Raw genomic sequence first — 72,089 nt, 5'->3', positions numbered from 1 at the left:
CTTTGTCTTGTAACTCATTTGAAAAACGATAAGATCAGATGATATGTATAAATAAGAGAACACTGTATGGTTAAACGGATAACCATGTAAAATGAGTTTGTAAAACAATGTCTCATGAAAAATGTGTTATTTGTATAAAATGTCATATGTCTCAAATTGAAATGATTCAAATAACGCTACGATATGTAATACCCTACAAACACTTATATATAGGAAGTACCAGTGGCGTATCCACCATGCTTGTATCATATTACACACGCCTCGTTACTTAATCACTTACTCGAACCAAACCATCAAGATGAAATGTTTAACGATGGTAGAAATGTTTATGTATAGTCAAAGGTCTATTGTCAAATGTGAATCATGTCAACGGATACAACTCGTTTACACGGTTCAATGGTTACAAACGGTTCATATAATCGAAGGGTTAAGACGGTTCACATAGTCAAATGGTTACAACGGTCCAAAATGTAGTATAATGTGTTCATATGCTGGATGAGCATATGCAACAGAAATGCAATGTGAAACAATGTACTACGTATGCACACAATGGGCGTACGTAGCATGAAATGTATTGTAGAGTACAACGGTTCAAAATGTAGTATAATGTGTTCATATGCTGGATGAGCATATGCAACAGAAATGCAATGTGAAACAATGTACTACGTATGCACACGATGGGCGTACGTAGCATGAAATGTATTGTAGAGTACAACGGTTCAAAATGTAGTATAATGTGTTCATATGCTGGATGAGCATATGCAACAAAAATGCAATGTGAAACAATGTACTACGTATGCACACGATGGGCGTACGTAGCATGAAATGTATTGTAGAGTACAACGGTTCAAAATGTAGTATAATGTGTTCATATGCTGGATGAGCATATGCAACAGATACGCAATGTGAAACAATGTACTACGTATGCACACAATGGGCGTACGTAGCATGAAATGTATTGTAGAGTACAACGGTTCAAAATGTAGTATAATGTGTTCATATGCTGGATGAGCATATGCAACAGAAATGCAATGTGAAACAATGTACTACGTATGCACAGTCAACATACATAGCAAATCATAATGGAAATCATGTACTATATATGTACTATTGAACATAGCAAGCATATGGTGTGAAAGCATGAAAAGCATGAAAGTAACAAGTAGGCACATGTGTTTCACCCCAAAACAGTTTGGAAAACAGTAAAAGAGGGGTTCAATGTACTCACCTGAGATTGCTTTGAAGTTCTTGTATAATAACCAGATAATGCTAAAGATCACGGGATATCAAACGGCACCTAATAGGTAGCTATGTTAATATACCGGACCAAATCGGAAGGATCGGATAGTACGCGGGTTCGTAAACCAAACGAGTATGGAGACTCGTGTAATATGGTTTAACAAAGCCTACATACTAAAATGAAACTTAACCTAAGTGCTTACGGTCCGTCACGACCCGTTTAGGTAGCTTATGCTACCCTAACGCGTCGTTCGCGTAGAACGCGTTCGGAACGTCTAACATCGTGACTACAAGGTATAACCTCGGAAGGTTATATCTATGGTCACCTAATGTGTTTGGTCGGATCCTAATGATCGACCAAATGGGTCGGGTTCGAAAGTATAAGCGATGGTTTAGATCGCTTACCTTACGACCCTATATAAGCACTAAACTAAAAGTGACGAGCTAAGCATGTTAGAACATGCTTAACTAAGTTTAGAAAACAGGTTTGGCATCAAAACAAACGGCTTTGATGCTCACGAGTAGTTTGGTTACAAAATACGCGAGAATGCGCATTTTGGGCGAAACTACGACTCGTCACTGAGCCTAGATAACGTGGTGATCAGTAGGTATAGTCACTACGGACTATAACCATCGTGATCACGCTCACGTTATGAAGTTCCATGAACTTCGCATCGACCATAAGCTGGTCAATGCAGAAAGTCAACAAAACGTTGACTTTCGGACTCGAAAAGCGAATAAAAGAGCGAAAGAAGACTTACGGAGGGTCCCCGAGTGCTAATCTAGATCAAATAGCTCAGGTATGAAACAATGGTTCCAACTTAGAGCTTTAGATCTGATTCTTGTGGGTTTTTACACAAAAGGGGGGGGGGGTATTTATAGGAAAAGTGGAACCGTTAGGATCGTTTATCGAATATCGTGCCGCGATCTCGAGCGTACACTTGTCAAATTCTTGTGGTAAGTCAGAAATTGCCCCTTGGCTCTTGATTGGGTGAAAGGGCATTGCCTCTTGATCGAACGAAAGGCCAACTGCATTAAATAGATACATTGAATCTGTCTAACAGTCTCACGCGCCCCGCGTAAGGATTTGGTAAATCCTTACGCGCCCCGCCTAAGGTTCCCAGATCACAATTTACAATTTTGGTCCCTGCACTTCAGAAACACGTATTTTGGCCCATTTTTGGCACGTTTAAGCCCCGTTAACCTCATTTCAAGGCTCTAAGATGAAGTTAAAGTGTAGGGGACATGAAATATGCTCAAAAATATTCCGGATGTCGGTTCGTTTGGCCGTACGATTGCGATGTTCGCTTAATTACGACGGAATGCGCATAAGCGCGAAAGACGATCCAAATGACGCGACGAATGGATTTTTCTCATGACAAACACTAAGGCATAATATTAGGATGCTTACATAAATTTTGGATGTCCGGATGTATTCAGAACGTAAGTTATGCGCGAAAGTGCAAACTTGTGCACTTTTTGACACTTTTAGCCCCTGAATGATCCAAAAGTTTGTTTTAGCATACCAAACCCCTCAAAGCCTATTTCTAAGCTATGTAAAGGATATTTATGGTATGTGTAACTTATGGACATGTTCCAGAATGTTCGTTACAGTTCAAATTGGCATACTTTCGCAGTTTGTCAAGTTTAGTCCCTGTAAGCGAATTAACTTGTTTTTGCTATACCAAAGCCTTCAAAACTTATTTCTAAGTTATGTAAAGGTTATTTAAGGTATGTTGAGTATGTGTTGATGTTCCGGAGTATTTGTCGCATTAAACTGAGTACGTTTACGCACCAGTTTGCGTATAATGCTCTAGAAAGCAATGTAGAGTTTGAAATTGAACAATAATTGATATGTGCAAAACATACACATATTTATACAAGATCCCAAGTATGAAATACAATATTTCATCGGCTTGGTATTTGTTTGATGGTTGCGGTGACACAGGTGTCACAGTCTCCCCTACTTTAGGAAATTTCGTCCCGAAATTTATTCGTAGGAGTCTATTTGTGACTCTGCCAAATAACCATCAGCGATATGCAAAGTAATGTCCTGTTATTTCCTTAACGGTCATTCTTCAGAAACGAAATGAACAGGCGGGGTCATTTTCAATGGTTGCTTCATCAGAAGTGGACATGAAGGATTATACAACGGATATTTATTTCCCCAACGGATAAATCTTTAGAAACGAAAATGAACTAACGGAGTCATTTTCAACGGTTGCTTCATCAGAATTGGAAATGAAGGATTACACAACGGATATTCATTTCCCCAACGGATAAATCTTTAGAAACGAAAATGAACTAACGGAGTCATTTTCAACGGTTGCTTCATCAGAGTTGGAAATGAAGGTTTACACAACGGATATTCATTTCCTCAACGGGTAAATCTTCAGAAACGAAAATGAACTAACGGAGTCATTTTCAACGGTTGCTTCATCAGAGTTGGAAATGAAGGATTTCACAACGGATATTCATTTCCCCAACGGATAAATCGTCAGAAACGAAAATGAACTAACGGAGTCATTTTCAACGGTTGCTTCCTCAGAGTTGGAAATGAAGGATTACACAACGGATATTCATTTCTCCAACGGATAAATCGTCAGAAACGAAAATGAACTAACGGAGTCATTTTCAACGGTTGCTTCCTCAGAGTTGGAAATGAAGGATTACACAACGGATATTCATTTCCCCAACGGATAAATTGTCAGAAACGAAAATGAACTAACGGAGTCATTTTCAACGGTTGCTTCATCAGAATTGGAAATGAAGGATTACACAACGGATATTCATTTCCTCAACGGATAAATCTTCAGAAACGAAAATGAACTAACAGAGTCATCTTCAACGGTTGCTTCCTCAGAGTTGGAAATGAATAGGGTTAACTCTAGACACATGACAGAACTTGCTGTGGTTTCTGTGCACTAAATTCCATAATTATGTATGCATCCATAATTACGTAATCCCTTGCACAGTCCGCACAGTTTGTTTTGTAATGTTTTGGGGAAGGATATCAAACTTGTGATGAGGGTGACTAGACTTCCATCGGTTCCTTTTAATTAGATCGACATGGGATCTTCTTAGTTAGGCCACCAAGGAGTCCTTTCAGCTATATCATCACATGATATCCTTATCCAGATTTTTGGATGAATCTGTTTAACTAGACCACTCAAGGGTCTAATTATGAAGTAGTACTTTATAATCCGAGGGACTTAACTATAACATAGAAGTCCATTGAGGATTTTAAGTAATACCTTTGGGTATCCCACTATGAATCTCTTGTACAAGGATATGTAAAATTCTACGAAGATTTGGATAACATAACAACACATAAGGGAACACATAAGCACAAAGTCACATAATTGTTTAACTTGATTATAATTTGTTATTAACTTGTTATTGATTGAATACGGATATGGAAACCAATCGACGGGTCTCAATGTTTACTGGAATCTATCTGAGAAGATAGAAAGATCTCCCAAATTCGATTTTTTTGATTAAAAGGAATCACCACATTCGAATGAAGGTATACAACAATTTAAGACTTACGGGAAATCCTTAGGCACCCTATTAAGGATTTATAGTGGTACTTTGGGTATTCGTCTTGTGTTGTAACCTGCGCCTTATACTTTGTTTCCTTAGAATAAACGGATACTTAGGAATTTTGTGGAAGACGCAAGTGATTATAGAATGGGAGAATTTTGGGGGTAGTTTGTTCTTCAAGGAATACGGTTTCTTGATTGTCGGTATTGTAAGGGATATGTCGTTCATACATGCAACCACAGCAATACATTGTAATGTAGATAAAAGATTTATTTATAAACAACGATAACAACTGTTTCTTGGACTTTGACAACAAAAGAAAATAATACATAAGACGTGATTATTTCCAAACGATGTTGTCTTCTAGTCAGTCGGATGCTCATCCCTGAGCTGGATTTGCATTAGCAAGCTTTGGGCAATTTCTTCGGAAATGACCCATCTCGCCACAGTTGAAACAAGAGCCTGGTAGAGAACGACCTTGAGCAGGATTGTTGCCAGCTTGGTTTGGCGCAGCTGCAGTTGGGCAGATTCTTGTTGTATGGCCTATGAGTCCACAGGTTTGGCATTTGCGGCACTGTACATTAGCGTGATGATGGAGGCTACATTGGTGGCACAAGGGTGCAGTTCCATTGTATGGTTTTCTAGCAGGGGGTAGAGCTGGTTGGTTGGGGACGGCTTAACCATTGTGAGCGACCACGGCGAAGTTCTGAGAAGCCTTTCGCTTCTTTGACTTCTTAGGAGATTCAGTCTGTTCATCCATGGTCTTTGATTCCTCGATTGGCTTCTTGTCACCCTTTCGAAAAAGTTTATGCTTTCTGATCTGCGATTCAGTCAAGGTTGCAGATAGCTCAATGGCCTGACGGAGTGTGGTAGGGTTGCTACCAGTGACAATGTCTTGTATCGAGTCAGGCAGGCCGTCGATGTACCTTTCGATAGCCTTGTCGAGTGGGGCGACCATAGTCGGACAAAGTAGACTCAACTCCTCAAACCTATCAGTATATGCCCTGTGTTCGCCACTATCTTGTTTTAAATCATCAAACTCCTTCTCCAATGCTCGTTGTTCATGACGAGGACAAAACTCTCTCATCATAAGAGCTCTCAGTTCAGCCCATGTCTGTGCTAGAGCAACATCTGCACCACGGTCTCTCATTACCCCGTTCCACCATGTAAGAGCCCTCTTCTGAAGCACACTCGAAGAAAACTCGACCTTGCGATTATCCGGACACTGCACGTGGCGAAAAGTATTCTCGATGCTCTCGAACCATTGAAGAAGCCCAGTTGCTCCCTTAGAACCACTAAACTTGAGTGGTTTAGCCGAGTTAAAGTTCTTGAAATTGCATGTACCATTGTTGTTGTTGGCTTGGTTCCATTGAGCAAAGAGATTTGGGAATTGAGCAGCCATCTGCTGCGCAATAATTTCTGCCAGCTCGGCAGTTGCTATCTGGTGTTCGCGTCGAGGAGGCATTCTAAAAGAGGAAAACATGAAAGGAAACAAATAAAATGGTATTGGGTAAGAATAGGATGTTACAATCACTGACCATAATCACGGTTGATGGTCATTTGTTTGAATCATGAAGCAAACAAACAACACCAAGGCTGAATCAAAGCAAATAGATCCTCATAATGTATCGCGAAGACATGCTCGCCTATAAGTGGACACTCACCCCAAGAGTTCCCAGGTAAGAGTGACTGGTCCAATTATGTGGATTTGTACGAACACTCTAACCTTAGACAGAAAACCCAGGGTACAGGCATTCACTCTTCCAGTTTGCACGTGTTCACACTATTTAGGACCCAAAACTTTGACGGGAGTTTTGAAAATTCAAAGGGGTTCAAAACCTTATAACAGAGGGTTCAAAACCTAGTAATCAATCATCCTAGAACAGATGATTAGTTTTCAAGGCGGTTTTGAAATTTATGTTCTTGTTGTGGTCGTCGCCTAAGGATAGGTGACGGTATTGTTTTATGACTAAACGCAAGTAAACTTGCGTTAGGGTCCTAGGAAGGTTATAGACTAGGTCAAAGCATTACTAATAACCTAATTTCCTATAACCATTGGCTCTGATACCATCTTTTCTGTCACACCCCGACCACGTAGAACATACAAAACGTGGCGGAAACGTCGGGGAGTGTTGTAACAGAATCAATTGTTTCAAATCCATGGCAAATGAAGTTTCGTTTTATAAATCAAACATGAAAGTTTACATTGTCTAAACAAGAATCAAAGTGTACATAACATAAATTAACTAGTTCTTGTCTCGTTTTAAGTCACTAAGGCACAGGTCCGCCTAAGTATGTCTTGATAAGTCCTATGCATCATCTCCTGAAAACACATGTGAAAATAGGTACGTCAGCATAAAAATGCCTGTGAGATACATTGGTTTTGTGAAAACGGAATTCATGATTTATGTTTGAGAAAATGTTTAGTCATGAACCTCGTATTTTGCTTTGTCTTGTAACTCATTTGAAAAACGATAAGATCAGATGATATGTATAAATAAGAGAACACTGTATGGTTAAACGGATAACCATGTAAAATGAGTTTGTAAAACAATGTCTCATGAAAAATGTGTTATTTGTATAAAATGTCATATGTCTCAAATTGAAATGATTCAAATAACGCTACGATATGTAATACCCTACAAACACTTATATATAGGAAGTACCAGTGGCGTATCCACCATGCTTGTATCATATTACACACGCCTCGTTACTTAATCACTTACTCGAACCAAACCATCAAGATGAAATGTTTAACGATGGTAGAAATGTTTATGTATAGTCAAAGGTCTATTGTCAAATGTGAATCATGTCAACGTATACAACTCGTTTACACGGTTCAATGGTTACAAACGGTTCATATAATCGAAGGGTTAAGACGGTTCACATAGTCAAATGGTTACAACGGTCCAAAATGTAGTATAATGTGTTCATATGCTGGATGAGCATATGCAACAGAAATGCAATGTGAAACAATGTACTACGTATGCACACAATGGGCGTACGTAGCATGAAATGTATTGTAGAGTACAACGGTTCAAAATGTAGTATAATGTGTTCATATGCTGGATGAGCATATGCAACAGAAATGCAATGTGAAACAATGTACTACGTATGCACACGATGGGCGTACGTAGCATGAAATGTATTGTAGAGTACAACGGTTCAAAATGTAGTATAATGTGTTCATATGCTGGATGAGCATATGCAACAAAAATGCAATGTGAAACAATGTACTACGTATGCACACGATGGGCGTACGTAGCATGAAATGTATTGTAGAGTACAACGGTTCAAAATGTAGTATAATGTGTTCATATGCTGGATGAGCATATGCAACAGATACGCAATGTGAAACAATGTACTACGTATGCACACAATGGGCGTACGTAGCATGAAATGTATTGTAGAGTACAACGGTTCAAAATGTAGTATAATGTGTTCATATGCTGGATGAGCATATGCAACAGAAATGCAATGTGAAACAATGTACTACGTATGCACAGTCAACATACATAGCAAATCATAATGGAAATCATGTACTATATATGTACTATTGAACATAGCAAGCATATGGTGTGAAAGCATGAAAAGCATGAAAGTAACAAGTAGGCACATGTGTTTCACCCCAAAACAGTTTGGAAAACAGTAAAAGAGGGGTTCAATGTACTCACCTGAGATTGCTTTGAAGTTCTTGTATAATAACCAGATAATGCTAAAGATCACGGGATATCAAACGGCACCTAATAGGTAGCTATGTTAATATACCGGACCAAATCGGAAGGATCGGATAGTACGCGGGTTCGTAAACCAAACGAGTATGGAGACTCATGTAATATGGTTTAACAAAGCCTACATACTAAAATGAAACTTAACCTAAGTGCTTACGGTCCGTCACGACCCGTTTAGGTAGCTTATGCTACCCTAACGCGTCGTTCGCGTAGAACGCGTTCGGAACGTCTAACATCGTGACTACAAGGTATAACCTCGGAAGGTTATATCTATGGTCACCTAATGTGTTTGGTCGGATCCTAATGATCGACCAAATGGGTCGGGTTCGAAAGTATAAGCGATGGTTTAGATCGCTTACCTTACGACCCTATATAAGCACTAAACTAAAAGTGACGAGCTAAGCATGTTAGAACATGCTTAACTAAGTTTAGAAAACAGGTTTGGCATCAAAACAAACGGCTTTGATGCTCACGAGTAGTTTGGTTACAAAATACGCGAGAATGCGCATTTTGGGCGAAACTACGACTCGTCACTGAGCCTAGATAACGTGGTGATCAGTAGGTATAGTCACTACGGACTATAACCATCGTGATCACGCTCACGTTATGAAGTTCCATGAACTTCGCATCGACCATAAGCTGGTCAATGCAGAAAGTCAACAAAACGTTGACTTTCGGACTCGAAAAGCGAATAAAAGAGCGAAAGAAGACTTACGGAGGGTCCCCGAGTGCTAATCTAGATCAAATAGCTCAGGTATGAAACAATGGTTCCAACTTAGAGCTTTAGATCTGATTCTTGTGGGTTTTTACACAAAAGGGGGGGGGTATTTATAGGAAAAGTGGAACCGTTAGGATCGTTTATCGAATATCGTGCCGCGATCTCGAGCGTACACTTGTCAAATTCTTGTGGTAAGTCAGAAATTGCCCCTTGGCTCTTGATTGGGTGAAAGGGCATTGCCTCTTGATCGAACGAAAGGCCAACTGCATTAAATAGATACATTGAATCTGTCTAACAGTCTCACGCACCCCGCGTAAGGATTTGGTAAATCCTTACGCGCCCCGCCTAAGGTTCCCAGATCAGAATTTACAATTTTGGTCCCTGCACTTCAGAAACACGTATTTTGGCCCATTTTTGGCACGTTTAAGCCCCGTTAACCTCATTTCAAGGCTCTAAGATGAAGTTAAAGTGTAGGGGACATGAAATATGCTCAAAAATATTCCGGATGTCGGTTCGTTTGGCCGTACGATTGCGATGTTCGCTTAATTACGACGGAATGCGCATAAGCGCGAAAGACGATCCAAATGACGCGACGAATGGATTTTTCTCATGACAAACACTAAGGCATAATATTAGGATGCTTACATAAATTTTGGATGTCCGGATGTATTCAGAACGTAAGTTATGCGCGAAAGTGCAAACTTGTGCACTTTTTGACACTTTTAGCCCCTGAATGATCCAAAAGTTTGTTTTAGCATACCAAACCCCTCAAAGCCTATTTCTAAGCTATGTAAAGGATATTTATGGTATGTGTAACTTATGGACATGTTCCAGAATGTTCGTTACAGTTCAAATTGGCATACTTTCGCAGTTTGTCAAGTTTAGTCCCTGTAAGCGAATTAACTTGTTTTTGCTATACCAAAGCCTTCAAAACTTATTTCTAAGTTATGTAAAGGTTATTTAAGGTATGTTGAGTATGTGTTGATGTTCCGGAGTATTTGTCGCATTAAACTGAGTACGTTTACGCACCAGTTTGCGTATAATGCTCTAGAAAGCAATGTAGAGTTTGAAATTGAACAATAATTGATATGTGCAAAACATACACATATTTATACAAGATCCCAAGTATGAAATACAATATTTCATCGGCTTGGTATTTGTTTGATGGTTGCGGTGACACAGGTGTCACATCATGTGACGAAAGACCCTCCCATCTTTCGTCGAGTTAACTAAGACGAAAGACTACTAACTTTCGCCGGCTCACAAGTGACGAAACAATATGTCTCGTCGGGTTTACTCATGGGAAAAGACATATGTTTCGTCGCGACGAAAGTCCCTATGTTTCTACGAGATCAATTTCAACGTTTGGTCATGTAACAACAGTTACAAATCCTTGCCATAATTATAGGATTAATCAACAGTTATTTCACAGAATCAACCAACCCTATTTGGGGTTCATCAACACTAACAAGATTAACAACATACTTCTTTAATTCACATAAACATAATCATGAACAATATTAACAACCGTTACTGTCCTCAACCTAAACCACCGATTTTTTTAACATCATGAACACATTCACATCATCAAGCAGTTTGTTATAGTAGAAGTTTCATTAGAAGGTCTGTTATCATACAACTTATTCATCAACATCTCTTGGTTATACAGTCAATCATACTTACAGAATTCTATCAAACCGTAAGTCTATAACAAAACTCACAATCATCAATATTAATCGACTCATAACAAGCAATGAACGATTAACAGATCAATTCTTGTTTACATACTAACCGAGAGAGCAAAATAGGAAATCGAGGCGATCCTTCGAGGTGCACCACGGCTGTCGTCGGCATCACAGGGACAAGTGAAAGTGCTAGGGTTCGCTAATGATTCTAAATATACGCACAGAGGAAGTTGGGCCGCGCATGGATCTGGGCCGAACCCCACTATGGCGAAAGTCCTATTTTTCGTCGAGAAGCCCTTGCGATGAAAGACCTTCTTTAACACAACACTTTTAACAATCAATTATACTCATACATATTAGGCAACCAACCGTTGCACATAAACACTGATCATTCAGTTAAATACTGTGACGACACCACATAAATCAAATTGTAAGAACAGTTTTGCAAACAAATAATATGCATAATACACTGCACAACGAAATATAAATAGGTGATGCGAAAAGGAAAGGTCTTGAAATCTCGGATTATATATATATATATATACGTATATATATGTATATATATATACGTATATATATGTATATATATATACGTATATATATGTATATATATATACGTATATATATGTATATATACGTATATATATATATATATATGTATATATATAGGGAGGGGCTCATGCGAGAACCACCCTTATTGTGAGAACCTTGAGAACCAATGTGAACACAACCTAAAATAGCTAAAAAAACCTAAAAAAAAAAAACCTAACCCCCCCCCCCCTCAAGCTAAATGCTAAAAAAAACCTAAAAAAAACCTAAAAAAAACCTAACCACACCCCCCCCCTAAAAAAAACCTAAACCCCCCTCCCCCACCCCCCAAAAACCTAAACCCCCTCCCCCCAAGCTAAAATGCTAAAAACTAAACCCCCAAAAAACCTAAAAAATCTAAAAAAAAATATAAAATTTTTTTTTCAATTTTTTAATATTTTTATGTTAAAATTGCTACTTTTCGAAGCCAAAAATTTTTTTTTTTTAAAATTAAAAAAAAAAATTTAAAATTAAAAAAAAAAATTTTGGCTTCGAAAAATAGCGATTTTTTTATAAAAAATATTAAAAAATTCAAAAAAAAAAATTTTGTGTGACTTTTAGCTATTTTTAGCCATTTTTGGTGTGTTCACATTGGTTCTCGCGGTTCTCACAATAAGAGGTGGTTCTCGCATGATCTTCTCCCTATATATATATATATATATATATATATATATATATAGGACAAAGATCCGTTAGGAACCACCCTTTATTGCGAGAACCGCGAGAACCAGTGTGAACACATGGCAAAATTGTAATTATGTGATATTTATTATAAAAACACGATCCCTTCTTCACAACTCTGTTCATATCCACAGTTACGGTTTCTTTCAAGTTAGGGTTTCATTCATCAGATCAGAACTTTGTATACATCGATGACAGACGACGGTGGCCGACGGCGTTCAGGTAACTCACCGGAGTTCATGGCGGCAGCATCCGGTCACGGTGTTTCCAGCGGCATTCACAACGACAACCCACCATTTACACCCTCTACATGGCATCCTCTGTTCATCAAGTTTCGATTATCACACATCTGATGTTCCTCCTCATACATTCTCTGATAATCCTCCTCATATCTACATGGCATCCTCTGATTCATCAAGTGTGATTCTCACACATCTGATGTTCCTTCTCATACATTCTCTGATAATCCTCCTCATACATCTGATGCTGACATTGTTGGTCCATCTGCTGATAATACAGTTCACATTCACAATACATCTACAAATACAGAACATCAAGAGTTGCAGTTCATTCGATTTGTGACCAAAGGTATTATGTTGACTGTAAATGGTGTATGTACTTTGTAAATGATACTATATTAAATGGTATGCACATGTGCATTATATTTACTGTAAATGATGTTGTATTAAATTATATGCACATGTGCATTATGTTGAAAATTAGATTATGTCGTTGATGTACGGATTCTGAACAAGTGCCTTGTGGATGACTATCCAATTATGTACAGGATGGAAACAAACAAAGGGGCTTTGTGGCGGACAACTACAAAACATAGGGGAGGTGACCGTGTAGGATTGGCAACGGAAGAACAATCCGACAACCGGGGAGGCATTGGTGGAGTTTATGTAGCTTTTGGCGTTGCTGAGAGACACCAGAATGAAGACGGGTCAATATGGGTGGGGTTGGCACTCGGAAAAATAAGTCGACTTTCAATGTTGCAACCGTTAGAGAGTATTTGTGTGTCACAAGCGGGGACCCATCAAGTGGCTTTGTAATGACCTGGAACGGTTGGGCTACACCTAAAGCCAATATGTTAGCATGGAAAGGTGTCGAAGGCAGGTTACCGACACAGACGGACCTGGAAAAAAAGGGGAATTCAGATCAGCAACACATTGTGCCCGGGCGGCGGATACGAGCAAGAAACTGTTGAACACATCCTCATTACGTGTTTGACTTATATGATTACTCAGTCGAATACAGCATTTATCCGGTAATCACAACAAATTACATCCTTTTTTTGTCCGATTATATTGTTTTTTGTCATCCATATACAAATAAAATAATTTCACTTATAACCCCTTTGTAATACAGATGGCATCCTCTAGATGGCATCCTCTGATTCATCACATATATACCCTCCTCGTCAATCTGATAATGACATTAACAAAGTTAGGTCAACTTCAGCTTATAAAAAGACTTATTTTTTATATCCATACTATTTAATCTATGTCTCCATCAGAAAATGTCGTTGTAGCCGAACACTCAATTTCCGCTGAATACTCAATTTCCGATGACAATACTTCAACATCGACTTCTATATCACCCACAGATCTGGACCAACAACAATTGCAATTTATACCAACAATTACAATTTATACGATAGGAGACTAAAGGTAGTATGCAGACATAGTTTTTACATGCTTGATAACTCTATGTTCCTATATCAGTGTTTATTTATCATTGTTAATTGCTTGTTTTTCTAGTTTTTACATGCTTTACTACTCTATGTTATTATATCATTGTTTATTTAACAAATGCCTGATTACTCTATGTTCCTGTATGGTTGTTTATATAAATTGTTCATTTTTTTGTTTATCTGCTTGATCAATATAACGATCATGCACATGTGCATTATGTTGATAACACCCACACTCTTCATCCATAAACTGTTAACCATCATTAACATGAACATGCACATGTGCCAACAATCCATAATCAACACAAATAAACTGTTAACCATCAGTACATAATTATGCACATGTGCATCACATTACCAACACCCCATACTCATCACCAAAAAAAATTGTTAAACATTTATACATCGTGCGTATACACACCATATTGCATATACCATATCAATCATACCATATACCATATTAATCACAATCTTATGTGTTTTTCTTTTTATTTATACAGGAACAACTATGACTTCTACACCTAATGACACAACATATTGGATACCCGATGTTGATGCTGAATACATCCCTATTATAAACAGTACGATTAACAGTTAGGAGGACGTTGATTCCAATGATACCGATGAAGATGTTGATGATGATGCTAAAGACCCTGCATATATATATGAATCTGAGCAACCTCGTAGACATTCATCTAGGCGTGTAGACATTCATCCAGACGTCATAAAACATTCAACGATTCTTGAGTATCCTATATATAATGACAAATAGTTTCTAACCATTATTCTTTTTGTTTACAATCATTTTGCATTGTCTATATACGTATTCATAGTTTATGATTGTGATCATGATACTTTGATACCAATTACTTATTATACATAAGCGTATGTAATTTCATTATTGACCACCTAACATATATTACCAACATGGTTACCATTTTGAAAAATGCACATGTGTATACATGTTTACTGTTTCACCTCACATGGTACTTGTTTCAAACAATGCACATGTGCATACATTATGCATACCTGAATATCTTAACTACATGTGATCCATTTTCCTTTACATATACATCATCATATGCAATTTGGTACCCCATACGTAATAGGGTACCACATACGTAATATGATACGCTACATCAAACTTTGCACATGTGCAATACAAACATTTTCTATACCAAACAACATAATACATTAAATATTAACAAACATACCAATATACCTGAACAATCAAATAGAGTTTTAACCCATCACCACCATATAAAACATCCTATACGTCAAACTTCTTATATCAACCGTTATCGTAAAAACTACCCACATATTACAATCAAAAGATATCAAGAGAACAAAAAGAAATTGTCTTTATAAATTGCATATCCACAAACTACCTACATAACATTCACATTATTTCACAACCTCACACCTTCTGATCTTCTTTCCATTTCATAACTATCTTCCAACACTCCTCCTGTTTCAACGCCTCTTCGTCCATCATTTTCCCTGGTATTTTTCATCCGCCAACCTATTAATCAAATACATCCTTGTTGTCAATCCATGAGCAGCTTCGAATAATTTTTTCCTGCACACATTACATATATTACATCAATTATATCATGTATGCCCATGTGAAGTAAACATATTACATACAATATGTACAATGTTTATGTTTTAAGGTAATAATGCACGTGCGCATATGCCGTAATACATTCATATTAACTTAATCTGACAAAATATGCATACGTGCATAACTATGCACATGTGCATTAACATGACTGACCTTATCAACAGGTTTGTTTCAATAAAAAAACTTAACCCTTACCAAATCAAATTTCGTAATACCACCAATCATATTTAACATTAATTCGTAACAAAACTATTATGACAAACTATGCACATGTGCATAAGTTTTTTTTAATGTAAATGTTATTCACAGAAGCAGGGCCGGCCCTGAGAATTCATGTACCCTGTTCGAGCTCGAAAAACATGCCCTTAGGTCTTAACTAATTAAAAAATTTAAACTAGTTTTTTTCATACAACTTTGAACCGTTAGACAAAAATATAGCATTCGATAAACAATGCAATTAACAAAATACAAAATATAGTATTCGAATGCTTGTTTAGGAGCCATTAACGCCTAAATATAATCGACAAAGTTTGTATCAAATTAAGTTAACGCCTAAATAAGGTTCGTTTGCAGCCCTATATACGAGTAAACGAAATTATATATCTTGGAACAACTTAGATATTTTAAGGTTTAATCAATCAAAAGGTGATAATAAATATTGTTTATAATTCTAAATCAAGTGTAATAGACATTGACAAGTTCCTCATGGCATATGGAATATTGGAATCGGCCCTATTATTCTATTAATTTAATTTTCATATAAATCACTAAATTAGCAAGTGGAAGCATACTAATTAAAAAAATAGATGGGATGCTATTGCTAACCTTTATGGCCGTTCAAAAAAAAATCCTACACCGATCACCCTGCCAGAGGCACTGAAGCAGCAGAATGATGATGAATGATCGAACAACCCAGAGCCTGCAACTGCGACGTTTCTGTTCTCTTATTGCCGCCAGACTTCTTTTTTTAATTAGTTTTTAGAAAATATTTGGGTATTGGGCTCACTAACCTAATGGGCTAAATAGTTTAAACAATATGATTTTTTTAAGTGGGCCTATGTTAATATTTTTTTTGTTATACCCTATTAAAAATTTTTTACATATATGATATCGGATTTTTTTTAAAAATTACGTGCCCTACGAAATCACGGGCCCTGTTCGGTTGTCCTCCCCGCCCTCCTTCAGGGCCGGCTCTGCACAGAAGCCAACCTCCAAAACAGAAGCGGTCGAACCAACCGCTACAGCAAAACAAAAAACAACAACTCAACACAAGAACCTAAAGATCGAAAACTAGCAGCTACCTTATATTGAAACTACACCAGATCTCGCCAATACAGCCCCCTATAGTTTTCGTTACCGAGATATCTTTTTTTTATTGTTCCCAGGTATTTTTTGGGTAATCTGCTCCCATGCTGCAAACAGTCAAATCTGAACTTAACCTTGTCGCTCTTCTTTCTTTCCTCGCGAGCAGGAAGCACACCAGCAGTGTGCATTCCGTGATTCTACGGTGTTTTTTTTTTGCACTTGACTGGGTGGACAGTTGACCGGAAGAGAACTTAGATTCGCCTGGCCAGCAGGCGGGCGGCGTGCTTATCTTGTGTGACAACACTATAGAGCGAGTGGCTCTTCTAGGCGGGCAGCTGTGTGACAATACTACAGAGAAAGCGGCGCTTTCGTGTAACATGCTATGGTCTCAACGCCCTTACGAGGTAGTGATGAGTTTCACGCGCTCTAAGCCCGGCCCGCGCGCGGTTAGGAAGATTGGCCGCAATCTGAGCGGTACCACCCACCCTACCCTACCACCTATAGGCGGCCGTCCGGCTGACTGAAGCCATTCCTAGCCACCATTGCTTTCGAAATAGTCTGTCTTTACTTTACCATCTTCTCTAAGATATCAATCACTAAACTAAACAAAGTAGCAAAAATCATAAGAGAAGAAAAGTTCACAGAAGGTTGAGAAGTAGTACGCCCGGTTCACCAGGTTCTACCACTGTAGGGCCAAATCATAGTCAAAAGAAGAGTTTGATCCTGGCTCAGAAGGAACGCTAGCTATATGCTTAACACATGCAAGTCGAACGTTGTTTTCGGGGAGCTAGGCAGAAGGAAAAGAGGCTCCTAGCTAAAGGTAGCTTGTCTCGCCCAGGAGGTGAGAAGAGTTGAGAACAAACCTAATCTAAAGCCAGAATCAAAGGCAATGCCACGGGGAAGGGAAAGGTGGCATGAAAGTAGAATCAGATTCTCCGAAGCAGACTGGCTTGAATTCATGTCATGCTTGAAGACTGCTTGAAAGCTAATCCTGCCTTCCTTCTTGCTTGACTGACTTTCAAAAAAAGCAATTCCACCGGGGAAGGATCCACGAAAGCCCTCGCTTGCTACCGCTTTACCTTGCCTTCCAATCGTACTTCTAGCGAGGAAGGCCTTCTAGCAAGGAAGTTGCAGCTTTCCGCTTGCCTTTCTCCTCTTTCAATCTAGTTTGCTTTCTCTTCCTGCTAACAATCGAAAAGATATGTCCGAATGTTGAGCCTCTAATGTTTCCAAATTAGTCCAACTTCGTACCTTTCCGGCATAAACCATATATCTCAGAGAGGTCGTATTTCTTTGGGTTGGTAGTAATGGAATGCTTTCATTATCTAAAATGAAGAACATTTCCCACCAAAAGATCAGTCCAATAATACCACTCACTGGTAAATAGCGCAATACTTCTTCGTGAATCTCCGCTATTTGAATATGGAACATCATAACAACGAATAGGAATGAAACAGCTATAGCTCCTATATGAACTACTGGGAAGATCATAGCGAAAAAGTCGAGACCTAACAAAAGAAGTAAACCTGAAGTGTTGCGAAAGACTGGGATGGGAAACAAAATGGAATGTACCGGATTTTTAGCACGTACAACCATCAAACCAGAGACCAAAGCAAGGCTCGACAAAACAGAAAGTATCATAGTACGTCGTCCTTCCCTGTTCTAGTGCTTGCATACCCATAAGGATACACTTATATACCCGAATTTCGCCGGATTGTAGGAATGATAACTGATCATTTGATCAGAAAACTAAGGGAGCCTGGGCATAAAGAAACTGGAAAAAGGTTTCTAAGCAAAGTTGCTGAGTATAGGTCTCGTGTGCTTGCTATAGAAAGTACATATACGAGTCACGAGTAAGAGGAAGTGGTAACGGTCGATGGATGTTCATATTTGAGTATTTGCTGACGGAATGCCTCTCCCATCTCACGGACCTATTTTTGGACCGATTCTTATACCATAAAAAGCTGACGGACTTAATATTACGGATAATCTCTCCGAGTTTAACTTGAGTCTCCGAGAACCTTTTATTGTTCCTGGCTAACCATATAAACCAACTTGTCACGAACATAATGCCATGTAAATCATCTTTCACTTCTCTATGCAGATCGCAAAACTCAGAGGCAATTACGATATCTTTAGCCGAAAACAGAATACAAGAACTCACCTTGCACCACTCACTGATGTGATAACAGACAATCGACGCTACCCTGCACGAACAAAGAAGGTGTTCATCCATTTCATCGCCATCTTCACTCAGACAACATTTCACGTCTCTGCCCCAACAGTTTCGATCCCGGAGTGCAGTCAGCGTGGGAATACTATCTAAAACCGCCCTCCAAACAAAAAATATTGCATTTTTTGGGACCCATTTTGACCATTTCACAACGTGCCTGCTGCTGAAATCGGAGCTGTTATACCGGAAGTTCTTGACAATCTTGACCGAAAAATTAGAGTCATTACCTCCCAACCATTCCCAACCATCTTTGCCATCGGACAAAGTGACATTATCGAGGAGCCCGATCAACTCGTGCCATTCCAGTAATTCTTCGGCCGAGCTTAGGCTTCTCGACCAATTCCAAACCACCATTAAATTTCTATTATCCTGATTGTACCGGTCCGCCACCAGGCATCGTTTATCTTGTTCCATTCTAAATATATATGGGAAACGAGTTTTGTGCATAATTGATCTTATTAACCTATTTTATCAAATTATGAACATGTGCATAATTATACGCATTTTCATCAATGTGACTGGCCTTGTTAAACTAATATGGCAAAATATGCATATGTGCACAACTATGCACATGTGCATTAACATGACAGACCTTATCTACATATTTGCTTCAATAAAAAAACCCTAACCCTTAACAAATTGAATTTCGTATTACCACCAAATCATGTTTAACATTAATCAGTAACAAAACTACATATAAAAAACACATAAATACCACATTACAGATCGTGATATCACAACAGTCGCCCCTAATCCCTCAAAAATTATATACATCACACCATTTTCACTAATACATATATGAAACTAAGATTTAGGCCTCATATTCACATAAAAAAGATCTGAATCGACATTAAGCATCATGTTAACATATAAACGTGCAAGTTGACAAATTCTCGCAAACTATGCACATGTGCATGGCATAACTATGCACGTGTGCATCAACATGAATGACCTTATTAACCTATCCTGACAAATTATGCACATATGCATAATTATACACATTTGCATCAACATGATTGACCTTATTAACCTAATCTGGCAAAATATACATATGTGCATAACTATGCACATGTGCATTAACACGAATGACCCACAAGTTTGCTTCAATAAAAAACCCTAACCCTTACCGAATCAAAATTCGTATTACCACCAATCATATCTAACATTAATTAGTAAAAAAACTACATACGGAAAAACACATAAATACCACATTACATATAGTTCTATCACAAGAGTCACCCCTAATCCCTCAACAATCATATATATCACACAATTTTCACTAGTGCAGATATGAAACGATGATTTAAGCATCATATTAACATATAAAAATCTGAATCGATGATTAAGAATCATGTTATCATATAAGACTGCAAAACAAAGAGTATAGACTTACAAATTTTCGGAACGGTGTAGCGACGCTGAATAATCTGTCAATTGGACGTTTGTCCTTCAGATTCTTCCTAATTGTGACAGAGTCTTCGATTATTATGCTCTTATTACCCCAATTTTGAGCAGATGGCGAATATATGATCGATTATTATGTTCTTACTGCCCTAATTTCGATTAGATGACGAATACACGATGAATGGTAAGATTGAGATGGCGAATTTTGGAGATTCTGGTGTGTTGGATGTGAACTGGGGATGATGAAGTTTGTAGATTTTTGGAGTGTTGGACGTGAACTGAATAAAAAAGAGGATTTAATTGTAGTTTGAAGTCCAGTAAGAGGAGAAGTGATAGCTGATTTAATTTTTGTTATGTATTTACAAAATTACCCCCTGTTCACATTGGTTCTCGCGGTTCTCACAATAAGGGTGGTTCTCGCATGAACCCTACCCTATATATATATATATATATATATATATATATATATATATATATATATATATATATATATATATATATATATATATATATATATATATATAGGGCAAGGTTCATGCGAGAACCACCTTATTGCGAGAACCGCGAGAACTAATGTGAACATAATCTAAAATAGCTAAAAAAACCTAAAAAAACTCTAAAAAAACCTAACCCCCACCCCCCAAAAACCTAAACCCCCCAACCCCCTATATATATATATATATATATATATATATATATATATATATATATATATATATATATATATATATATATATATATATATATATATATATATATATATATATATATATATATATATGGTAAGGTTCATGCGAGAACCCCCTTATTGCGAGAACCGCGAGAACCAATGTGAACACAATCTAAAGTAGCTAAAAAAACCTAAAAAAAACTCTAAAAAAACCTAAAAAAAACTCTAAAAAAACCTAACCCCCACCCCCCAAAAACCTAAACCCCCCAACCCCCCCCCCCCCCCCTAAAAACCTAACCCCCTCAAGCTAAATGCTAAAAACTAAAACACTAAAAAAAAACCTAAAAAAACCTAACCCCCCCACCCCCCCCCCCCCCCCCCCCCGCCCAAAAAAATCTAAACCCCCCTCCCCCACCCCCAAAAACCTAAACCCCCCCCCCCCAACCCCAAGCTAAAATGCTAAAAACTAAACCCCCAAAAAACCTAAAAAATCAAAAAAAATCAAAAAACAATCTAAAATTTTTAGTTTTTATTTTTTTACTATTTTTTATGTTCAAATCGCTACTTTTTGTAGCCAAAACAATTTTTTTTTTTTAGATATTTTTCTTTTGGGTACTAAAAGTAGCGATTTTTATATAAAAATAGTAAAAAAATAAAAAAAAAAAATTTGGGTGTTTTTTAGATTTTTTTAGGTATTACTGTTTGTGTTCATACTGGTTCTCGCGGTTCTCGCAATAAAGGGTGGTTCCTAACGGATCTTTGTCCTATATATATATATATATATATATATATATATATATACATATACATATATATATGTATATGTATATATATATATATGCTTAAATCAGAACACGAAATATTACGTGAATTATAAGAACGAATGAAAAGCCAATCTTAGTTTGAGGTTAAATTGGGAACACTAAAAAAGTGGAAAACCTAATAATGGTGTATTTAACATGTTAAATATATCTTATATATTCAATTTAAAATGCTATAAAAAATTTAGAAATGTTTTAAGATCTTTTGTGTAAAAAGAGGTGGAGAATGTGTTCCACTAAAAAAATATTTTTTTTTTGTAGAAAAGAACTTTTTTTTCTTTTTTTAAGATTTTTTTTAAATTGATTTTTAACATGCTAAAAAGAGGTGGAGAATGTGTTCCACTAAAAAATTGATTTTTTTTAAATTGATTTTTAACATGATATCACTTTTCACTTTTTAGTGTCTCAATGAACACTTTTCTATATATATATATATATATATATATATATATATATATATATATATATATAGGCTAAAGATAAAAAGAAAACCACTTTTATTGAGAAAATCCGGGAAACTCTAAGCTCCCGACTTTTTTTTTTTGAAATAATTACCACACGTAATATACATATTTTTTAGAGTTTTGGGCAAAAAAAATCGAAAAAGCGCCAAAGGATTATTTTTAAAAAGAATAAACAAATTTCAGCAACTTTGTTGACTAACACGTGTTAGGCAAAAAATGCTGAAACTTGTTTATTTTTTTAAAAAAATTTCTTCGGCGCTTTTTTGTTTTTTTTTTTTTTTGCCCAAAACTCTTAAAAACATGTATATTACATGTGTTATTTTTTTCAAAAAAAAATGTCGAGAGCTTTGAGTTTCCCGGATTTTCTCAATAAAAGTGGTTTTCTATATATCCTTACCCTATATATATATATATAGGGTTGGGCTATATAGAAAACCCTATATATATAAAAAACCCTAGAAAACCCAAGCTCCCGACATTTTTTTTTTGAAAAAAATAACACATGTAATATACATGTTTTAGGACTTTTGGGCCAAAAAAATCAAAAAAGCGCCGAAGGGATATTTAAAAAAAAAAGTTTCAGCAAATTTCAGCAAAATTATGTCTTTTTTGCTTAACACGTGTTAGGCGCTGAAATTTGTTTATTTTTTTTTTTAAATCCCTTCGGCGCTTTTTTGTTTTTTTTTGGCCCAAAACACTCTAAAACATGTATATTACATGTGTAATTTTTTTCAAAAAAAAAAAATGTCGGGAGGTTGGGTAAAAATGGCTTCCCATTTGGGTTTTCAGAGTTTTCTAAGAATTTTAGGGTTTTTTTATCTAGCATTACCCTATATATATATACACACACACATATTTCTCAACTTTAAACACATATTATATATATATACTATTTAAAAAACATGTTTGGAACCATAATTTTCCATTATATCATTTATACACATTTTTAACATATATGTACATTATTAGAAGTAGATACACAATACTTACCTTATAATTTAAAACATGTATATACATAATGTATGGTTAAAGATTAAGATAAAAAAAAAAAAACCTTAAGGGAAAACGCTACACCTTTTCCCAAAAATAAAAATAAAAATAAAATTGTTGTTTTTTTGCATTTTTATATTTCTATTTAGGAAAGAGGAGTGGTATAGAAATCTTTCCTAAATAAAAATATAAAAATGTAAAAAAACTGCAATTTTATTTTTGTTTTATCTTAGTGATTCTCACATGACTAACCCTATATGTGTTTGTCTGTTTAATTATAAACTATGATCAATTCTTTATAACTTCTTTTAATAGTTATTTGACAGATAATAATCTTACTGAACCTATACCAGGATGGGTCCTTAAAGCAAGGAGTGACGTGTAAGGATAACATGTACCCTCAATACTACAAAACAGAGAATTAGACAGAGTAATTTGGGAATTAAGACAGGTTTTTAAAACAGGGCAACGCCAAATATGAAATGTTATCAAAAGGTGTTTAATATCATCTTCTGATTAAAAAAGAATAAATAAATAAATAAAAACTTTTCAAATATTTATTAATTAATATTTTAAACCCCATCTTAAAAATATGGTTGGAATTTTTTTTGAACTTGTTGTCAATTCCAAACCTCTATTCCAAACCTGTACAAATCAAGCTTATATACATCAATCGGACATTTTTAAATCAACCCAATGCATGTTCAACACGAAAATAGCAGGAAAAATTACAATTCTTTGCTACATTAAATGATCTAATTAAAGTTGAGCCTTTATTTTTTTTTTTTTTTTTCTAATTGTACGTTGTTGAATGTAAAATGGGCTAGCTAGATAACTCAGTTTCCAAACAAGTGTAATTATCCTAGTCAATTGGTTAAAATATAAAATCATGATAGTGGTTGGTTGTCTTTCAGGGATGTTTCTTATAACAATTTCACCTCAGGTGCAAAAAAATGTGAGAAAAGGACAGTGTAAGTTGATTTTCCCTTGGTGGGTGTTATATTTTTGTATGTTTAATCTAAAACAAATTTTTCACAGAAACATGGTGGAGAGCTATTCTTTGTCAGCAAGTAAACAGTAAGACACATGACCATAACTTCATTTAATTACGATCAGTCAGTGACTTTTCTGTCTGTTGTAGAAATAATATTGAAGCTTGCATGAAGAAGAATTTCCCATGTACTAAATCGTAAGTGAAGCTTCTACACCACTACGTACGTACGTACGATAACAAGTTAACCTCATCTATTATCTTAATTATAAAGCCATCTTTTGTATCAGAAATCTATTCTCTGCATATCAACTGCGGGGGCGAAGAAGTATATATCAACAACAGCAAAATATACGCCGCTGATACAGAGGGAGCAGGTGCCTCATCATATTACAATGGTGGAAACTGGGCGTTTAGCAGCACAGGCCATTTCCTGGATGTTGAAAATGGTCCTAGCGTATATAATATTTCCAACACGTCTAATCTGGATAACATATCCACATATGAGAAACAACTATATAGAAGTGCACGCACATCTGGTATTTCTCTCACTTATTATGGATTGTGCCTTATGAACGGGAAGTACTCGATCAGACTTCACTTTGCAGAGATTGTTTTCACCCGAAACAGCCCTGGAAAGCGTGTATTTGATGTCTATGTCCAGGTGATTAACCTCTTAATATAATGATAACTAGTAGGATTAGCCAACACTTAATTTGCGGCCGGTTTAATTTGGTCAATGTTTCTCAATAGATCCTCTCCTATATATAGGTCAAAGCTTTAAAAACTTTGATTTGATCTTAGAAAAATGGCATATCATTTGGAGCCACAGGATTACGATGTTTGCCATGTGTGATCATAATGGTGCCAAGGAGGATATATCACTCCCTCTAAGTTGATTACCTAAGATAGCCGGCTCTAGGCTTCATGATAGAGTAAAAACTACCTAAGATCAAATTTTACTACTTTTGTAATATTCACTGCCCAATACACACAGATTAAATTCAAGATTTATAATAGTAAAACTTCATGAGAAATTACATGGTAAACGGGCAACAGGTTGTGACACTACCCATTTTTTAATAGCAAAACCAAGTCTTTTAAAAAGCAAGCAGGCGGTCACCTAAATAAGAAATTGAATCAAGGTTGCTTATATATTCTTCTTTTATGACATTAGCTCTAAACTACTAATGCAACTATAAAAGGAAAATTAACATCTTCGGAGAACTTTAATTGTAGGGGGACTTAAAACTAAAAGATTTTGAAATAGTAAGAGAGGCTGGGGGTACCGGTAGGCCAGTTATAAAAAGCTATATAATTGATGTGAGGAATAACACACTCAAGATTCAACTTTACTGGGCTGGAAAAGGCACTACTCGAATTCCTTATAGCGGAAGTTATGGTCCATGTATATCTGCTATATCAGTTGACCCAAGTAAGTAATTCTGCATTTCCTACCTAAACGTGTTATTGACCTCTGTGCTCTAAGAAAGTTAATATGGTTTTATCAGAATTGCCCCCGGTTTATTGACTTTTAACAACAGTACCTATCATAGTGTTCAACGTCAACGAATTCACTTTGTGAAATGTAAAGAGTATAATGTTTTAACATCACTCAAGTGTTCTTTGTTTTGACAGATTTTGAGCCCCCAAATTTTGGAAAAAAGATTGATGTTGGTATGATAGTTGCGACAGTTACTGGAGGGGTTTTTATGGTATTTTTAGTCATTGTTATTTTGTGGAAAATGGGATTCCTTACACTTAAAAAAACAGCTCATAGAGGTAAATGCTGTTATTCTTTTCTAGTGGTTTTGATTAGAGCTCACAATTTTGACCACTTTATTTAAAAGTCGCTTGAGAGGCGAATGGGTTGGAGGCTGCCATTATATATAATGTAAACAACCCGCCCTTTCTACGTAAACCACTATGCTAACAATATTCTTTTTATAATCATTATTATTTCATCTTTTGGAAAGAAAACAAAATTAACAAAACCATAAAATGGCCGGCTTCATCCCATCTCGACCAATTATTCACCTAGAGTTTTGATTGCTAAGAATTTTGAATTGCAACTAGTAAGAAAAGTATTTGATATACACCCTTTTTTGTTTATCAGAGCTTACAAGTGTAGATCTACAAACAGGAATATTTACGCTTAGACAGATAAAAGCGGCAACAGAGAACTTTCATCCATCAAGAGAGATTGGACAAGGTGGTTTTGGTTCAGTGTACAAGGTGGTGTTATTGTCTATTGATCAAAACCAGTGTCCAAACACATAACATCTTAATTATGTTACTAATATATTGTATATTTTGTAGGGTCTATTGTCCGATGGGACAATAATTGCAGTAAAACAACTTTCATTAGCGTCTAGCCAAGGACCTAATGAATTTATGAGGGAACTTGGTTTGCTTTCAGCCCTACGACACCAAAATCTAGTGAAACTTTATGGAAGTTGTGTTGAAGGGAAACAATTTTCTTTGATATATGAGTACATGGAAAATAAGTGCCTATCAAGTGCGCTTTTAGGTACGCATACAGTATTAAGCACCATACACGTTCAGACGGATGGGTCCAAAGAAAGCGGGGTTAAAGTGGTCCTTTCTAGTACAGGTTTAAAAGTACCAGCTAGCTTTTTTTTGGTCTATGTAACATGTAAATATTATTACAACAATAGTTTAAATATGGAATAGCATAATTTTGGGAAAAGTGTTTGGGTGACTTATAAAACAAAACCCATGCATTGAAATTGCCACCTCGTTAAATTTATTTGGAAAAAGATATTGGATAATAAAATCAGTTCCTTTTTCTCCTCCATATTTCTCTCCTCAATTCTTTTCATACATCAGGCCATTATTATTGGCTCCCATTTTTAGCTTTGTTTTCCTCTATTTAATGGTTGTATGTTTTGATCAGAATATATGAATATATGAAAAAGATTGAAATCTCTTTGAACCATAAAACTTGAATATGGTATCAGAGCAAGTTCTCAACCAAACTCTAAAATTCTAATCTAATCAAGAACATCAGCAGTCACCATCCAGCCGAAATAACGAGGCATGAAAGGGCTGTGGTCCAAGACATCAAACGGAGCGATGTAGTCGAGCGTTGCACCTTTTGCCGGAAGAACGGGCATAACCAGGAAGTTTGTTTCAAAAGAATCGGATACCCCGTATGGTGGCCAGGTACAAAGGCAGCCTATGTTGATGAAGAAAACAAAAAAAAAAAAAACGAAATGATGCGACAACGCGTATGGCTAATCTCGCTGATAAAGGGGAAGGTGATGATGATTGGGTGGTTGACTCGGGAGCCACCGAGCACATTACCTTTGATCTTGATTTCCTTGAAAACAAAATAGAAACAAACATTGAAGCTCCTGTTATTATTCCCAATGGGACTAAAGTACCGGTTAAAGGAAGGGGTGGGTGCACCCTTAGACTGCCCGTAGTGGGGCGTTTTTTTTTTAAAAAATTGCATTATAACGCCCAAAAACGCCCAAACCCCCATTACATGGGGCGTTTTGGGGCGTTTTTTTTGAAAAAAAATCCTCCCGGCGTGATTATTAAAACGCCATTTTGCTTGGTTGGAGCTTTGACTTATGTTTGACCCACCAATGAGAAATAACCTTGTTTTTTTTTTTTTTTTTGTTTAAGGATTGAATGGGGCATTATGGGGGCGTTATACCCACTACACCACTTTTGCTATAATGCCCCCTTGCTGACTAGGACGTCACATGGCGCAAAACGCCCCATGGTGGGGGCATTATAGTGTTTAACCACTACACATGGTCTTAAAAGGGGGGTACTAAAATCAAAGAAGTACTTTATGTTCCTGAATTTAAGTGTAACCTTTTGTCGGTAAGAAAATTGACAAAAGACTTGCAATGCGTTGTCTCATTCTTCCCTGATTTTTGTGTCATGAAGAGGCTTCGGACGGGAAACTTAATTGGTGTAGGTAAATGCGAAAGTGGACTATATCGGATGCGGATGATCAGAAACGAGAGGAAAGCAATGGCGGTGACTAATGACACTTGGCATAAAAGGTTAGGACAAGCTTCCGCTGAGAAACTCAACCAAATTAGTTTTCTTAAAAATGACAATTTTGATAAGATTTGTAATTCTTGCTTTAAGGCTAAGCACACGAGATTCCCTTTTCCTGATAGTACCACTAAAACTGTTGATTGTATCGATTTGTTGCATTATGATATTTGGGGGGCATATCGTACGCCTTCCTCTATCGGGGCAAAAAAAATTTAACAATCGTTGATGATTTCAACAGAGCCGTTTGGTTGTTTTTATTGAAATTCAAACATGAAGCTAGTAGGTGCTTAAAGGATTTTCAAAAAATGGTAACAACAAAGTTTCAAAACAATATCAAAAGGATTAGATGTGATAATGGTGGGGAGTTCACATCTAATGACATGGTGAATTTTTATAAAGATAATGGAATTTTCCTTGAAACCACTTGCCCCCACACCCCTCAACAGAACACGACATTGTAGAAAGAAATCATCGACGCCTGCTTGAAACGACCCAAGCCCTAAGGTTTGAGGCGAATTTACCAAAGAGGTTTTGGGGAGAGTGTGTTTTAACCGCAACATACGTCATCAATCGGTTACCTTCTAAAGTCATTGGGAATAAAACTCCCTTCGAATTGCTTCATAACTAAACGCCCGACTATGACTTTATGAGGACTTTTGGTTGTCTAGTAAACTATTGGAACACCAACACGAAAGGGGATAAGTTCGAAATGAGGGGGAGGCCTGGTGTTTTTTGGGATACCCAGGAGGCACAAAGGGGTATAAAATTTATGATCTGGAAAGCAATAAAATTATTGTCTCAAGAGATGGCAGGTTCCACGAAAATCACTTTCCTTTTGATCACTCTTCTTTTGACAAAGTCACTTCAAGTTGTCAACACAATGATATTTTTGAACAAGACTATAGAATAGTTGAGGAAGACGTTGGATTACAATGAGAAGAGGCATATACCAATGAAATAAATGATGGTTCAGTAGATGGGAACTTGGGTGGCCCTACTAAAATTAATAGCCCACAACATGAGCCCGATTTAGCAAATGAGTCAAAGCTGCAACATGAAGTGAGCCACGGGACCAATGAGCCACAAATTCCTGAAAGTCCAAATCAAGATAACGAGGCCCAAGGCCCAATAATTGAACAAGAACGAGCTAAAAGGAATCGAAGCCAACCAATTCGATTCAAAGATTTTCATGCGAAGCTTCCCCGTTCCATAGATTCCACGCATCCCACATCTAGTCAAGAATCCTCGATGTTACACCCTTTATCCAATTTTGTCTCTTACGAAAAATTTTCGAGCTCCCATAAAGCCTTTTTGGCGGCCATCGATTCCCACGATGAGCCAAAAACTTTTAAACAAGCTATGCAGGACAAAAGATGGAAAGAAGCCATGGAAAAGGAGATCCGAGCACTTGAAGAAAACGGCATATGGACTCTCGAAAACTTACCGGAAGGGAAACGTACTATAGACTCTAAATGGGTATACAAGGTAAAATACAAGCCAAATGGGGAGGTTGAGCGATACAAGGCTCGCCTAGTGGCAAATGGGTTTACACAACAGGAAGGAGTGGATTACCACGACACGTTTGCTCCAGTTGCCAAGCTCGTTACCGTTAGAACTCTTCTAGCCGTAGCAACCAAGAAAAACTGGATCATCAGTCAACTCGACCTGAACAATGCTTTCCTTCATGGCGATTTAAACGAAGATGTAAATATGAAGATACCACAAGGTTTATCTGAGGAGGGTGAACCCATAGTCTGTAAGTTGAAGAATTCTCTTTACAGTTTGAAACAAGCCTCTCGAAATTGGTACCAAAAATTCACAACCTCTCTTCTTGATCTTGGATTCAAGCAATGCAAAGCTGACTACTCTTTTTTCATCCACAAGCAAGGGAGCAACTTTGTGGCAGCCTTAATATATGTGGATGATGTCATTGTTGTTGGTATAACCACATTAAAATACAATTTATGAAAGATGCATTGCACAAACGATTTAGCATCAAGGATCTAGGGAACCTCAAATACTTTCTTGGCATCGAGGTAGTACGCACGACAAAAAGGATTAGTCTTGAGCCAAAGAAAGTACACTCTAAATATTCTCAAAGACTGTGGATTCCAAGGGTGTCGTCCCAGTTTGTTCCCCATGGAACCAAACCTGAAACTCGATAAATGTGAGATGGAACAAGAAGTGGATAGTGTTGGTGCACTTGTGTCTGTACTTTGTCTGTAATCGGTCTGTATGTAAACGATGTCCTAAGTTAGTGTCACACCCCCAAAATCCACCCGCGGAATACCACCGCTTGGGAGCGTGACTGACCAGGATCAAACCATCAATTATATCAAACATAGCATTTTATAGTAAACATAAGTATAATTGATGTTCAAAACCAAACGTTATATATGTAGCGGAAGCATTAAATGTAAAACCCAAATCATAAGTATCAATGTGTGAATGTAAAAGTGTTTAATATGCATTCATATGTCCTTGTCCACAACGACCCGCTTCTCCTCTGGTGCAAGCTCCAAATATACCTAAGGTCCTGCAAGGCATGCAGCAAATAATCAACAAACTAGTTGAGCGAGTTCACAGAAAGTAAGTTCTAACATGCATAAGTATAGCTAGTGGGGGCTTCCCATGTTTATCCTGGCTAATGAGGGCTTCTCACTAACGGTACTTACTAGACTAACTTCCGACCATGTGTTCTTCTTTACCGAGAACAGGAAAACGTACAGGGTCACGTAGGCTTTACGTGACGTGCCCTTCCCCGAGGACAGTGGTACGCGTGGGGGCTACGTAGGCTTTACGCAGCGTGGCCTTCCGACCTGGAAGCCAGTAAATGGTATTGGGTTACGTAGGCTTTACGTAACGTGTCCTTCCCGACCCGGGAGACATATGGCAAATATACTGGGTTACGTAGGCTTTACGTAACGTGTCCTGACCATTCTGAGGACGATGGTCTATAGTCTGGTATATGCGTAAGTACGAGTAATCATCCCATATTCAATATATCCAACCCAATTCCCAACCCGGGAATCCCATGCCTTGGCTGTGTGAACTCACCTTGGTTTGCTCGGCAGATACACAAGTGAACAGGTAGCAAGTAATGGTTAATCACGTCCTATCATGCATTTATTCAAGTCAGGTTCGATTCACGTATAGCACGTAGGGTTAAACAGAGGTAACAAGTTGCAAGCATAAGTCATGGCCCAAACAAACTAATCAAATCGTGCGAGTGGTAACCCATCCGTCCGGATGGGCATTCCGTGCGGGTGACACTTCGTGCGGATTGCCACTGGTCCATCCGGATTGGAAATCCGTGCGAGTGGCCTTTCATCCGGGTGACAGTTCGTGCGGATTGCCAGTTGGTCCGGATGTGGTTTAACAATTCGTGCGGACCAGCAATTTAGTTCATGCGGATGGACAATTCGTCCGGATTACAATCCGTCCGGATTGACAGTTCGTCCGGATTGGAATTCGTGTGATAGGTCCGTTCGTCCGGATTAACAATCCGTGCGGTTGCTAATCCGTACGGTTTAACAGCCCGACCGGATTGGAACTCGTGTGAATAGCATACCTTGTGCGATCAGTTCAGTTGTGCGGTCGGAATTCATGCAATCGGTTACCACTAATGGTTTCCATACTTATCGTTTTATCAATTAACACAATTCCAACAATTTAGCTAACACCAACAAGATCAAACCAGCATAATTCACATGTTTATCAAGAACCCTAATCGAGCACATCCGAATTATCAACAATCTAACTTATTCGCAAACCAATTAATCAAGTTAACCATCCAATTACACAAGTATATCCGATTTATAACCCTAACAATATCCGATCGATTAACAATTAAGTCCGGCCGATCGACAAACATGTTCGGCCGGTTATCTCACGAATTGATTGATCTATACCGTATCCGATTTAACAAGAATATCAACCTGATCATGCAATTAATATCCGGTTCTAACACAACATTCACGTCCGGCCGATCCAACAAGTCCGGCCGATCGAACAAAGCTTAATCAAACATGTTATCATCAAATCGTATTATCAATCACCCATTTAACAAACATCAATTCAGCCGATTAACAACCAATTGCAACATTGAACATGAAATCATTTAATCAATCAAAACAATACAATTTAAACACTAACCGATCGGTCGAGGGTGATCCGATTTGATAAGGGATCCGAGGTACGGCCGCCTTTGATTCGCGAATGAGAGGGAGAAAAGAGCTAGGTTTCTTGTGTGTGATAGGGTTTTGGTAACAAATCAGAAAACTAACCAAGTCCCTAAAGTTATTTGCGCATAGAAGGAATGGGCCGAGCCCATTCGATCGGGCTGCCCTTGGGCCGTGTATGTTGTGCGATCGGTTGTGGGAGTTGTGTGTTGTGCGTTCGGGTTTCATTCAATATGTATTTCTCACATTCATAAAACTCATAGATCATGAAGTTCACATAATCACACGTCAATATATCTTTCACATAATCATTCAAGTTCATCAGGTCGAATCATGCTAACAAACGTTACACAAGACTAGGTCTAAAGTCCGAGTTGTCACATTATCCCCAACTAATTGGAAATTTCGTCCCGAAATTTGGTATGCACTCACTGAGGAAGCTAGGTAAGTTATAGCGTTCACTGGTTTTCCTGGGGTGTCACATCCTCCCCCCGTTGATCTGGAATTTCGTCCCGAAATTCCGAAGTAGTAGCTTCAGTCTCAGCAGTGGGTGTACTGTTTGCGAACAATTGGGGGTACTTTTCTGTCATCCTGTCTTCGCGTTCCCAGGTGTACTCTGGGCCACGTTTGGAGTTCCAACGAACTCGAACAAGAGGGATTCTCTTGTGTTTGAGGACCTTCACATCCCGGTCCGTGATTTCAACTGGCTCCTCGACGAACTGCAACCGCTCGTCGATAGTGAGTTCCTTAAAAGGAATGATGAGATTTTCATCTGATAGGCACTTCTTTAAGTTCGATACATGAAAGACATTGTGAACTGCCCCGAGTTCAGCTGGTAGGTTCAACTTGTAGGCTACCTTGCCAATCTTTTCTATGATTTCGAATGGTCCGACGTACCGCGGATTCAGTTTACCCCGTTTGCCAAAACGAACCACACCCTTCCAGGGTGAAACTTTCAATAAAACCCGGTCCCCGACCTCGAATTCCAATGGCTTTCTACGCTTGTCCGCGTAGGCTTTCTGACGGTCGCGTGCTGCCGCCATGCGTTGTCGTATCTGTGCAATCTTCTCCGTGGCGTCCACAACAATCTCTGGACCCGTGATCTGACTATCTCCCACCTCTGCCCAACAGAGAGGTGACCGGCATTTACGCCCGTACAATGCCTCGAATGGAGCGGCTTGGATGCTGGTGTGATAACTATTATTGTAAGAGAACTCCACCAAAGGGAGATGCTTTTCCCAGCCGTTGCCGAAATCAATGACGCATGCTCTAAGCATGTCTTTGAGCGTCTGGATCGTTCGCTCAGACTGCCCGTCCGTCTGGGGGTGATAAGCCGTGCTCATGTCTAACTGTGAGCCGAATGATTTGTGCATCGCTTGCCATAGCTCTGACGTGAATCGTGCATCGCGATCCGAAATGATGGACGTGGGCACCCCGTGCCTCGAGACAACTTCTTTAAGATAGACGTCTGCGAGAGTGGAGAACTTATCCGTTTCCTTAATCGGCAGGAAGTGTGCAGACTTGGTGAGTCGATCTACGATCACCCATATAGTATCGTTTCCACGCTGCGATCTTGGTAAGCCCGTAACAAAATCCATGGAAATTTCTTCCCATTTCCACTGTGGTATCCTGGGCTGCTGTAGTAGACCAGCTGGTTTCTGATATTCGACCTTGACTCTCGCACAGGTCAAACATTTGCCGACATAGGTGGCGATGTGGGCCTTCATACTAGGCCACCAGTATGTGGTCTTGATGTCGTGATACATCTTATCCGCCCCGGGATGTACTGAGTAGCGAGACTTGTGAGCTTCATCCATTACAAGTTCGCGTAGACCGCCATGAAGAGGGACCCAAATCCGGCCCGTTACATAGTAGGCGCCGTCTGCCTTCTGTTCCATTTGTTGTCGTGAGCCGCGTAAGGCTTCAGCCTTGACATTTTCGGGCTTCAATGCTTCTGTCTGAGCATCTCGTATCTGTGCTGGAAGGCTAGACTGAATCGTAAGCTGTAGCGCTCGCACGCGCCGTGGTAAAGTGTCCTTTCGACTAAGGGCATCAGCCACAACATTGGCTTTGCCTGGATGGTACTTGATAGCGCATTCGTAGTCGTTCAGTAACTCGACCCATCGTCGTTGACGCATATTCAAATCCTTCTGCTTAAGGATATGCTCGAGACTCCTGTGATCGGTGTAAATCGTGCACCTGGTACCGTACAGGTAGTGTCGCCATATTTTAAGCGCGAATACAACAGCTCCCAGCTCTAAATCGTGCGTCGTGTAGTTCCGTTCGTGAACCTTGAGTTGACGAGAGGCGTAAGCGATAACCTTGTCGCGCTGCATTAACACACATCCCAGTCCCCGAATGGATGCATCACAATATACCACGAAGTCTTCTGTGCCCTCTGGCAATGAGAGGATAGGTGCACTGCAAAGTCTATCCTTTAAGTGCTGAAAAGCAGTCTCCTGGGGCTCTCCCCAGCGATAGGTAACACCCTTCTGTGTCAGTAGCGTAAGCGGCTGAGCAATCTTCGAGAAATCCTTGATAAACCGTCTGTAGTAACCCGCCAGACCCAAGAATTGGCGTATTTCTGTCGGTGTACGCGGCGCAGGCCAGTTCCTGATCGAATCTACCTTGGATGGATCGACATGGATCCCATCCTTGTTCACTACGTGGCCTAGGAAGTGGACTTCACGAAGCCAGAAGTCGCATTTAGAAAACTTAGCGTACAGCTGCTCCTTCCGAAGGAGTTCCAAAATAAGGCGAAGATGCTGCTCGTGTTCCTCCTGACTCTTGGAGTAAATCAGGATGTCGTCGATAAATACTATGACGAACTTGTCAAGATAGGGTTTGCACACCCTGTTCATAAGATCCATAAATACAGCAGGCGCGTTCGTTAACCCGAATGGCATGACGAGAAACTCGTAGTGACCGTAACGAGTTCTGAAGGCTGTCTTGGAGATGTCCTCATCCCGGACTCTCAGCTGATGATACCCCGACCTTAAGTCTATCTTCGAATAGTAGCACGACCCTTGCAACTGGTCGAATAAGTCGTCGATGCGCGGAAGAGGATAATGGTTCTTCACCGTCACCTTGTTCAGTTCCCTGTAGTCTATACACATCCTGAACGTACCGTCTTTCTTCTTCACGAAAAGTACTGGAGCTCCCCAAGGCGAAGAGCTTGGTCGTATGAAACCCTTTTCCAAGAGTTCTTGCAGTTGCTTTGACAGTTCCTCCAATTCCGATGGAGCTAGACGATATGGTGCGCGAGCTATGGGTGCTGCTCCTGGAGCGAGCTCGATCTGAAATTCGACCTGACGGTGAGGCGGTAGTCCAGGTAAGTCTTCAGGGAACACCTGAGGATAGTCACGTACAACTGGTATATCTTCCAGTTTCCTTTCCTTTGCTGAAGCGTCTGTAACGAGTGCCAGAATGGCAGTGTGCCCTTTTCGTAAACATTTCTGCGCTTTCAAGAAAGAGATGATGCCTACCACTGCACCACTCTTGTCGCCTTGAACTTCGAGAGGTTCCTGACCCGAACGAGGAATACGGATGATCTTTTCACTGCATAAGATCTCTGCCTGGTGTTGGGATAACCAATCCATCCCAATCACGACGTCGAAGCTACCCAAAACTATGGGAATAAGATCGATAGAGAAAGCTTGACCAGCTAGGATAAGATTACAACCCTGAACTACGTGCGTGGCTTCTAGACTTTTACCGTTAGCTAACTCTACTACGTGTTTGGTGGGTAAAAGTGTTGGTGCACGTTTTAGCAGTTGACACATTTTCACAGACATATAGCTTGTATCCGCACCCGAATCAAACAAAACAGTAACGTAAATATTGTCGAGGAGAAACTTACCCATAACAACGTTGGGATCGTTCACTGCATCGCCTCGACCTAGCACGAAAGCACGACCACGAGCTTCATTGCCGTTGTTGTTGTTGTTCCCGCCGTTATTGTTGCCGTTGCCCTGGTTGTTATTGTTGTTGCGGTTCTGGTTCAACTGGGGGCAATCGCGTTTGAAGTGACCTTCAGCCCCACACTGGAAACATCCCCGGTTTCCACGCTGTGGCTGCTGCTGCTGCTGGTTCTGTGGAGCTGGTTGCTGAGGCTGTTGACTCTGATTTGCAGGACGAGGGCTCCTACAGTCTTTAGCCTCGTGCCCCATCTTAAGACACCTTTGGCAACGACCCTTGTTACACGGGCCGTGGTGATGCCTGTTGCAGTTGTGGCACCTAGGTTGACTACCCTGATATCTCCTCTGTCTGTGACTACCAGAGGATTGCTGACTGGGACTCTGATACTGGTCAGTCTTCTGCTGCTGAGCTTGAGACTGAACGGATGCTGAACCTTTGCTAGAATCTCCATCCCATTTTCTTTTACTGTCACCAGATGTAGCAGGAGTAACTGAGGTGGTGACGTTAGCAGTAGCATTAACACGCTTGGGCAGTCTATTCTGGTCCACTGCCTGATCGGTGATGCGATGAGCAAGGCGCTGGATTTCCTGGATGTTTTCGAGGTTAGCCGACGTCACGTGGCTCTGAATTTCTGGCGCCAATCCCTTGAGATACAACTCAATGCGCTTGTATGGAGGGTCCACCATAGTAGGACACAGAACGGCCAGCTCATTGGACCGTTTGGTATACGCTTCGATTTCCGATCCAACCATTTTCAAGTTATAAAGCTCGTCTTCCAGCTTGTGTATGTCTTCCCGCGTGCAATACTCACGCTTGATGAGTTCCTTAAAGTCGTTCCATGGGGTGGCGTTAGCAGCTGCCAACCCTAAGATCTGGACTTGGGCGTTCCACCAAGTCAATGCTATCCCTTCCAAAGTGCCGGTGGCAAACTTGACCTTGCGAGCCTCAGGGCACTCGCACATTTCAAAGACTGATTCTAGCTTCTCGAACCAGTGGAGTAGTCCCACTGCTCCTTCCGTGCCACTGAAGGTGTTTGGACGACAGTCCATGAAATTCTTGAAGGTACACACAGGTTGTTGCTGAGCGGGTTGACCTGCTTGGGCGGCTGCAACTGCCGTAGCAATGAGAGCCTCTAGCTGGGCTTGTGTCATGTTAACTCGTCCAGACATGATCTTCATTGTAAAAAGGTAGCGTAGGTAAGAATGGTTCGCGAATAGGGCGATGACAGAAAAGCATAGGCATATAGGTGTTCTCATGAAATCAAAGCATGTGTATCTAAGCGTAATGCGAGCAAGGTTCTAAGCAGTTCTAGCAAGCAGGCAATAAACATAAACCTTATTACCTAGGATGTCGAGTCTTGCACGTGGAGCGAAGCGTCGTTGTGGATCGTTGAGAGCACTGTTCTGGTTATAGTCCGGCTTTAATAAAATCGTTTTCCCATATTAAAACCAAGTTCTCTATAACCAATGGCTCTGATACCAATCTGTCACACCCCCAAAATCCACCCGCGGAATACCACCGCTTGGGAGCGTGACTAACCAGGATCAAACCATCAATTATATCAAACATAGCATTTTATAGTAAACATAAGTATAATTGATGTTCAAAACCAAACGTTATATATGTAGCGGAAGCATTAAATGTAAAACCCAAATCATAAGTATCAATGTGTGAATGTAAAAGTGTTTAATATGCATTCATATGTCCTTGTCCACAACGACCCGCTTCTCCTCTGGTGCAAGCTCCAAATATACCTAAGGTCCTGCAAGGCATGCAGCAAATAATCAACAAACTAGTTGAGCGAGTTCACAGAAAGTAAGTTCTAACATGCATAAGTATAGCTAGTGGGGGCTTCCCATGTTTATCCTGGCTAATGAGGGCTTCTCACTAACGGTACTTACTAGACTAACTTCCGACCATGTGTTCTTCTTTACCGAGAACAGGAAAACGTACAGGGTCACGTAGGCTTTACGTGACGTGCCCTTCCCCGAGGACAGTGGTACGCGTGGGGGCTACGTAGGCTTTACGCAGCGTGGCCTTCCGACCTGGAAGCCAGTAAATGGTATTGGGTTACGTAGGCTTTACGTAACGTGTCCTTCCCGACCCGGGAGACATATGGCAAATATACTGGGTTACGTAGGCTTTACGTAACGTGTCCTGACCATTCTGAGGACGATGGTCTATAGTCTGGTATATGCGTAAGTACGAGTAATCATCCCATATTCAATATATCCAACCCAATTCCCAACCCGGGAATCCCATGCCTTGGCTGTGTGAACTCACCTTGGTTTGCTCGGCAGATACACAAGTGAACAGGTAGCAAGTAATGGTTAATCACGTCCTATCATGCATTTATTCAAGTCAGGTTCGATTCACGTATAGCACGTAGGGTTAAACAGAGGTAACAAGTTGCAAGCATAAGTCATGGCCCAAACAAACTAATCAAATCGTGCGAGTGGTAACCCATCCGTCCGGATGGGCATTCCGTGCGGGTGACACTTCGTGCGGATTGCCACTGGTCCATCCGGATTGGAAATCCGTGCGAGTGGCCTTTCATCCGGGTGACAGTTCGTGCGGATTGCCAGTTGGTCCGGATGTGGTTTAACAATTCGTGCGGACCAGCAATTTAGTTCATGCGGATGGACAATTCGTCCGGATTACAATCCGTCCGGATTGACAGTTCGTCCGGATTGGAATTCGTGTGATAGGTCCGTTCGTCCGGATTAACAATCCGTGCGGTTGCTAATCCGTACGGTTTAACAGCCCGACCGGATTGGAACTCGTGTGAATAGCATACCTTGTGCGATCAGTTCAGTTGTGCGGTCGGAATTCATGCAATCGGTTACCACTAATGGTTTCCATACTTATCGTTTTATCAATTAACACAATTCCAACAATTTAGCTAACACCAACAAGATCAAACCAGCATAATTCACATGTTTATCAAGAACCCTAATCGAGCACATCCGAATTATCAACAATCTAACTTATTCGCAAACCAATTAATCAAGTTAACCATCCAATTACACAAGTATATCCGATTTATAACCCTAACAATATCCGATCGATTAACAATTAAGTCCGGCCGATCGACAAACATGTTCGGCCGGTTATCTCACGAATTGATTGATCTATACCGTATCCGATTTAACAAGAATATCAACCTGATCATGCAATTAATATCCGGTTCTAACACAACATTCACGTCCGGCCGATCCAACAAGTCCGGCCGATCGAACAAAGCTTAATCAAACATGTTATCATCAAATCGTATTATCAATCACCCATTTAACAAACATCAATTCAGCCGATTAACAACCAATTGCAACATTGAACATGAAATCATTTAATCAATCAAAACAATACAATTTAAACACTAACCGATCGGTCGAGGGTGATCCGATTTGATAAGGGATCCGAGGTACGGCCGCCTTTGATTCGCGAATGAGAGGGAGAAAAGAGCTAGGTTTCTTGTGTGTGATAGGGTTTTGGTAACAAATCAGAAAACTAACCAAGTCCCTAAAGTTATTTGCGCATAGAAGGAATGGGCCGAGCCCATTCGATCGGGCTGCCCTTGGGCCGTGTATGTTGTGCGATCGGTTGTGGGAGTTGTGTGTTGTGCGTTCGGGTTTCATTCAATATGTATTTCTCACATTCATAAAACTCATAGATCATGAAGTTCACATAATCACACGTCAATATATCTTTCACATAATCATTCAAGTTCATCAGGTCGAATCATGCTAACAAACGTTACACAAGACTAGGTCTAAAGTCCGAGTTGTCACAGTTAGTCTGTAAGTTGACCAAGTCAACTATCCTCCTAGTTTGACTTGGCCAATAAGTTATAATAGTTTTGTCTGTATCGAAGGATAGCCTCGAAGGATACTGTTGATCCTTCGAGGTGATCGAAAGATATGCTTCGACTGTTGGACCTCGAAGGATCATCCTTCGAGGTCATTGCTGATCATTCGAACATGTTGTCTTCGATAGATGATCCTTCGGACCATCTATCGGATCCTTCGGACAAGACCTGCTGAGTATGGGTATATATACCCATGCAGTGTGTTGTATTTCAGTTAGACACTTGAGAGAAACATATCCGAGAGATAGAGAGAACTCTGCTGGAAACACACACACACACTTTGAGAGTTTGCAAACTGATTGTAAACATTGTGCTTGTAACCGGAACCTTTCATACGCATTAATACAAGTGGTGTTAATCGTTGAGTCTTGTGTGTTCTTGTGTTTGTTCTTGCATCATCCCGGTTTGCTTGCTAGCTTGGATTCCGCACTTGCTAGTGAGTTAGTATAACAAGGTTTAGGTTTGTTCTCGATCCTCCGAGAGGGACCTACAAGTGGTATCAGAGCTTGGCTCTTTACCTTGTTTAAAACCGGGTTTGTTCAAGTGTTTTGGTGTGTTTGAACACTTGGTTTAGCACCCGTTTTTGGTGTTTTTCTTGTTCTTTTAAACTGAAAAACGGTTTCTAAACCTTCGGGAGTGTTCAAGGTTGGGTTGGGTAACTTGAAAATTTGTTTTTAAGTGCCTTTGTATTTTCCGGCGAAGATTCCGGTTAAACTTCCGGTGACTAGTTTGGGGATAAGGTTTTCCTTTTTGGGCAATCTTTTCAAAGTTGGTGGGAAAAGTAAGCCTGCACATCCTTTCTGCCGAAAGTTGACTTACCTACCCATCACCTTTTCACCAACCTGTCACATCAACGTCAGTTGTGTCAGAACCTCTCGAAAGATATCTTTCGACATCGAAAGACTATCCTTCGATCACCTTTCGATCAAGGAAGGCTCGAAAGGTTAACATCCTTCGACCCATCCTTCGAAGTCTGAAACATATCTTTCGTCAAAGGAATCTATTCGAAAGACAAGTGTCCAAAAGATAGGGATTTAACTCGAAAGATAAGGATCTTTCAAAAGGGAATCCTTCGAGTTCTTGAATCTTTCGAAATCATTGTTCGAGATTCAACAGTAATCTTTCGAGTACTGTTGATCCTTCGAACAATAGTTGATCTTTCGATTGTGGTCAGTTTATTGTTAACTAGTTTCTGTGATTTCAGATCTTTCGACCAGGATCTTTCGGCTGTGTTATCTTTCGGATTATTCTCACTTAGCATTTATTTTGCTTATCAATCATGAATCCGAATTGGTGGAATCCGGCCCCCGACAGCGGTAAATATACAAGTTCTGTTTCTACTCCTTCATGGTGGGGTACACCGGCGCCAGACAGTGGAAAGTACACGTCTACAAGTCTATCGCCTTCATGGGCCGAGTCTCCGGTATCGACATCTTCTCAGGGAAATCAGTGGGCGTTGGTATCAAATCAAACTCCAAGCATTCAAAGTATTCTCTTGAGCGAAAGTGAAACAGGGAGTTTGAATCGACCTCCAAAGCTGATGCATTTAAATGAATATCCGGGTTGGGCTGATCGTTTTCGTACATACGTTTTGGGTCAGAATACAGAGTTGTGGATACGGTTCACCACAGATTTTGATCAAGCCATCGAGGTTGCTGCTTCTTCAACTGCCACATTTGCAGATCTTCCAGAGGATCAGAAGAAGACATATGATCTGGAGAAGAAAGCTTACGCCATTCTCACTCAGGCGTTAAGCAAAGATATTTATCATCAGTTTGTCAGCTTCAAGACTACAAAGAAGTTGTGGGACGGTTTATAGACCAGAGGAGTAGGGAATGAGGCAACACGTCAATTGCGTCATGATCTGCTCAAGAAGGAATTTGACGGTTTCGCGTGCTTGGATAAGGAGTCTTTGGGAGATATGACAAGCAGATTTTATCATTTGCTTACTGAGTTGAACAACTTTGGCGTGACAACAACTCAGACAGAGGTTGTGAAGAAGTTTGCTGATGCATTGCCACCCCAATGGAACAGTTTTCTGGAGATCTTAAAGTATAATGGGGTTATGGCAACTACAAACATCAACGATTTCGTGCAGTTGTTAGAGAACAAGGATCAAGAAGAGACCTTGAAAGCTAAGAGAGTTCCAGTGCCACAGAATCCAGAGATGTATTATGGAACTACAAGCTCTTCTTCTTCAAGAGCCATTGTGCCAAGCAGCCAACATGCTCCACTGCAGACAGCCTTTGTCACAAGCACTGATATGTATGGCAATACAATGCAAGTTCCTGTTAAGCCTCCTCCAACCACAGATATGTATGGAAATCCAATACAGCCACCTCCTCCTCCTCCTGCTCAAACACAACGTGCATGTTATGGAGGAACATCATCTGCTGGTCAACAACCAAAGCCAAGTACAGTGCAGCTCGACACTTCAAGCTTTTCTAAAGTTAGTGTAGAAGTAGCTAAGGAACACATGGAGCTACTTACCACTGTGGTGAGTGCGTACTGTGGGTTAATAGAAGGTCAGATTGGCAACATTAATCTGACACAAGAAGATTATAGGCAGATTGATAAGGAAGAGATGGATCTGATGGATATCAAGTGGGCCTTTGCGAGTGCTGTGAGAAGAGCAAAGGATTGGATGGAAAGTACTGGCAGAACCAGCTTGGAAAGTAAGCGAGACACCAAGTATGGGTTCGATAAACAGGCAGTAAAGTGCTTCAACTGTGGTGAACGGGGTCACTTTAAGAGGGAATGTACAAAGCCAGCCCAGCACGGGAATTAAAACCCCTTCAGAAACCAAGGCAACCAGCAGAACAGAAACAATGAGCGTACTTTGGTGCCTGTCAACAATCAAACCAACCGGGCACTTGCAGTTCAGGTGGATGAAGGTTGTGACTGGTCAATCCAGTTGGGTAGTGATGCACCCGATGGAACAGCTTGTTTTGCTCAAGTTGTGAAGGAGTTAGTTCACACCAGTGGTAGAGAATCTTCCGCCAATGGTGGTGAATTGTCTGAGGATGAAGACTCTTCTGGGTACAGCAGGAGTGTTGATGAAGAATCTTCCAATTCTGGTGATGATCATGTGGGTGAGACCTCAAGTGCAGAGATTGATGTGGATATTGATGAACTTTTGGGGGGAGCTGCAGCAGACACTCAAAGAAGATCTATTCTGGTGGATCAAGCTGCTTTTACTTCGTCTTCTCTTCATTCAGCCTTTATGGCTAATGTCGGCAGTTCATCAAGCCAGGTATGTGTCGATGAACCCACTACTGCTAATTGTGTTAACTGTGATAGCCTGCATGCTAAATGTACTGATTTAGAGGGAAACATGTCTGAGTTGCAAGCCAAACATGATGCTTTACAAGCTAGTTTGTTTGACTTGCAAGACAAACATGGTTCCTTATCTGCTGAGTGGTGTGAATTGCAAAGCAAGCATGAGACTTTGCAAGAGAAATATGATGTGACATTCATCCACAATCAGAAATTGACTGTGGATCTCTCCAAATGCACAGAAGCCAACATGTTTTATGAAAACCATGAAAAAGAATTTAAGTCAATGATTGAGACATTAAAGAAAGATAAAACTGAATTGACTAAAATGGTTTCCAGAAAACAAACGGACATTAATTTGTATATCTCTCGTCTTGAGACAATGCAAAAAGAGATGGCTTGTGTAAAAACTGAAAGTGATGCGATCCAGCTTAAGCTAGACAGTTATTTGAGTTCTAGCTATGTGTTGGATCACATCATCGATGTTCAGAAGGAAAAGAGAGATGTCACATGCATAGGCTACAAGAAGTGTCCACCACCAGTTAGACACAATTATGATGCCATGCCTGATGAGGAGGACAGAGTGTTCTTTGAACCATCTGTGCCTCTAGATATGAAAGAGTTTGCTGCACGGCTCGGATACCAAAAAGAAGTATCCTCAGATTCAGATGTGTCAGCAGATACATTTGTAAGTGCTGAACAGAATCAAGATCCTCCAGTTGTGATTGAGGATGTTGATTCTTCTGATGATGAATCTGATGATACTAATTCAGCAAAGTCTGATGCGGTGGTTAAGGATGAGGACATACCTCTCGAGAATTACATTCTATGTGATCCTCCTGTCAAACCCGCTAAGACTGTTGCAATCGAGCCCGTGTCTGAGAAAGAGTCGGAGAGTGTGAATTTGCTGTACACTCTGGTTGGTGATGATAAGATTTATTCAGACAAAGACTTTCCGTTTAAAAATGTTAATCAATCCTTAATCAGTAAAGTTTTTGAAAATTCGACCAGTAAGTTCTTGGGAAAGGCAGGACCTAAAGTTACAGTTACACAGTGTCCTCCTATCCCAAAAGCCGAAATCCGAAAGCAATTTGGCAACAAGAAATTACCAACAATGCCAAAACAGCAAAATCACACCAAGCCCAAAGGAAAATTACCGGCTCAAGCCCAAAAGAAGCCGAATCAGAAAAAGAAGAAAAATGTTAACTTTGTGAAATCGACGGGAACAGACAAAATTGAAAAGTTTGAAAATCAATCTAACTTAGATTTTGTCAAGAAAGCTATTGTCGAGAAAAGAAATGAACCAAGCAATTCAAAGCCTAGTACCTCGGGTTCACAAAGTTCAACATCATCGGCTAGACGATCACATGATTCTTCGGGGTTTGTTGAACGAAGATCATGTTTTGAATGTGGAACCATTGGGCATATAATTCGAAATTGCCCATATCTTCATAAACAAAAAGAAAAGATTGATGATCCCCGTGACCACAATGACCGTAAGCGATCTGTTTCTGTGAAACAAGATCCCCGCCTTGTAAAAGAAAGGGAAAAGAAACAGAAACGCCAACAGGTCAAAAAGATTGAAAAAGCAATTAAAACCGATGTGGTTCAAAAACAATCTGTTTCTGTAAAACCAGTTAACCCACAAACTTCAAACAACAAAGAAGTTAAAATTTTAAAGAAAAACACTGGTGAAACCAAACAGACTTGGAAACCAAAAACGGTTGTTAAATCAGGGGGACCATCACAATTCACCAATCATCAAAGACAAGAAGTTATTGTTATTGATGAAAATGGAAGACCCAAGACCACAATGGCTTGGGTCCCCATCTCCAACTAATCATTTGAGTTCATGTGCAGGGTGTTCCAGGAGGAACTATCAGTAGTCACTGGATTGTTGATAGTGGGGCATCCAGGCACATGACAGGCGACATGAAGCTTCTTTACGACGTAAAATCTATTAGAGGCGGTTATGTTGCTTTTGCTGGAGATAAAGGTGGATATATTACGGGTGAAGGAATGATATCCAACGGGGTTGTCAGCTTTGACAAGATTAATTTCGTGCAACAACTTGATCACAATCTTCTTAGTGTTTCTCAAATTTGTGACAAGCAATTCTCAGTGCACTTTGATGCTAATGGATGTTATGTGCTGAAACCCGGCTTCAAAATTCCAAAAGAATGGATTCTCTTGTCGGCTCCAAGGATAAATGATTTGTACGTCCTTGACATGAGCCAGGCTATTACTACGTCTGCACAAGCAACATGTTTCGTTTCAAAAGCCACAGAAAAAGACACAATCTCTTGGCATAGACGTATGGGTCACATTCACTTGCGCAAAATGAATCATTTGGTTTCAAATGAATTGGTGAATGGTGTTCCCCTCAAAAATTTCCATCTTCAAGACGTCTGTGTTTCGTGCCAAAAGGGTAAACAAACAAGGAAGAAGCACCCTACAAAGAAGATCAACACGGTGGCAGTTCCCCTTGAACGTTTGCACATGGATTTGTTCGGTCCTGTCAAGCACAAAAGTATTCGGGGTGATCAATACTGTCTCGTGATTACCGATGACTATTCAAGATTTTCTTGGGTTGCGTTTATGGCACACAAGAGTGAAACCTTTGGAATTATCAAAAACTTGATCGTTCAGATTGAGAATTTGTTCAAACTAAAGGTTAGGCGGATACGTAGCGACAATGGTATTGAATTCAAAAATCATGCCATGGCGGAGTTTTGCACTGAAAAAGGTATTCTTCATGAGTTTAGTGCAGCTTACACTCCTCAACAAAATGGCGTCGCTGAACGTAAGAACCGCACATTGATCGAGACTGCTAGGACAATGTTGGTAGAGTCGCAGTTACCCATTCCATTCTGGACTGAAGCTGTCGCCTCTGCATGCTATACTTTGAACAGAGTCCTTACAGTCAAAAGACGCAACAAGACCTGCTTTGAGCTTATCAACAAACGGAAACCAGATCTGTCTTATCTTGAACCGTTTGGAGCTCCTTGCACAATGATCGATCCTAATGGAAAGTTTGGGGCAAGAGCAATTGATGGATACTTTCTTGGGTATGCCACCCCTAACTTACGTGTCTGGAATCTAGAGACAAAAAGGGTCGAGGAATGGTCTGAGGTCAGAGTACAAAGACACACCTTGCCAGTCAAATTTCCTGGTCAACCATGGATGTTTGAGTACGATGACTTTTTCAATTCAATCAATGTTGAAGCCGTTGAAGAAAATGCTGCGGCTAGGATGTTTTTCGAGAGTGACAATGCAACAGTTTCACCGGTGGTTCGTCCAATTCTTGTTAATCAAGAACCATCCTCTTCGGTGAACAACAATACTCTCAACAATGAGGATTTTCATGATGCAACCGAGTTGAACGAATCTTCAGAGGATGATGAATTTCTAGATGCAGATCAAGAAGCTCCTACAACAGCAGTTCATGGTACTTCAGAGGGTACTCCTCCAGTGGATGCCCACAGAACAGCTGAAGCTACTGCATCATCCTCTTCGTCAATTCGGGCCTTGATTTGGTTGTTGATCTTAATCTCAACAACCTGGGTATCAATATTCCAGTTCGTGATAATCCTGAAACTAGGATCCATAATACCCATCCTCAAGAAAACATCATTGGAAATGTGCAGAGTGGCATTCAAACAAGAAACATGTTGCGGAACAACAACAATGCAGGCCTGTATGCTGCTATTAGAGAATCTGGGCAACAAAACGATTGGTCTTTCGCGTGTTATGTCTCACAGGAAGAACCAAGAACTTGGAAAGAAGCCTTGAAAGATAACTCATGGGTGGAAGCTATGCAGGAAGAATTGCAACAATTCCAGAAGCTGGGTGTCTGGAAACTGGTAGAGAAACCTCCTGGATACAAGAAGATTGGTACCCGTTGGGTTTTCAAATGCAAAAAGGATGACCGCGGAGTTGTTATCCGAAATAAAGCGCGTTTAGTCGTTCAAGGTTTTCGTCAGATTGAAGGCATCGACTACAACGAAGTGTATGCACCAGTGGCACGTCTCGAAGCAATTCGAATCTTTCTAGCCTATGCGTCCTTCAAAGGATTCAAGGTTTATCAAATGGACGTGAAAAGTGCATTTTTACATGGTGTGGTAGAAGAAGAGGTATATGTCGAACAGCCTCCAGGTTTTGAAGATCCTATCCATCCCGATCGGGTTTGGTTGCTCAACAAAGCTCTCTATGGTCTTCATCAAGCACCGCGAGCTTGGTATGCAACCTTATCACACTATCTGCTGGAGAACGGTTTTCGTAGAGGTCTTATCGACTGTACTCTTTTCATCAAAGAACAAGATGGAGATCTTCTACTGGTACAGGTATATGTTGATGATATTATTTTTGGTTCTACTAATGATGTCTTGTGTAGGGAATTCGAGCGCATCATGCAGGATAAATTCGAGATGAGTGCTATGGGGGAAATGACCATCTTCTTGGGCCTTCAAGTTCAACAAACGGAGTCTGCGATATTCATCCATCAGACTAAATATGTTGGTGACATCTTGAACCGGTTTCAGATGTCTGATGCAACGCCCATTGGTACCCCATTGCCAACTAATCACGGGATTACTCCAGATTCAAAGGGTGACGCTGTTAGCCCCTCAAATTATCGCGCTATGATCGGATCTCTTATGTACCTCACAGCATCAAGACCAGACATAATGTTCCCAACGTGCCTGCTTGCCAGATATCAAGTTAATCCGAAGGCCTCACATCTTGCAGCTGTTAAAAGGATTTTTCGTTATTTGAAGGCTTACCCGGACACCGGTCTGTGGTACCCTAGGGATAATAACTTTGAATTGGTAGCATTCAGTGATTCTGATTTTGGCGGATGCAAAATCGACGGCAAATCCACAACGGCTGGATGTCAGTTTTTAGGAAATCGCCTAGTCAAATGGCAGTGCAAGAAGCAGACGTGTGTCGCTACATCAACATGCGAAGCTGAATACATTGCTGCCTCAAGTTGTTGCTCCCAAGTTCTTTGGATCCAACAACAATTGCGGGACTACGGTTTTGAATTCCTAACTACTCCTATTTACGTTGATAATTCTGCTGCTTTAGATATCACTAGAAATCCTGTGCAGCATTCAAAGACCAAACACATCGAAATCAAATATCACTTCATACGTGATTGCTTTGAGAAAAGATTAATCGATGTTGTTAAGGTCCACACCGATGACCAACGTGCCGACTTATTTACCAAGGCTTTTGACAAATCACGATTTGACTTTTTATTATTGGTAAACGGCATCAAGGTCAAGCAAGAGTAAGACCAACATCGGAAAATCATTTTTGTAAATATCTTTGTGTTTTTAAATTTGTCTTAGTTTATTGATTTTAGGGGGAGTAAATCCAAAAATCTGAAAATCCAAAAACATCGAAAAATTTCAAAAACCCAAAAACAATAGAAAATCAAAAATGAGTTTCCTGGCGAGAAAAAGAGAAAATGATAGTACATCAGTGGTCTATCCAAGCCTCTTTAAACCTTAATCGAAAAACGATAAGCAGCTCTATATAAGATGTATCGGTAGGCTCACAATCATTTTAAAGTGTGCAGGGTGATATAAATCTTAAACCGACTGAAGACCAGGTGGGAACCATTCATTGGCATATGGTCTTAGTACCGAAATTTCGTTTGATAGACTGCCGAGGTTCTGAGATATTCGGTCTTTATGCTGCTTATCATCTGGGTATCATGGTTGCTTCTATAAATAGACTAAGTTTAAGATCTTCCATGATACTATACATACGTGTACATAATACATACTGCATTCGACCTCAATAAGTGATAAACAATCACATGTCCATCAAATAAGTGATAAAATATCACATTTATCCGGGAGTCAAGTTCGTCTCTCTGCTGTACGGAAGTACTGACCTGTTCACGGACTTGCTCCTGTGCCCTCATGCATATGAAAATCAAGTTCCTCATCAATAAGTGATTATATCACAAAGGGCTTGTTTTCAAATCAAAATAAGTGAGAATCTCACATCAATATACGGTCAAACAGATGGTAATCGGTATACTCACCGGTAAGATGAACCCTCGTGCATACCTTGATACGGGAATGTGTCGTGATGTGGATGAACACTGGTCGGTAAGTATAAATCATACCTTAACGTATCCTCTAAACATGATTACATCTGATAAGTTGAGCTTAAGTGGAAAACAATACCGATAATTGTTATAGGATGCTTATCTTAATGTTAACTAACTGAACAACAAGAGTGTCCTGGCATGACCGTACACTGATATGATTCTCTTACCCTCGAAACTCGCAAAAAGAATGTTTGTATATATTTATTTACTGCTTTCAGTCTTTGCTTTCAAAGTATTCAAAAATCCCAAAAAGATTTTAGGTGTGTTTTAATATAAACTTTATAAAAGCCAAAAAGATTTTATTTCTTCTTTATTTTCGATCGTACGATGTTGGAACTCGAGTCTTCGTTGCCTGAAACCTGAACGAAAACCGAATTGACTAAATCTTCATAAATGGTCAAAATTTGCAAGTTTTTGAAAGTAAAGGTTGAAATTGTTGAATTTATTAAACTTTCAAACTGTCGGACGGTGTTTGATTGTGACATGGTCATGAGTGTGTCATTTGTTTATGGTTAACTATATTCCAAGCAGTTGTTCTCATTATGCGTTTAGATTTCTTGAATGTGCAGATTCTAAAGGCTAGGAGAACATGGTCCATGACAAGCTTTGGAGTGAAGACACGACGTGAAGGCACTCAACGAATGAAGATGATCGAGTTGTCGCTGGCCATCATCAACACCACAAGGATCTCACTTCATAAAGTTAAAGTATTTCACGAGCATAACTCAAGGGGGAGCTTATGTTAAGGGGGAGTTTGTTAACACACTTCCTATATGTTACGGGTAGTTTGTTGATACACTCTCTGCTTTCAAAACGTGAAGACTTTGAAGATCCTCCGACAATGAAGACTTGAAAGGACATCAGAGTTTTGGTAACTCGAAGACCAAAGACCGTCGAAGTTCGAGACGAGTCTACAACCATAGAAGATAAAGACAAAGCTACAGCCAAGGGGGAGTTTGTTGGTGCACTTGTGTCTGTACTTTGTCTGTAATCGGTCTGTATGTAAACGATGTCCTAAGTTAGTCTGTAAGTTGACCAAGTCAACTATCCTCCTAGTTTGACTTGGCCAATAAGTTATAATAGTTTTGTCTGTATCGAAGGATAGCCTCGAAGGATACTGTTGATCCTTCGAGGTGATCGAAAGATATGCTTCGACTGTTGGACCTCGAAGGATCATCCTTCGAGGTCATTGCTGATCATTCGAACATGTTGTCTTCGATAGATGATCCTTCGGACCATCTATCGGATCCTTCGGACAAGACCTGCTGAGTATGGGTATATATACCCATGCAGTGTGTTGTATTTCAGTTAGACACTTGAGAGAAACATATCCGAGAGATAGAGAGAACTCTGCTGGAAACACACACACACACTTTGAGAGTTTGCAAACTGATTGTAAACATTGTGCTTGTAACCGGAACCTTTCATACGCATTAATACAAGTGGTGTTAATCGTTGAGTCTTGTGTGTTCTTGTGTTTGTTCTTGCATCATCCCGGTTTGCTTGCTAGCTTGGATTCCGCACTTGCTAGTGAGTTAGTATAACAAGGTTTAGGTTTGTTCTCGATCCTCCGAGAGGGACCTACAAGTGGTATCAGAGCTTGGCTCTTTACCTTGTTTAAAACCGGGTTTGTTCAAGTGTTTTGGTGTGTTTGGACACTTGGTTTAGCACCCGTTTTTGGTGTTTTTCTTGTTCTTTTAAACTGAAAAACGGTTTCTAAACCTTCGGGAGTGTTCAAGGTTGGGTTGGGTAACTTGAAAATTTGTTTTTAAGTGCCTTTGTATTTTCCGGCGAAGATTCCGGTTAAACTTCCGGTGACTAGTTTGGGGATAAGGTTTTCCTTTTTGGGCAATCTTTTCAAAGTTGGTGGGAAAAGTAAGCCTGCACATCCTTTCTGCCGAAAGTTGACTTACCTACCCATCACCTTTTCACCAACCTGTCACATCAACGTCAGTTGTGTCAGAACCTCTCGAAAGATATCTTTCGACATCGAAAGACTATCCTTCGATCACCTTTCGATCAAGGAAGGCTCGAAAGGTTAACATCCTTCGACCCATCCTTCGAAGTCTGAAACATATCTTTCGTCAAAGGAATCTATTCGAAAGACAAGTGTCCAAAAGATAGGGATTTAACTCGAAAGATAAGGATCTTTCAAAAGGGAATCCTTCGAGTTCTTGAATCTTTCGAAATCATTGTTCGAGATTCAACAGTAATCTTTCGAGTACTGTTGATCCTTCGAACAATAGTTGATCTTTCGATTGTGGTCAGTTTATTGTTAACTAGTTTCTGTGATTTCAGATCTTTCGACCAGGATCTTTCGGCTGTGTTATCTTTCGGATTATTCTCACTTAGCATTTATTTTGCTTATCAATCATGAATCCGAATTGGTGGAATCCGGCCCCCGACAGCGGTAAATATACAAGTTCTGATTCTACTCCTTCATGGTGGGGTACACCGGCGCCAGACAGTGGAAAGTACACGTCTACAAGTCTATCGCCTTCATGGGCCGAGTCTCCGGTATCGACATCTTCTCAGGGAAATCAGTGGGCGTTGGTATCAAATCAAACTCCAAGCATTCAAAGTATTCTAGTCGAAGGTCCAACTCTTCTATTTTGTGATAACCAAGCAGCCAGACACATCGCCAACAATCTGGTTTTCCATGAATGAACTAAACATGTAGAGATGGATTGCTATTTTGTCCGTGAAAGAGTTAAGACTCAAGAAATTTGTCCTCTTCCCATTGATTCAAAGTTGCAAATCGCTGACCCCTTTACAAAAGGCTTAGGTGCTCCCCAACTCAATTTTCTCCTTGGAAAGTTGGGTGTTGTCAACCTACACTCCAAATTGAGGGGGAGTATTGGAGAATAAAATCAGTTCCTTTTTCTCCTCCATATTTCTCTCCTCAATTCTTTCCATACATCAGGCCATTATTGTTGGCTCCCATTTTAGCTTTGATTTCCTCTATTTAATGGTTGTATCTTTTGATCAGAATGTATGAAAAAGATTGAAATCTCTTTGAACCATAAAACTTGAATAAATGAAACATCTTGCTAACACTAACACAAGTTGTGCGGAGGCGCCCATGCCACCTCACCATCAAACCAACGCTAAACACCATGCCATCATTGTTAACGGGGGAACCAAGAGGGGAACCACACACTTGTTAGAGGGTTGGTTAGTTAAAGTACTTTTCAGTTAACCCTTAACATTGATGAATATTCAAACGCACAAACAAATTTTGATTGTCAATAATAAAAGATACAGACGCATAGGACTTTAAATACCCAAAGCTTCCTATTCTTCCTATTCCTACTGTAACTCAAAACATTAATTGATACTTTTCTAAACATTAGGAAACAAATCAAAAATGAAAACTAACAGATAATTCAAATAATAAATAAATTGTTTAATTATTATTTTACTCATTTAGTCCATTGACTTTAGATCTCCACCAAACCGGCCTTTGAGATCCCCGAACCACCCTTCGCTAATATTATTACTTGATCAATACTCCCTCTCAATATTAGCTATCTTCATATTCATATCTTTGCGAAACCTCCACCAGCTTCACACTTGACAACCCTTTGGTAAATGCATCTGCAACTTGTTCACTTTTATCAACATAATTTAAATCAATTTCTCCTTCTAAAACCTTTTCTCTTATAAAGTGGTAATGTATTTCGATGTGCTTTGAACGTGCATGAAACATCTGATTCTCGGCTAGATAAATTGACAAAAGGTTATCACAAAACACTACCACTTTTTCTTTAACATTCTGTTTCAGATATTTAAGCAACAACCGCAACCAAGTTATCTCCTGGGCTATCATAGCCGCTGACCATTATTCGGCTTCGGTCGTCGACAATGAAACTGTTGGTTGCCTTTTACTGCACCAACTAACTGATGCCTGTCCAATGCGACTACATAACCAGTTGTAGATCTTCGTGTATCTATATATCTCCAGCGTAGTCCGCATCACAAAACCCCACTAACTCGAGTTCAACATTTTTCTCGAACTTAATGCCAGACCCAAGTGTACTTTTAACATACCTTAACAACTTACGACAGATTTGCATATTCCGACTTAACACACCCACGGCGAACGCTATGTCGGGTCGAGTAAGCGTTAGGTATATAAGACTTCTTGTAATTTGTCGATACAAATTGTGGGATCTTCAAGTTCCTTTCCTTTATCCGCACACAACTTCACATTTGCATCCATAGGAACAACAGAATCCCAAACCGTGCTAGCAAATCAACACAATAGTTTTTTCTGATGCAACACAACCGAATCTTCTTCTTGGCTTAACTCGAGACCTAGAAAGTGCCTCAAATTTCCCTAGTCTTTCATTTGAAACCGCACACATAATTTCTCTTTGAGCTGCATTATTCCATCTTCATCACTACGGGTTATTATCAAGTCGTCTACATTCACCAAAACAACTACAACTTTGGTTCCTCTTGACCTGACAAAAAAACTTGCATCGGATTGTGACATCACGAACTCATTGTGTTACAAAAATTATGCCATCTTTCCATACCACGCCCTCAGAGATTGTTTTAATCAAAAATTGCTTTCCTCAATTTACACACATAGTGGATGTTCTTTATTTTCAAACCCGTCTGGTTGTTCCATGTGAATCATATGGTCTAGATCTCCATAACAAAATGCATTGCTCACATCAATTTGATTTAATAACCAACCATTACTCACTGCGACTCCTAAAACTACTCGAATAGTAGTTAACTTTGCCACTGGGCTAAAGGTTTCTTGGTAATATATAGCAAACTGTTGCGAGAAACCCCGAGCTACCAAACAAGCTTTAAATCTATCCACGGTCCCATCAGGTTTGCGTTTCACCTTATGGACCCACTTGCACGTCACTTGTTTAACGTGTTCAGGTTTAGGCACAAGCACCCATGTTTCGTTTTTATGCATAGCATCAATCTTGGCTTGCATGGCTTATATCCTTTCTTTCTTCATGTATGCCTCCTTAAAGTTTTCTGGTTCACGTTCATTGGATCCGTCACTGCCACATTAACCACTTACTTAGGGTTAGGTTTCATAACCCTTTCTGACCTTCTTGGTTCTACAGCTTCCATCCGACTACTCGAGGTTTTTTCGGATCTATGCATACCAGTTTGCCAAGATTGTTCACGATGACCTGTTGAGCTTGGTTGGGTGTCTTGGGGTTTAACCAGCTCTTCAATGTGTAACTCATCATCATCGAGTGAAAAACTAATCTTCGATGATTCTAACTTCGCTTTTAGTTCACTTTTATAGGGAAGTGTTTCTTTAGTTGCTGACTACCAAGACTATTCTCGTCAAATACCACGTTTCGAGAAGTGTAACACATGATAGTTATTGGATCACAAAATCTCCAACCTTTCTACTCTTTATCATAACCTATAAAGATACATCGTATGGCCTTTTTCTCCATCTAGTGACAAAGGTGATTACGTTCAAATACATAACATACGCACCCAAAAACCCTTACATGACTAGCTTTGGGTTTAATACCAAGCATATTTGTTAGAAAAAAGGAATGATTCATTGATTGAGGGATCAGTCAAATCCAAAGATTGAGCAGCATCATCTCCCAAAATTATAGGGATTACCCGAACTGTTTACAGCCCAAATGACAGCAAAATGACAGCCAATAATTTCTCCTTCCTTCCTTTCTTTGGTTGTCTAGAATAGTATAAATATGTGATGTTTATTCAATGTTTTACATAACTCAAAATATCAATAAACAATACAATTCAATTCTCCATTCTTCACTGGTTAAGATGGTAGCAGAGCGGGTTCTATAATCTGCTCATCATCTACCTAAGACAGATCCAAGCCACCGCGAGTCACCATGTCCGACGACAGCAACTCCGGTAACGACTTAACCTTACAACTAGCCAACCTTCTCAAAAATTCTCAACCAAAAAGCCCAAAACTTTCCGACAATTTACAGATAAATTTGAAGCTGAATAGCCAAAATTATGCTCTATGGACCCGGATGATTCGGCTCGCCATAGGCGGAAGATCAAAAAACCTATTGAAACACCTTACCTCAAAACCACCGGACCGAAACCATGAAATATACGACCAATGGGAGCAAGACGACCTTGTCGTATTCTCATGGTTGATTCAAAACATCGAACCTACCCTTGCAGGTAACCTTACCGAGTTTCCCACAACAAAGTCATTATGGGACGCCTTGGTAGTTACCTATAGCAGTGGGTGGGACAAACTTCAAACTTTTAATCTCCATGTAAAAGCTAATGACATCAAACAGAACAACCTCTGTCTTGAAGAACTGTGGATTACACTTCATGGAGTGTGGGGAGAGATTGATCAGATTGACCCAAATCCGATGACATGTCCAGCCGATATCCAAACATATTCCAAAATCAGGAATGAACAGAAGCTATTCCAGTTTTTAAACGCCCTCGACCGGAAGTATGACCCTATAAAGAGGGAGATACTCCGGTCAAAACCACTTCCAATGGAGGAGGCCGCATACGCCACTGTTCACAATGAGGCCGCTCACCAGAACAACCTCGGAGCACCTCTCAATGACACACAGGGCATTGCAGCGGGTTTGATAGCCAATGAATCGGAAGGGTTGGGGCTTGCATCTAAGGGATACCGGCGAAATGATGTAAAAAAACAGTCTGGCTAAAGAAGACAAGTCTTACCTTAAATGTGACCACTGTGGTATGACAAATCATACCAAGGACCAGTGTTTTAGACTTGTTGGATATCCAGAGTGGTGGTCCGATGGTCACAAGAAAGGCATAAAACTTACGACAAAGGAGAAGGGGAAAACACCCACTATCGTCAACCGTGAAACCACCGGAGATGGGAACTAGAATAGTAGCGGATTTGGAGGAATGGCGGCGGCGGTTGAACACAGTGAGAAGGATGGAACTTTCACCATGAGTATAGGTATTAGGGTTGAGAGAGATGGACTCTTGAAAACCCCACTTTATAAAAAAGAAAAATATCTACCAAAAAACTTCTCGAAGTCTCTGTTAACTCAAAAAGAAAAATTGCAATTTAGTCAAATTGAAAATTGCAATTCATCAAAAGATGATATCTTGAAATCATCTCTGACGACTCCACTTTATCAAAAAGAAAATTGCAATTTAGTCCCTCAAAAACCAAGCTCTAATAGTTTCATAGATTTTATAAAAGAAAGTTTTAAACATTGCAAAAACCACCCAAACTATGGTGGTAATGCAAATATAGCTAAAAATTATGGTGAAAAGTGGGATAATTCGTGGATATATGATTGTGGGGCAACCGATACCATGACTTATGATTTATCGGATCTTGCGTCATTATCCAAACCTAGAAGATTATATATAAAAACAACAACTGGCGAAAAAAATAGGCGTGAAATCAGGAGGAACGATTGAGATTTCTTCAACACTTAGACTTTCTAATTGTCTTTACGTGCCTTCACTATCACATTAACTTTTATCAATAAGCCATGTTACAAAAGAACTCAATTGCTCAGTTCTCATACAACCAACCTTTTGTCTCTTACAGAATATCAGGACGAGACAGATTATTGGGCGTGGCACTGAAAGACAAGGATTGTATTATGTGGATGAGGTGACTCAAAATGGTACTGTGATGCTAGCTCATGGAACACCAGAACGGGAAGCATGGTTATGGCATAGAAGATTGGGACATCTATCTACGGGTTATTTACATATTTTATTTCCTAAACTTTTTCCTTCGAATAATACGTCTCCTTGTGAAACTTGTGTATTGGCTAAAAGCCATAGGCAAACCTTTAAACCAAATAACACGAGGGTTGATGTGCCATTTTTATTAATTCACTCTGATGTTTGGGTCCTGCTCCTATTATTGGGGGGCAAAACTATCTTTTTTTTGTAATATTCGTGGATGATTGTACATGAATGACTTGGATCTATTTTTTTAAAAATAAATCCGAAGTTCTTGTTCTTGATAGATTGGTCATATTTCATGCTATGATTCAAACTCAATTTCAAAGAAATATTCAAATTTTTCGATATGATAATGGGGGGAATTCTTTAACACACAAATGAGACAATTTTTTGAAACCAAAGGGATAGTTCACCAAACTACTTGCCCTCATACCCGGAACAAAATGGTGTTGCTAAGCAAAAGAATTGCATTCTGTTAGAAATGATGAGGGCCCTTCTAATTGAATCACAGGTTCCAAAAGTTTTTTGGCCCGAAGCCTTAGCTACAGCGACCTATCTTATCAATCGTCTCCTAACCAAAATCCTCAAACTGAAAACCCCATTAAAAACCTTGGAAGAATTTACCAAAATTCCACCTATTCTTACACTTGAACCCAAAGTCTTTGGGTGCACAGCTTTTGTGCGCATACCCAAATCTCATCGGAATAAAATTGATCCATGTGCGGAAAAGTGTGTCTTTGTTGGTTATGGAGTTAACCAAAAGGGTTACAGATGCTACAACCCTAAGACACGTCACATGTTTACAACCATGAATTGTGACTTTCTCGAAACCAAGTACTACTATTCTTCTCAACACATTGGTCAGGGGAGGGGGGAGAGTGTGACACACTGAGTTGGTTGAAATATGTCATAACACTAGAAGGAAGTTGTAACAATCACAGTACCATCAACGAAGTCTTTGAGAATCCTATACAACCTAATCTGACTACCAGTGCCACCGAAGATACTCCTCCCTACCCTATACCTGAGGTAAGTGACTCTCACTCTTCTGTATCTGTTGCAATGTTGATATTACTGATGGTCCTAGTGCTTCTTGTCAAAGAGAAACAGAACAGAATGTTGAAGTATTACAGGATAATGAAGAAACCCCACAGGAAGAAGCTTTTCAACAGTATGTGTTACCATCAAGGGTTAAGAGGGGAGTCCCGCCAAAAAGATATTCTCTAGAAAAGGAGTCCAGAAGCTCAAAATACCCTATGGCCAACATAGCTAAAAGGAACCAATCCGAGGAAGCAAGAGCTTTCGCTGCAACTATCTACTCCAAAGAGACTCCTACCAATGTAGAACAAGCCCTGAAATCAAAAAAACTAGAAGAATGCCATGGAGACTGGAATTGAAGCCCTGGTAAAGAATGAAACATGGGAGAAATGTGCTCTGCCACAAGGAAAAAAACCCACAAGGAAAAAAACCCGTGGGATGTCGCTGGGTCTATACGGTGAAATACAAACCGGATGGTACTATCGAAAGATATAAGGCCCAGTTAGTTGCTAAAGGCTACACTCAAACATATGAGGTCGATTATTCTAAAACCTTTTCTCCAGTTGCAAAACAAAATTGGACACAATTAGGGTTCTCTTCTCCAAAGCCGCAAATAAAGGGTGGCCACTTCACCAATTTGACGTTAAAAATGCTTTCCTACATGGAGAGTTAAAAGAAGAAGTTTATATGGAAGCTCCACCCGGATTCTTACATAACTTTAAACCCGGTGAAATTTGTCGTTTGAAGAAATCATTGCACGAGTTGAAACAATCTCCCCGAGCCTGGTTTGGGAAGTGCACCTTAGCAATGAAAAAATATGGGTTCAGGCAAAGCAACTCGGATCATACCTTGTTTCTTAAATGAAGAAGAGATTTTGTTACCTGTTTAATAATCTATGTTGATGATATGATTACTACAGGAAATGATAAAGAAGAAATGGCAAAGTTAAAAGAAGGTTTATTCACAGAATTCGAGATGAAAGACCTGAGAAGGCTCAACTACTTCCTTGGAATTGAAGTATTAAGGTCAAAACAAGGGATCTTCATCCATGAGAAGAAATATACTCTGGACTTGCTGGCAGAAGTTGGAATGATCGATTGCAAACCAGCAGAAACTCCCATGATTGCAAATCAAAAACTTTATGTGGAAGATGGGGCAGAGTTGGCTAATATGAATAGGTACCAACGAATAGTGGGAAAGCTAATATATCTTTCACACACTCATCCAGACATAGCCTATGCAGTAGGAGTAATAAGCCGGTTCATGCACAAGCCACACGTCACACATATGGAGGCAGCCTTAAGAATCATCAGATATCTCAAGGGAACAGTTGGTTATGGAGTCCTCTTCAAATCAAACGGTCATTTAAAAACTTAAGTGTTTACTGATGCAGATTGGGCAGGGGATAAAGTGAATCGAAGATCAACATCAGGTTACTTTACATAAGTTGGCGGAAATCATGTCACGTGGAGAAGCAAAAAACAGAAGGTTGCTTCTCTTTCAAGTGCCGAAGCTGAATTCAGAGGAATAGCACGGGGTCTAGCAGAAGTTTTATTAGTGCGAAAACTCCTAGCTGAGATTGGTTTCCCTCCAAAAGAAACTAGCAAGATCATGTGTGACAATGAAGCCATAATTCAAATATCGGAGAACCCCGTACAACATGATCGAACTAAACATGTAGAAGTGGACAGGCATTTCATTAAAGAAAAACTTGAAGCAAAAATAATTGAATTACCATCTGTACGATCTGAAGACCAACTGGCAGACATCTTGACTAAAGTGGTTGGAGTGAAGATCTTAAGCAAGTGCTTAAACAAGTTGAATTTTGGAGATCCCACTATTCAACTTGAGGTGGAGTGTTAGAAAAAAGGAATGATTCATTGATTGAGGGATGAGTCAAATCCAAAGATTGAGCAACATCATCTCCCAAAATTATATGGATTGTTCGAACTGTTTACAGCCCAAAGCCCAAATGACAGCAAAATGACAGCCAATAATTTCTCCTTCCTTCCTTTCTTTGGTTGTCTAGAATAGTATAAATATGTGATGTTTATTCAATTTTTTACACAACTCAAAATATCAAAAAACAATACAAGTCAATTCTCCATTCTTCACTGGTTAAGAATTTCAGCAGCGATTTGAACCCTTGATTTTGTTGTGGAAGCCGGTTAATTACATATGTTGTTGTCTTCATACATCCGGCCCAAAAACGACGAGGAATATTTTTTTTGTGAATAATACTCTAGCATATCTCTATCAAATGCATGCTCTTTCTTTTCGATAATCCGTTTTGTTTTGCGGTATTTACACATGTAAGCTGCCTTCGTATTCCATTTTCTCTGAGGTACATGTCAAAGTTAGTAGACAAATACTCCCCACCATTATCCGAGCGTAAGCATTTAATGGTTTTACCCGTTAATCACTCAGCTTCACTTTCAAACTCTTTAAACTTCTCAAAGACTTCCGACTTCTCTTTCATAAACCCCACCCAACGACATCTTGAAAAATCATCAATAAAAGTAACCATATACTTCATACCTTGTTCGAGGCTTGTTTTACCGGTCCAAAACATCTGAATGAATTACTTCAAGTGGGGCCTTGGTCCGATATTCTAGTGCTTCGAAACGTTTTTGATGGGCTTTCTGGTATTGGTATCCGGCGCATACAACATCTTTATTAACTTCAATTTTCGGCAACCCGCGGATCAGTTCGTTCTTCATTATCAACTCCAATCGGTCGTATCTACATGTCTCAAACGTGCATGCGATAAATCTGTTGTTTGGTTTTTTCTTTTTGTCAACATATGCCGACTCTGCAGATAGTACATATACTGTGTCATTTTTCTTTCCCTGTAGCACCAGACTTGACTTTGTTTTAAACATGTCATAAATCCGAACATCTTCAGGTCCGAACACAACGTACTTCCCTATGGCCGTAAATTGTGGCACTGAAAACAAGCTTTTCTAATACCAGGCACATAAAATACATGTGTCATTGAGAACTGTTTCTGATTACAGTCTGGTGGGAATTTTACTTCTCCTACACTTGCGATTTGATGTCAAGAATTATAAGCGATCACCACCACACTTGAGTCTATTATCCAATCGCCAAGCTTTTTTTCTCTTGGTTCTATGGTAGCAGTTAGAACAAAATCAAGCTTGAGTTGAGTTATGCTAGCCTCAACGTCCCAGCCATCGTCCCCTTTAACAGTTGTTGTGTTACCTTCATTAGGATTGCGACAGTCATTAGTCATTTTTTTCTTGAAATAAAACAATTTAATTACATAAGGTTAATATTTCTAATACTGAAGTCACAGAGACGAGACGATTACAGACTAATGGCAGGTAGACGAGTAACAAGTTGCGCCGCTACCCCCTTCTGAATAGCAAACCCTACCCTGCTAAACATATAATTCTGCCCCTTAACATGCGCAGTGTTACCGCTTACCACTTGTTGAACCCGCTTGATGAACCGCACCACATCAGGGACGAGAGTGCCAAAGGTATCGAAAGCGAACGGGACGAACACATGTTGATTCTCGATGCAAGCTTTTTCGTGCTTAGCTACTTTGCCCGCCTCTAACTTGGTTATCGCATGTCCCGCCAAAAACCCGTGGTCCCTTAGCCCAACGAGGGGGGACACACCTGCCAAATCGACATACGCGTGTTTCTCTCCTTCCCATAAAAAAGGAATGTCAGCGGGCCGTAGGGTAGATCTCCCTTCTAACGGATCAGTCAAGAAATTCACCAAAGCTTCTTTTTTTTGCCGTGATCCCTGCCCACTTAAGGACATCATAAAGCACATCTTGAACAAAATCATGTCGATATTTAAAACCTGGTAATTCTTTGCAATGGACTGCATGCTCCCCAAAAGAATCCAAGCAACAATTCCGACATACAGGACACGGGTCATCAACAGGGAAAAGGGGTATCATCAGCCGGTACTTAAGGATAGCCTGGTATTCCACAGCCGACATACATTGCCCTAAACCTTCGACGGCAACAACAGACACGAAATCCTAAGCATGGGGGGGCTCGCAAACACTCAAACATGGCTCGCTGCCGAAGGGACAAGGAAAACTTCTCTTCAACTGTCTTGACGATTTCACCATATAAGGCATTCACCAGAATTTTCTGGGCTTTAATGAGGGTGGTGTCTTTAATGTAGAAACCGCCAAGATCAAGATCAGGAAGAGAACTATGCGGATTGTCCAATACACCCTTATAATCAGAGTCCAACAGCCCACCACCACATTCAAGAAGGATTTGGTCTTGAAGAACCTAATATTGGGCCCTTGAAGCCACAAAAGCATAGGAAGAGGCATCCTGAGCTGAGCAAATCCCAAGCCCCCCAAAACGGTTCCGGAGGGAAGCTAACCTCCATTTTAAGTCCCCGAAAAAGGCACCCCCACAAACAACAATATCCTCAATTGCATTCTAAAACCCCTTGTCAAGAACAGAGACGGCTTCCCTGACATAAGAAGGCTGACATGTCCTGAGCCCAAACAGTAGTTAGGCAACCCCCATACATGAACGGAGCAGAAGGAGTTCGCTTTGAGGGCCCCGAAGGTATTTGAGGCATCCCATCTGCTCAACCGCACATTTGGCTTATTTGAGGGCCAAACCACTAATAAACTCCCCATCTCTATTGACAACACTAACCAACAGTTTCACACCATGCACCGGCCTACCAATCTCCCGCGGAAATAAACCCTCTTAAGTCTTCACCCCCATCGCATGTAGGCTAAAAAAACATTAGTTTTTTAATGTTGAGAAGGGCGCCCAAGGAGGGGCCTCCACTTTAATGATATCTAAAGCATTGGCAACCTAAGTAGCATCTCCAATAAAGGTCCAATCATCCAGGTACCAGGCGTGGAAAAGAAGCTTCCAACGATCTCTGATCGGAGAACAAGAGGGTGTAAAACAAGGGCAAAAAGGAGAGGCCCTAAAGGATCCCCTTGTTGAACCCCTGTGGAAGACCAAATATAATCACTCCCCACATAAAGCCTAGCTGGTTGCCCGTATAAAAAATCAACCCAAGCAGAGATGGATGGACACATTTTCCTTACCACATTTAAAAGAAGCTTCTCAGTTTCGTTTTGTTTTCCTTTTTCTGACCCACGGTTCCTATTCTGCCATGGCTTTTTGTTACCTCGGTTGCATTGTTGTCCAGCATAGAGTGACCTTTCTTCCTCCTGCATAATCGGTGTCCCTGCAAACTATTTTGTAACAGCTTCTTGTCCACTTAGGAGGTTTTCAAATTCGGTTAACGAAGGTTGCGTCTGCCACCCTTGTATTGCTGCAATACTGATGTTTAATCTAAATATAGGGGTCGTTCTGTAATTAGTAGATAGTTAGTTTGTGTTATAATTAGATTAGTTAGTAAGTGCGAGGACTGGAAGCGACAAGATGAAAGTTTGTAACCTACAAACTTATTGAAAGGGTGTCTCTAGGAGACACGTACATGTTCATAATCGATGCCAACAAAAGAGGAAGCAAAAGACGCGACGTTTTTAAGCAGCAGACACATCGATTCGAGAGGAGACGCAACTGTTCAATCGCACCTATTCGTTTAGTATATGTAGGGTTCATGTATGTAAATTGTATTCATCAATTTCATTTATTACAAGCAAGTTTATTGTTTTTTTGATTCTCAATTCTTCATATTCAAAACCTATGATTCGCAAGTTCCATTACCAACAGTGGTATCAGAGTGCATGTTACGAATCCGGGAAGAAGCCGATTGAAATCTGTTTCTCGGTGAACGAGAAACTGACGATTGAAGAAGGAAAGAAGCAAGCAAACAAGTAGGGCTTGTAATCATCATCGAAACCATCCCAGGAGATTTTTTAAAATAGAATACAACTCTGTTGGAATCAAAGTCGAAAAACAATCGAAAGTTTGTCAGGCATCTTAAAGGTTCGTTTTTTTTTCAGTTCTTAATGATTTGATGAATATTCATTATTCTCGTTCTTGAAAAGCAAAGAAAGTCAACAAGGAACAAGTTTTAACCAAATTCTGAAAGGTCAGACTTGTTTATTCTTTTCAAATTGTTTTGTCTTCTCATAAAGGACAACAAACTATATTTTGATTTTTTTTATAGCTTATGTGAATCTAAATATAATCTGATCAAATCAATAATTTAGCAAATGATTCCAACACAAATGACAAGTAAATTTTTTGAAAATTTCTAAATTAGCAAGTCAATTTCGAATCATAAGCCATTCATATAGCAAGTAAGTAACAAATACTGTGTGATACAAAATCCTGTGTGGTACAATCTTCGTGGTACATAACCTTCGTGGTGCAAGACCTTCGTGGTGGAAAATCCTTCGTGGTGCAAGAACCTTCATGGTGACATAACCTATGTGGCAAAGCAAAAAAGAAAGACCTGTGTGGCAAAGCAAGAAAGAAAGTCATGTGTGGCAAAGAAGACCTGTGTGGCAATCAAAAACCTGTGTGGTACGAGCAAGTTGAAAAACTTGTGTGGTGCAAGCAAGAAGAAATATTGAAGTAAAGCAAGCAAGGTAGGAAAGAAAAAGTCAAAGAAAGCAAATCAGAAAGGAAGTATGTCAGGAAGAGACGACAAAGAAAGCACGTCAACATCAATTCACGAGCAAGGAAATATATCTCTTCAATGCCCAAAGTTGACTGAATCGAATTACACTTAGTGGGCAATCCTGATGCAAACGATCTTGAAGGCATATAGTCTTTGGGATACGGTTGTTTCAAAAGAAGGGGTAAATGAGAAAAGGCAAATAAAATGAAAGCAATGAACTTCCAAACATTACCTGGAGATATTCTAATACGAAAGTGCAAAGGAAGTTTGGGATGCAATCAAAGTTCGATATCTTGGAGCCGATATGGTTTAGAAAGCGTGTTTGCAAACTTTGAGAAGTGAAATAGAAGCCTTAAAGACGGGAGAAAACAAAACAATATGTAATTTCGCAAACAAGTTGGGTGGAATAAAAGCTAAGTTTAAAAGTCTCGGTACCACCATCAAAGATAAGAAGATTGTAATGAAATAACTTATCTCTGTTCCGAAGAAGTTTCTACCCATTGTGGCATCCATCGTGCACTATTCAGAATTGATAAAATGACGTTTGAAGAAGCAGTGGATAGGATTACAGCATTTAAAGAACGCCTCAAGAGCAAAAACGAATCGGATAACAATAATCTCTTAATGGCAAGTTCAGACAATCATTCCGGAAATTGGCATCATGGAAAAGGACGCGGTGATCAAAATCATGGTAGAGGACATGGAGGAAGTTCGTTTAGAGGAGAAGAGAACATGAGCGAAACATGGATCGAGGAAATAGAGACAAGAGAGAGTTCAGGTGTTACGAATGTGGTGAATTCGGCCACTTCGCATACGAGTGTAGCAGGTGAAAAGATGAGGAAACAGAGAAGGACGAAGAAGCTCATGTTGCGTTGGAAGAAGAACCAATGCTACTGCAAGTCAACCAAGTTGAAGACCTTCTTTAAACTATATCTAGTTTAAGGAGTATTGATGTTTAAAATAAATATAGGAGTCGTTCAGTGATTAGTAGATAGTTAGTTTATGTTAAAATTAGATTAGTTAGTAAGTACGAGGACCGGAAGCGACAAGATGAAAGTTTTTAACCTACAAACTTATTGAAAGGGTGTCTCAAGGAGACATACATGTTCAGAATCGATGCCAACAAAAGAGGAAGCAAAAGACGCGATGTTTACAAGCAGCAGACACATCGATTCAAGAGGAGACACAACTGTTCATTCACACCTATTCGTTTAGTATATATAGGGTTCATGTATGTAAATTGTATTCATCACTTTCATTCAATACATGCAAGTTTATTGTTCTTTTGATTCTCAATTCTTCATATTCAAAACCTGTGATTCGCAAGTTCCATTACCTCAAATAAAACTATAAAACTATGATACTCAGGTTTGAGTCCGTGTACTATAATCCTCTTCATCCAAGCTTCTCTAATCCTTTCTTGTGGGTCAAGACCAGCAATTTCTTAACACAAGGTTTTTACCTTTGTAAAACTATTGAGAGATTGACAAGTTTTTTTGGCAGATTCCAAGTAGTTCATTTTCAAAGAGTTGAAGTTTGGTATTAAAAATGCACACATGCTAAAAAACAATGACTGCACGTTCACTTCCATCCAAAGTCCATTTGCATGAAACTCGGCCAGACTTGACCATTTCACACTAACATGCAGATTCTAAATTATGGGTACGATTCCCCTATTCAATATTAGCATATGTTGAAAGGAACAACCCGGATGACCCATTCGAACCATTTGACTCGTGACCCATACTGATTAACCCAACAGTCGCCAAATCATGTACGTGATCGAGAAGCTCTTTCGTAGTCGCCAAATCATTTATGTAATTTGAGTGATTAAGTTTCTTAATTCCTACAACATACTCTAAATCCACCATGATATTGAACTGATCTTGGGATGTGTTGGTATCATCGTCATCGGAAACCCAGGACCAATCGGAACGGATGGTATTGTGACCACACACACAATCGTTTTCAAACAACCCACAGCACTCACAGTATTTCATGATGGATTGAACGAAAAACAGATTTGCAAAAGATAACTAACCGAATTGAACTTGAATGATAACTAGAACTTGAATATGATAACTTGTAAACACACGTTCGAATACAAACTAACTGACTTATGAACAAGGAGTTGTGCCGCGGTTTTATAGCAGTGAACGGGTATGTTCCCAGCAGTCACAACGTTTTAAATCGAAAGGATATGACGTTTCATGAATAACCGCTCGGTAGTTATTCTTGGGGACGTACCGGTTCATAATGCTCGGCCCAAAACTGCTTGTTCTAACCGACACTTACTGGACTGGACTTAAGCATTCTGTTCGACCCATACATGTGGCCTACGGCCCAACATAATAAACATAAACAATAGCAATGTTTGACCCATAATAACTAGACTAAAACAAATAAACATAACCGGGCCGAGAGGCCCATTACTTGTACTCGGATGGACTTGGTTAACGTAACGTTCTTCATTCTCCCCCTTAAGCAAGAACATCCGAGTCCTTCGATCACGATCACTCCTTGCGATTGTTGGTGACCTCGATCTTGACCACCACGTCGTCGTCGCTTGAATCGTCGAGCCAACCGCAATTGTTGCTTGAGCTTTCAGCCATGCCAACTTTCTTTCTTGCACGCTCCTTCTTGATGTAGTCGAAATACCATTCGACCAACTCCAAATAATAGATGTAGGTGACCTTCATCTCGCAAGCGTCATCCGCGTCGTAGCCATACTTCACCGAAATATCGCCCCACATGTCTTTCTCCATTATCTCTTTGAATCCACCGTTATGCTTCACGATGCGGTGTAGTAGTATGAGACTGAGATCACGTCCATCAATTAACTCTGGCGGCATTGCTTTCTCACAAACAATCCCTAGAAAATCCGTGATGAACCAAACCAAAACTTCCTCGAACGGTGCGTCGAAGAACCTTGGGTGTTTCTTGATTTCCTCGTGTAGTGTGATAAGATCCCCCGGTTCCATGCAACTTTCCATAATTAACCCTCTTTCAACAACGTCCTCCTCGAGTTGAGAGAGAGTTATTGCCCGTTCCCGAAGCATTTCTCTTGATTGGCGCGGATTATCTTTCTCGCCTTCAATGTAGATCAACAATGCCTTTTTCGCTTTCTTGGAGTACACAACTTCTTTCTTCCTAGCGTTTGAACGTTCACCGTACACTTTCTTTTTGTTTTTCGACTTCTCGAATTCCCGTTCATAATAATCCCCCAGACACTCTTGGAATTCCTTTTTCTCCTTCTTGTAGCCATTATCAACCCCAAGATTATCGTAGAAAGCATTAAGATAATCTTGTTCCAAATCGACTTCTGACTTGTCTTCGTATATGTCGAACCCTTTCGATCGACAACCAAACATTTTCTTTAACACACATGTTTCACCCATGGTGACCGTCTCAATCCCTTGAAACAAGAGTTGTTCTAGACTTAGAACATTCTTGTCTAGACTTGGTGCATAACTTACGCACGGGATTGTCTTATCCTTGCCGTCCACCGGCACTCTCACTTCTCCTATTCCATGTACAAACGAAAAATCCTTCCTACTTTCGTTTGTTACAACCCCAAAGTGTCTCTTGAAACACTTAAACAAATCTCGATTTCCCGTCATATGCGTTTTAAACGTGGGATCAACAACCCAGATTGAATCCCAGTTACCCCCGCAAGTATCTTTCATAATATAATCGCTTTCAATTGACAACGGTGATAACTTGATGTACTTACTTGGGCAAATTGATGCGATGTGGCCCAATTCCTTGCACTTGAAACAGCGAACCCCCGGTTTTCTCGGCCTACCCACTGGTGCATTAGATTTCTTCCCGGACTTCTTCACGAAACCCTTTTGAAACACTTTCTTTGGAAACTTTTTCATTGGTGATTTCCCGGTCCGCATGGTTGGCTTCCCCTGCGCGTACTCATCCACTTCCGCCGCCCGGCCGCACTCTCCACTACGAACAAAATCTTCTTCACCATAATCGGTCATCACCGATTTCCCTTTGTTTCCATGAACCCGGTTTTCTTCTTGATCACAATCCCTTCCGCTTCCTGTTAAACCTTTGGCTCTGATACCAATGTGGTATCATCGTCATCGGAAACCCAGGACCAATCCAATCGGAACGGATGGTATTGTGACCACACACACAATCGTTTTCAAACAACCCACAGCACTCATAGTATTTCATGCTGGATTGAACGAAAAACAGATTTGCAAAAGATAACTAACCGAATTGAACTTGAATGATAACTAGAACTTGAATATGATAACTTGTAAACACACGTTCGAATACAAACTAACTGACTGATGAACAAGGAGTTGTGCCGCGGTTTTATAGCAGTGAACGGGTATGTTCCCAGCAGTCACAACGTTTCAAATCGAAAGGATATGACGTTTCATGAATAACCGCTCGGTAGTTATTCTTGGGGACGTACCGGTTCATAATGCTCGGCCCAAAACTGCTTCTTCTAACCGACACTTACTGGACTGGACTTAAGCATTCTGTTCGACCCATACATGTGGCCTACGGCCCAACATAATAAACATAAACAATACCAATGTTTGACCCATAATAACTAGACTAAAACAAATAAACATAACCGGGCCGAGAGGCCCATTACTTGTACTCGGATGGACTTGGTTAACGTAACGTTCTTCAGGATGTAGTTTGGACTTGAGATTATTAGCGCCTCAATCAGCAGTCAATGCTAATTAGAGACAGCGGGAATCTGATTTCAGTGGTCTGCTAGTTTCACGTTCTTCTTAGAGCCGATCAAGTGGCTCTGATACCACTTGATGAATATTCAAACGCACAAACAAAATTTGATTAGAAACAAATAACAAATTTGATCGATTTTTTATTATTGATTGTCAATGATAAAAGATAAGACGCATAGGACTTTAAATACCCAAAACTTCCTATTCCTACTATAACTCAAAACATTAATTGATACTTATCTAAACAATAGGAAACAAATTAAAAACTAAAACTAATAGATAATTCAAATAATTAATAAATTGGTTAATTATTATTTTACTCATTTGGTCCTTTGATTTTAGATCTCCACCAAACCACCCCTTGAGATCCCCAAACCACCCTTGGCTAATATTGTTACTTGTTCAATAAACATATGGTCTAATGCTGAGAATTTACTGACAGGGGACGATATAGAATTAAAGCGAAAGTTTACATGGCCTGTGAGGTTTAACATATGCCTAGGGATAGCTCGAGGCTTGGCTTACCTTCATGAAGAATCAGATATGATGATTGTGCATCGCGATATTAAAAGCAGCAATGTGCTGCTTGATGGTAACTTTACACCGAAAATATCTGATTTCGGTTTAGCGAAGCTAATACATGATCATGGACATGCCGATACCCACACCCAGATTGCAGGAACAATGTATGCTCTCAAACATTTCTTTGTCCATTTTGTTAGTCTTTTATTCAAAAACCTTTCTTTGTCCATTTTGTTAGTCTTTTTTATTTAAGTAAGTGAGGGGTTCTATGTAGGAGGCTTATTTCCTCTTTTAGCTCATATTATTTATTTGGTTCTCAGATGTTATATAGCTCCGGAATACGGCATGTACGGCCGATTGAGCCCCAAGGCAGATGTCTATAGTTTTGGAATTGTAGCACTAGAAATTGTAACCGGAAAACGCGTCCCCAACTTCATACCCAAAGAAGATGGTGTATATGTTACTGATTGGGTGAGTATTTAAGATAAATATCCTTGACTGATAAGTCTAAAGTGTAGTGTTATGATTTTTTTTTTTTTTTTTTTTTTTTCTGACAGGATCGACGCCTAAAAGAAACAAATCTATCAGAAATAGTAGATCCAGGCTTAGGGTCTGAGTATTCATCACAAGAAGCATATAGAACATTAAAGGTAGCCCTAAAATGTGTCCATAGATTACCACACCGCAGGCCAAAGATGTCGACGGTAAAGGAGATGCTAGAGGGTTAAATCAACCTTTTAAAATGTTGCAAACAATACGTACGTTGTGTCAGTATATGTTTTTGTTGATTTAAACACTTGTAAAATTATTATACTAGAATTCTGAACCATCTATCTTTTCACTCCTAATCATGTTGGCTAGTATTTAAGGGTGATCACATATGGTTAAATGGTGATTAAAACATGCTTGAATACTGAGAATAAAAAAGTGTGACGTCAACAAGGGATTGTGGAGTGAATGTTTACAAAAGCATCCACAATGCGGATGTCCGGATCCTCATGGACAAAAACCCACTGCCCCACCTCGTCAGCACACATTGCGTGGGTGGTCCGGCTCCAAACATCCAAAACCACGTCCAAATTTCCGGACTTGAATTCGTATGAGCAAGCGAGCCCCACGTTCAATTTACCTTTCTTAACAAAAGAAGCCAAAGAAGACCATCGGGTAACGGCTCTCTACTAGGCTAGCATGCAGTACCCTTCTGGATAGTTGTTCACAAACATTTACAAAAACTCACCAACGAAAGACCAAATCCGGCATTCGTTTGTTGTACAGTTTCAACTATAATTCAAACTTAAAAAAGATAACCAACTAAAAGCTTATCTGAAACCACCTTCACACGTTTTCTCGTGTTTACAGCTTTCTTAAGCAATATTTCTCGTGTATACAGTGTGTATAAATAATACACATATAGCAACTAGTAAGTAGTAAACTCACGCGAGCCTGTTCCTTTTCTTATTAATAGCATTAGTGTAATCTATCTATATATATATATATATATCATGAGCCTTACATATCTCAATCAAATAATAGCAGACACGCGAACTTCTTAAAGTTGAAATTACATATTTCATATAAAAATGAAAAATGAAAATTTACTGTTATAATTCAAAATTTTCTAAATATTTCTTTACCAGGTCTACATATATATTTATACACACAAAACATAACAAGAATACTTTTATTTTGGGTCATGTGTCATGGCACACCAGTCTGACTGAACACAACTCATCCTATAAAAATATATTAATGTGGGATAGAATTATATAG

General features: G+C 39.7%; 2 protein-coding genes across 2 annotated transcripts; one reads left to right on the top strand and one right to left on the bottom strand.

Moving 5' to 3' along the window:
• Positions 1-15,406: 15,406 nt before the first annotated feature.
• Positions 15,407-19,457, bottom strand: LOC110880342. The gene is made up of 2 exons (XM_022128936.1): positions 18,975-19,457; positions 15,407-15,460 (listed from the first exon to the last, which is right to left on the bottom strand). Exons 1-2 carry the CDS (start codon positions 19,455-19,457, stop codon positions 15,407-15,409), a joined length of 537 nt encoding a protein of 178 aa, XP_021984628.1.
• A 1,167-nt stretch (positions 19,458-20,624) lies between these two features.
• Positions 20,625-71,047, top strand: LOC110880343 (probable LRR receptor-like serine/threonine-protein kinase At1g07650). Its single transcript, XM_022128937.1, has 12 exons — positions 20,625-20,664; positions 23,719-23,773; positions 24,307-24,363; positions 24,431-24,462; positions 24,674-25,047; positions 25,623-25,818; positions 26,022-26,165; positions 26,500-26,618; positions 26,703-26,913; positions 70,240-70,483; positions 70,640-70,790; positions 70,877-71,047. The coding sequence occupies exons 1-12, from the start codon at positions 20,625-20,627 to the stop codon at positions 71,045-71,047; spliced, it is 1,794 nt and encodes a 597-aa protein (XP_021984629.1).
• Positions 71,048-72,089: the final 1,042 nt, after the last annotated feature.

This window comes from Helianthus annuus, chromosome 9 (genome assembly GCF_002127325.2).
Source record: "Helianthus annuus cultivar XRQ/B chromosome 9, HanXRQr2.0-SUNRISE, whole genome shotgun sequence".
NCBI lineage: Eukaryota > Viridiplantae > Streptophyta > Magnoliopsida > Asterales > Asteraceae > Helianthus > Helianthus annuus.
This window is presented reverse-complemented; position numbering and strand designations above follow the sequence as displayed.

What these genes read in the sequence shown, in the direction of transcription:
- LOC110880342 (XM_022128936.1), bottom strand. Translation starts at nt 19,457, where the DNA reads ATGGAACAAGATAAACGATGCCTGGTGGCGGACCGGTACAATCAGGAT. An exon ending in ACATCAGTGAGTGGTGCAAG is followed by an intron (nt 15,461 to 18,974) that starts GTGAGTTCTTGT and finishes TAATGTGTGCAG; the next exon opens with GAAAAAATTATTCGAAGCTG.
- LOC110880343 (XM_022128937.1), top strand. Translation starts at nt 20,625, where the DNA reads ATGAATGGTAAGATTGAGATGGCGAATTTTGGAGATTCTG. An exon ending in GGCGAATTTTGGAGATTCTG is followed by an intron (nt 20,665 to 23,718) that starts GTGTGTTGGATG and finishes GTTATTTGACAG; the next exon opens with ATAATAATCTTACTGAACCT. An exon ending in AAATGTGAGAAAAGGACAGT is followed by an intron (nt 24,364 to 24,430) that starts GTAAGTTGATTT and finishes AATTTTTCACAG; the next exon opens with AAACATGGTGGAGAGCTATT.